The sequence below is a fragment of the Salvia splendens genome, chromosome 20, assembly GCF_004379255.2.
Source record: "Salvia splendens isolate huo1 chromosome 20, SspV2, whole genome shotgun sequence".
NCBI classification, from domain to species: Eukaryota; Viridiplantae; Streptophyta; class Magnoliopsida; order Lamiales; family Lamiaceae; genus Salvia; species Salvia splendens.
Genome location: NC_056051.1, coordinates 20,576,410 through 20,641,457, shown reverse-complemented (window position 1 = coordinate 20,641,457; position 65,048 = coordinate 20,576,410). Strand labels below are relative to the sequence as shown.

At 41.2% G+C, this 65,048-nt stretch overlaps 6 protein-coding genes across 15 annotated transcripts; 3 read left to right on the top strand and 3 right to left on the bottom strand.

Annotated features, from left to right (window-relative positions):
- The first annotated feature begins 27,821 nt into the window (after positions 1-27,821).
- On the top strand, positions 27,822-30,437 carry LOC121782115. 5 transcript variants are annotated; one of them, XM_042179830.1, is made up of 7 exons: positions 27,822-28,043; positions 28,315-28,415; positions 28,541-28,632; positions 29,092-29,248; positions 29,326-29,454; positions 29,544-29,634; positions 29,969-30,437. In XM_042179830.1, the coding sequence occupies exons 2-7, from the start codon at positions 28,413-28,415 to the stop codon at positions 30,136-30,138; spliced, it is 642 nt and encodes a 213-aa protein (XP_042035764.1). In that variant the 5' UTR covers positions 27,822-28,043; positions 28,315-28,412; the 3' UTR covers positions 30,139-30,437. The 5 variants fall into 5 exon arrangements, with proteins under 5 accessions (XP_042035764.1, XP_042035767.1, XP_042035763.1 ...); XM_042179833.1 differs by lacking the exon at positions 28,315-28,415 and having other exon boundaries at positions 27,822-28,314; XM_042179829.1 differs by having other exon boundaries at positions 27,822-28,415.
- Positions 30,438-30,947: 510 nt separating this feature from the next.
- LOC121782093 (ATP-dependent 6-phosphofructokinase 6-like) lies at positions 30,948-35,748 on the bottom strand. Its single transcript, XM_042179802.1, has 13 exons — positions 35,646-35,748; positions 34,998-35,044; positions 34,882-34,921; positions 34,678-34,740; positions 34,463-34,600; positions 34,080-34,238; positions 33,945-33,998; positions 33,458-33,526; positions 32,921-33,050; positions 32,396-32,649; positions 32,194-32,242; positions 31,971-32,125; positions 30,948-31,374 (listed from the first exon to the last, which is right to left on the bottom strand). Exons 1-13 carry the CDS (start codon positions 35,745-35,747, stop codon positions 31,177-31,179), a joined length of 1,458 nt encoding a protein of 485 aa, XP_042035736.1. The 5' UTR covers position 35,748; the 3' UTR covers positions 30,948-31,176.
- A 4,618-nt stretch (positions 35,749-40,366) lies between these two features.
- Positions 40,367-42,857, top strand: LOC121782124 (early nodulin-93-like). The gene is made up of 4 exons (XM_042179850.1): positions 40,367-40,680; positions 41,008-41,069; positions 41,597-41,672; positions 42,620-42,857. The coding sequence occupies exons 1-4, from the start codon at positions 40,569-40,571 to the stop codon at positions 42,700-42,702; spliced, it is 333 nt and encodes a 110-aa protein (XP_042035784.1). The 5' UTR covers positions 40,367-40,568; the 3' UTR covers positions 42,703-42,857.
- A 703-nt stretch (positions 42,858-43,560) lies between these two features.
- On the top strand, positions 43,561-47,237 carry LOC121782088 (pentatricopeptide repeat-containing protein At2g34400-like). 2 transcript variants are annotated; one of them, XM_042179796.1, is made up of 5 exons: positions 43,561-44,453; positions 44,988-45,934; positions 46,061-46,329; positions 46,536-46,819; positions 46,897-47,237. In XM_042179796.1, exons 1-3 carry the CDS (start codon positions 43,561-43,563, stop codon positions 46,126-46,128), a joined length of 1,908 nt encoding a protein of 635 aa, XP_042035730.1. In that variant the 3' UTR covers positions 46,129-46,329; positions 46,536-46,819; positions 46,897-47,237. The 2 variants fall into 2 exon arrangements, with proteins under 2 accessions (XP_042035730.1, XP_042035731.1); XM_042179797.1 differs by having other exon boundaries at positions 46,061-46,446.
- A 61-nt stretch (positions 47,238-47,298) lies between these two features.
- On the bottom strand, positions 47,299-51,410 carry LOC121782123 (histidine-containing phosphotransfer protein 4-like). 3 transcript variants are annotated; one of them, XM_042179848.1, is made up of 9 exons: positions 51,351-51,410; positions 51,201-51,262; positions 50,613-50,717; positions 48,597-50,480; positions 48,201-48,331; positions 48,038-48,106; positions 47,790-47,861; positions 47,528-47,618; positions 47,299-47,444 (listed from the first exon to the last, which is right to left on the bottom strand). In XM_042179848.1, the coding sequence occupies exons 4-9, from the start codon at positions 48,639-48,641 to the stop codon at positions 47,424-47,426; spliced, it is 429 nt and encodes a 142-aa protein (XP_042035782.1). In that variant the 5' UTR covers positions 48,642-50,480; positions 50,613-50,717; positions 51,201-51,262; positions 51,351-51,410; the 3' UTR covers positions 47,299-47,423. The 3 variants fall into 3 exon arrangements, with proteins under 3 accessions (XP_042035782.1, XP_042035781.1, XP_042035783.1); XM_042179847.1 differs by having other exon boundaries at positions 51,201-51,286; positions 51,351-51,403; XM_042179849.1 differs by having other exon boundaries at positions 47,546-47,618; positions 51,201-51,286; positions 51,351-51,403.
- A 3,939-nt stretch (positions 51,411-55,349) lies between these two features.
- LOC121782096 (NADP-dependent malic enzyme-like) lies at positions 55,350-58,948 on the bottom strand. 3 transcript variants are annotated; one of them, XM_042179804.1, is made up of 17 exons: positions 58,813-58,948; positions 58,574-58,725; positions 58,372-58,477; positions 58,230-58,295; positions 57,849-57,944; positions 57,696-57,767; positions 57,526-57,609; positions 57,186-57,284; positions 56,933-56,980; positions 56,796-56,849; positions 56,606-56,704; positions 56,392-56,487; positions 56,240-56,317; positions 56,079-56,153; positions 55,899-55,989; positions 55,680-55,808; positions 55,350-55,574 (listed from the first exon to the last, which is right to left on the bottom strand). In XM_042179804.1, the coding sequence occupies exons 1-17, from the start codon at positions 58,813-58,815 to the stop codon at positions 55,486-55,488; spliced, it is 1,437 nt and encodes a 478-aa protein (XP_042035738.1). In that variant the 5' UTR covers positions 58,816-58,948; the 3' UTR covers positions 55,350-55,485. The 3 variants fall into 3 exon arrangements, with proteins under 3 accessions (XP_042035738.1, XP_042035739.1, XP_042035741.1); XM_042179805.1 differs by having other exon boundaries at positions 56,392-56,481; XM_042179807.1 differs by lacking the exons at positions 55,350-55,574; positions 55,680-55,808; positions 55,899-55,989 and having other exon boundaries at positions 56,028-56,153.
- Between the last annotated feature and the right edge of the window lie 6,100 nt (positions 58,949-65,048).

The following is a 65,048-nucleotide window of genomic DNA, read 5'->3' as shown; positions in this document are numbered from 1 at the left end:
CTGGTGTGTAGGCACATGAGGTTTGGTGAACCATTCCCTTTTCTTGGAAAAATTTGGTCATTGGGCTATTAATGAATTCCCTCCCATTATCAGATCGAAGGGTTTTGATGGTGGTGTGAAATTGGGTTTGAACCATTTTAAAAAATAAAATAAACTTGTCCATAACCTCAGATTTGTGTTTCATAAAGTAGATCCACGTCATCCTAGTGCAATCATCAACAAATATCACGAAATATCGAAAACCATTCCCCCCAGCAAAAGGTGCGGGACCCCACACATCAGAATGCACTAAGGAAAACATAGATTGCACACGAGTGTTTGAGAGTTTAAATGATTGTCGGTGGCTCTTTGCCAAAACACAAGTTTCACAGAAAAAATTAGCAGGAACAGAAAGGTTCGGAAAAAGCAGTTTAAAATAACCAGGAGAAGGGTGTCCTAGTCTTCGGTGCCACAGCCAAATCTCTTGTTTCATGGATCCGTGAGCCAGCATCGCACTACCATGTTGAGCTATCTCGTCCACGTAGTAGAGTCCACATTTCTCAGTGCCACGCCCAAGTATCCTCTTCGTCCGAATATCCTGTAAAATGCAGAAGTTAGGATGCATCAGAAGGGTACAATTTAATTCCTTTGTAACATGACTGATAGACATCAAACGTTGAGATAAAGTCGGAACATATAAGCAATTTTGGAGACGAAGTGTAGGAGATATCTCAATAGTGCCAGATCCTTCAACAGTGATTAATTCCCCACTTGCGGTCTTAATATAAGTTTTAGTGACTCTACTCAAGGTAATAAAATCACTCTTATCCGGTGTCATAGTATCGGTGGCCCCACAATCAAAAATCCAACCCTTTGACATACTTGCCTCACTATTCACATGAAATGCAGCGGAAATAGTTTCTAAGGGAGCAAATGGGTTTCTTGTCACATATTCACATAAATTTGGGCTAATTTGGAAATTTTCAACAACAGGGGGATCAATTATAATTTTCGAACAATCTGAGGGACTCCTATGTAAAGAGTGGGGTCGAAAATCTAATTTTGGCAAAAACGGGGGACTCCTGTGCAAAATTCGGGGTTCCAATTTTAATTTCCTAAACTCTAGTGGGGTTAAATGTGGTTTCAAGAAATTTCTAGGGTTTGGTAATATACCAAACCCGTTACCTCTACTATCCGGCGCCGTCCCCTCTTTTTCGGCGAAATTGCCGACTCCTCGGACATTGCCGCCCCGGGTTGATGCCTCCTGGTTCACCATCTGACCTTTACCGGCTGTTCCCCCACGGTTCTCCGGTTGATTTCTCTGTATTCCGTCCTCGGTGACTCCGACGGCCATTCTCGCCTGAGGCTGTACCGTCTTCAATTTCTGCCTCTCCTCCCACCATTCGGGGTACCCCAGCCGTTTGAAACACGTCTCGTACGTGTGTTTGGGTCTCTGGCAGTGGGTGCACCACAGACCAGATTTATCGGGACGGCTCCCCGGTCGGCTGGCAGTGGCTGCTGGACGCGGTGTTCCTCCGTTTCGGTGTGGCGTCCGTTGGCTTTGGGCAGCGAATCCACTTCCGATTCCATCCCCAGATGATGTATTGGTGTTAACGCCGGCGGTCTCGGGGTTCGGGAAAGGCGACGCCGGTGGCATGATTTGACGTCGAGCCGCCTCCGTCTTCACCCACCCGTTGGCCGCCTCCACTGATGGGTAGGGATCCTCCTTGAGGATATCCCGTTTGATCGAATCATACTCGGGATTTAATCCGGCCAGAAACTTGAACAATCTCCTCTCGTTTGAGTGAGTCCGGTATTGATTGACTCCCTTGTCACAGCACGTAATCGGTTGCTTTTGGCATCGGTCGATATTGACCCATAGTCCGTGTATCCGGCGGTAATATGTTTCCAGATCCATACTGTCTTGTTTGATTGTTATTATCTTCTCTTCCAGGTCATATATGAGATATTTGTCGGCCTTGTTTTCGAAGGTTATGGCCAGACTATCCCACAACGCTTTCGCCGTTTGGTGGTGAGCGAAGTCGGCAATAATTTCGTCTTCAATGTTATCGACGATCCACGAGAACACCACCAAATCATCTTCCTCCCAATCATCATATCCCTTGCTTCCCGGTTCTGGGGGCTCCTTCCGGATGTGTGCATAGGCACCTCGGCCTCCTATCTTGACTTTCATAAGTCTCGACCACAGTGGGTAGTTCTTTCCGTTAAGCTTGAATGCCACGGTGACATTCTTGCTATTCTTCAACTTCGATGGCTGTTCTGGATCAATCTTCTTGTTTTCTGTATCTGACATCTTGTTTTACAGGGTTGGTTATTCTGGTTCTTGGCTAAGGTAGGTCGAGATTGGTATATCACGGCTATGATGAGAATTCTCTGAGCCGAGATCGTTTTTCTGGCTCTGATGCCATGTTAAACACGGCTGAATTGAATAGTAAGGGAATTTCTTATTCACTGGATTAATTTTCATTACACATTAGGCACCACTTTATAGTATAAGGAATATACAAGGTAAATATTCTCTAATTACTCTAATTGATTGCTATCTCCTATGTATGGTAAGGTATAATCTCGAGCATATCTCTTGTGTAATTAGGAGAATATCTCGTGATCTCCTTAATCTTCTCCAACATAAAGAGTAGCATTTGTCTAAATAATATATGTAAGCTTTTGATGGGATTTGATGACGCGAGCACTTGTATGATTTTATCTCATGATGTTGCATTGAAAATCAATGTTTGGAAGACTGTCTACTACTATAATTTATATGGGTGTTCTTTAGAGTATCAGTTTTCGGAATAGAACCTAATTTTGATAATCCATCAAGGAAGAAGAGCCATGCATATACTATATAGGGCAGATGAAGTATGCTGTATTACCTAGTGCATTCGCACACTTTGCTTTGATGTGATTGAATTGAGAAATGCTAACTTTATGAGATCTCAGTTTATAATTAATATTGTGGATGAGATCAATGCTCTTTCTGCCTATCAGTGGTGGGAGGGTGCGGTTCACAGTATTTTTTGCATTCTTGCATATCCTTTTGCATGGTCATGGCAGCAGTGGCGCCGGAGAATAAAGCTGCAGAAAATTCGAGAATTTGTGCGCTCTGAATATGACCATGCTTGGTTACGTTCTTGTCGCTCGCGTGCTCTATATGAAGTGTAGAAATCATGGTATTAAATATGCCCGGTCAATGGATTTTGACCAAATAATAAATGTGACGAGACATTTAATTTTGTGAAATTAAATGACATAGCGTCGATCTACATTTTACGTAGATAAATATAGTATATTCACTTTCTCAAATCCGATTTCCGGTGAGTGAGAAATAGTGGATTAAAGTTGGGCATAATTAGCTTTTAATTAAAGCTTGGAGTTGGAGCTTAGGGAATAATTAACTAGTGTTAATTATCCCACATTGGAGGATTAACACATCTTTTAATGTGTATAAATTAAGTGACTTTATGTTACTTAATAATTATAGTGGACCAAGATGGGTGAAAGAGCCCACACGCGCGCGCTGTCGCCGCCGCCCGCCCGCCCGAGCCCGAGCCCGTGCTCGCGCTCGCGGGCCTCGGGCCCGGGCCCGATCCCGATCCCGATCTCGATCTTGGACTTGGATCTTGGCAATTGGTCTTTGGGCTTGGGGCTTGGCCCAAACTATTCTTTTTGGACCACCGCCGAGTCAGCAATCCAAGTGGCTTGACACGTCGTCAAGCGAGGCACAGTCACGGCTGCCACGTGAGAAATCCACACGCTCCACACACGGATGGCACACTCCTGCCACACGCTCGTAACCGTCGGCGGTTACAAATCTGCCATGATGAGCCTTCATGGCGGTTGACCCACAGCAGTGGACTGAGCCTATAAATAGGCTAGCCACTCCATGCATTACACTACATCATTCACAAGCATTACAGCGTAAGCTCTCTCCCTATCTGCATTGTCTTTCTGTCGAAGCTCTGCCCTCTCCTACATCCAGTTCGCCGGAGCTCTACTGATTGCGGTGCTGCATCAATAGAGACGTAGCCGTTTTACCTTTGGGGACGACACGCCAAACCGAAGAGCACTACCGGGGCGTATCTCGTCTTACGGGAAGAGGCCTCCTCAACTCGGCTCAAACATTTTTCACGGTTACTGTTTCGTTTTTACATTTGTAATCTCATTTTAGTTCAGTTTCCTCTTTTGTATTCCTTCTTTTGGGTTGTATTACGCCCGGCTCTTATCTCTTGTAATCTAGAAACCAACAATCGCAAGACGAGATAACTTGCCTTTGAAGGGATTTGGACCTTTTAAACTGAACTAAAAACTTTCGAAACTTAAACCTTTGCTGGAGATGTCGACGGAATCCAACACTGCTGCTGCCACCACCACCTCCGCCATTCCCTCCACCATGGCGACCACTGGACCGGTCAACACTTCATCGATTCCCTCGATGATGCCAACCCCCGGCTTCCCAGCTGCCTCATCCACCGTCCCTTGGGTTTGGGACAACCCCTTCGGGGCGTCCACTGGTTCCACCTTTGGTGGTTCGGTTGGTTCCACTTTTAGTGGTTCCTTCGGATCCTTTAATGGATCGAGTGTTGGTGCCTTCGGGCTCAATACTGGTGTTGGATCTTCCGGGATCAACACGAATGTGGGGGGCACTATGCCCAACACGAATGTGGGGGGCACTATGCCCAACACGAACATAGAGGGCTCTATGCCCAACCAAGTTGTTGGCTCCTTCGGGGGCAACGAAATTGGTTCCTTCAATGGACCAAGTGCGGCACCTATGGCACCAAGAATGATGCCACCCGCCGAGAAGCCACCAAAGTTTGGAGGATCTGACTTCAAGCGGTGGTACCAGAAGATGTTGTTCTACTTGACAACATTGGGCGTCGCCAACTTCCTCACGGAAAACGAGCCGCCAGCGCCAAGTGACCAAGAGACTAGGCTCGAAGTCATGGCGGACTACGAAGCTTGGAGAAAAGGAGATTATCTTTGTAAAAATTTCATTCTAAGTGCATTAGATGATAGTTTGTACAATGTATACTCCAATGTAACCACATCTAAACAAATGTGGGAAAGCCTAGAAAAGAAATATAGCATAGATAATGCTGCAGGGACTGAACAGGTCGTAGCGTCCAAGTTTATGGACTACAAAATGGTCGACTCTCGACCTATCATGGAGCAAGTCCAAGAGCTCCAAATGATCATCCACTCCTTAGTGGCTGAAGGGATGACCTTGCCCGATAAGTTCCTAAGGTGCACGATCATTGACAAGCTCCCTCCAAGTTGGAAGGACTTCAAGAGTTATCTCAAGCACAAGCGAAAGCAGATGACTGATAAGGCTAATTTCATGCATCGGTCTAGGGGTTCATTTCATGAAATTGCTGGGTCTAACGCATTGAATTAAGTCAGGTATGTGAAGTTTTTCGCCAGATCCAGGAAAAGAAAAGGACGCTTGCATGGTCCTAGGAAACTGGCGAAAGGGTGAACAATTGGAAGAAAATTGCTAGACGGAGGAAGCCTCGGAGTTGAAGGGTAGAATAGGGATTTCTACGAAAACTCTAGAAGGCTATGTCCGCATCTATAAAAAGGGAGAAGCATGCAGGCTGGGGGGACCTTCTCGGTGGAGGCCTCACTAACCGCTCCTTGCTCGATTCACCTTTCCACACACTTGACTCTGAATTTGCGAGAGATTCCAGTTAGCACTCGACTGGTGGTTCACGTTTAGCTGTCCGATAATGGTTTGAGGGTTGTAACACCGTCCTAGTTCAAGGGCGAAGAAACAATTTACATTTCCGTTGCTATTTACACTGATTCCGCCGAGCTTCGCTGTTCGAAGCTCGGTTTTCTTTTGACAACCAATATTTCCGGTTTTATTCCAGATTTTACTTTCGCTTATGTCTATTGTGTTCATTTCTGGTTTGCTGGTTGAGTTCGATTAATTTCGAGTTTGGATTGTCGGAGTTAGTTATTTTCACAGTTGGTTCTGATTTATTGCCGATACTTGTTGTTTGGATCTGAAGAATGGTTCTGCTTTTGGATGAATCAGAGGTTGGGTTTTGCTGGAGTTTGTGATTTGTTTGCAGATTGTTCACGATTGATTGAGATTGGAGTAGATCTGTGAAAATCGGAGTTATGGCGTTGGTTTTGCTGTTTGTTGGGTTCGGATGGCTTGGATCCAGAGTGGATTAAGCGTCCGACGTAATCGGAGAAGGAGTACTTGATTTCCATGCCTAGTTTACGTATTTACATTTCATTTCGCCTAGTTTACGTAGATCTGTCGTATTTTCGAGTTATTGTAAGTTTCCGTCGACCAAATCTGTTTATTATGTTTGAATCTGGGCATTTCCTCTGTTTTCTCCATTTGCGAATCTGAATTAGTTAGAAAAGTGCATGAAGATTGTTAGCTGCAGCTTTACCGTACGTTGTCAGGCTTGGCTTTCATGGTCCCCACTTTTTATTTCCTTTGTCTAGTGGTTATCGGTAGTTATGTACTCGGTCTAGGAATTGTTTAACTTTTTCTGCCTGTTACTTGGTTTAAGAGTCCTTTGTTCTTCGGTCTAGTATTTACGTTTTGTGCCTAGGTCTAGTAGTAGTTAAAATCTCAACCCCTTTTGCGTGGCAGCAGCCATTTTGACCAAATTCTCTCAATACTAGCCTACGAATCCATCTCTGTGGGATCGACTCCACTTCCCTATACTAATCCATAGTATTCGGGTTGAGGAAATTTAATTGTTGAAGGAGAGTCGTGAGTGCCCAACGACCGAAGCGCCATTCGATCCCTCGAGTTACTGGACCCTGTGATTCAGTTAATTCGGAGAAGTGTGGTGTCTCTACCTAGCAGTTGCTCAGATCGATTTTTGCAAGCGCACAACTCACTAGACACTCTCGTCTCTTCAAATGGCGCCGTTGCTGGGGATGGATGGCGTGCTTAGTGCTAGTGTTCAGAGTCTGTGGTGTAAATAGTTTTGATTTGTTTTCTTTCTCTTTTTGTCTTGCAGTTTATGAGCAGAGGCTCAAGGTCTACCTACTGGAGCAACTCATCTGGGTGGACACACGGCCAGTTTGGTTGGCGGGTTAAGGATACAGTCTCTACTGTGACCACCAGATCAGGGTTCACCACAGTAGGCCCGTTTCCGAGTGAATTTACTAGCGACGAATCTTGGACGTCATCAGGACGCGAAGATCCAGAATCACCACCCGAATCAGAAACAGAGTCAGAAACAGGGGAAGCAGAGGAATTAGTCATGGCGCAGGTGGTAGACCCAGATCCAGAAATCGGCTCTCTCACTGCCCATTTAGATGGAGAACCAGCTCAAGCTATAGTAATGAATCCACGCCAGAGGACTATCGAGATCAAGACAAACGTACTCGGCATCTTGCCGACGTTCTCTGGACGTAGAAATGAGTGTCCGTATGAGTTCTTAAATGAATTCAGTAAGTTATGTGGTATTCAGAAGAGGCCGAATGATGCAACAGAGGAGGATTATCACTTACGAGCGATTCCGTTTACCTTGAAGGGGGAAGCTAATACGTGGCTATTGAGGTTGCCTCCGGATTCTATCCGCACGTGGAGGGACTTCAAGTTGGAATTCTTAGATTATTTCTTCCCATCCAACAAGACGAATGCACTTAAGAAAGAAATACTAGAGTGTAAGCAAGATTACGATGAATCGTTGAGTCAGTACTGGTCGAGATTTAAGGGGTTGTTGGATGCATGCCCGAATCACCGGATGATAGAGGCAGAGACCTACTCTCTGTTTTACGAAGGAGCCACTCCCGAGTCAAAGGACTTAATGAACTCCTCGAGTGGGGGAAATTTCACAAGAAAAAGGGGAAGTGAGGCAAGAGAGATCCTAGGGAAGTTGATTGACGCTAAGAAGGCGTACGATAACCCTAGGAATGCAGTGAAAAGAGGATCGGTGCATGCTGAGAGAGAACAAGAAGATAACAAAGTCGAAGCGAGGATTGATAGGCTCGAGAAGGCTCTTTTGAACGCGATTGAAAAGACGATTCCACTGGCTTCACAAGGGAAGGAGAAATCTCCTGGTCCAGGAGATAATCAAATGCAACAATATTACGGGACCCAGGAAGGAGATTATCAGGCCCAGGTCAATGCAATGGGAAGTTGGAATTCCGATGGGAGCTGGAATCCAGGGAGACAGAGAGATGCACCTTGGAGAAACCATCCAAATTTCAGATGGACTGACAACGAACAGAATCAGCCGGCACCACAACAAAGTCAGCAGTTTGCACCTCAGCCCGAAAGACAAGGTAACTGGTCAGGAAGGAATCAAGAGGGGCAGGGCAACTGGATTAATCGGAACCAAGGAGACCACTCGAGCTGGGGAAACAGGAATCAGAATTATCAAGGGAACCCTTATGTACCACCGCACCAAAGGAATTTCCAAAACAATTACCAGGGCCAAGGAAATCAATACAATAACTCTTCAAGCGGTCAAGGAAACGCTCGTCAGAATCAAGCAAGTGGACCGACTCTGAGTATAGGGCCGGGACCCAGTCAACCACCAAAGTTAACAAAGAATATCGATGATATGGTGCAAGACCTCGTCAGTTCTCAGCAACATATGCAAAACAACCTACAATCGAACAATGACGTAGTGCACAAGCTGCAAGATGCTCAACAGGAGCAGAAAGCAGCCATGGATATGTTGGCTAAGCAATTGTCCCAAATAGCCACTTCTTTGAGTGACATGCGGGGAAACGAAGGAAAAATTCCGGCCTCCGTAAGGCCACCGGATAGAGCTAATATAAGTCAGATTACCTTGAGATCCGGGAAGGGATATGATGGGCCAGTGGTAAGAACAAAGGAGGTGACAGATCCCAAGGAAGGCAAGAAGAAGAGGATACAACTCCCAGACCCAGACACTTGGAGGGAGGAAGTCCCTTGGTCAAGGATGACCTTGAGGAGAAAGATTTGGAGAAACAATTGCCTAGACCGACCGAACCATTCTTCCTCGATCCAGAGCCGGAGTTGGAAGATGAGGCAGTGGGAAAAGAAACTGGAGAGTTATCAGCTGAAAGTTCTATCGAAGCAGGGAAGCGACTGAAACCCTTTCCGAGTCGGGGGGAAGCCAAGAAACAGAAGGAAGAACCGGTAGACTTCATGGACATTTTTGGGAAGTTGGAAATCAATCTGCCATTCTTACAGGCCCTGAAGATGCCAGTATTTAGCAAGTTCATCAAGGAATTTATAGCTGGGAAGGCTAGGCCTAGTGGGAAAATTCTGATAGGCGAGAATGTCTCCGCAGTAATTCAGAAAAGGAAGATGCCTTCAAAATGCAATGACCCAGGTATGTTCACCTTACCCATCTCTATTGGTAATGTGAAAATCGAGCATGCTATGTGTGATTTAGGTGCGTCGATAAACGTATTACCACTTTCCATATACAAGAAGTTAGTTGGGGTAGGCATGGTAGATACGAAAGTTGTGATTCAATTGGCGGATAGGACATGCATCTGTCCTGAAGGGGTGCTTGAGAATGTGATAGTCAGGGTACATGACTTCTTGTACCCTGCTGATTTCCATGTGATTAAGATGAGTGATAATGAGTCTGCTGAGTCGAGCGGAGTACTTTTAGGGAGACCCTTCCTACGAACCGCTAAGACTATCATTGATGTTTTTGATGGAACAATTTGTCTTGATTACAATGGGGAGAAATATACATTCAGCATTGATGAGGCAATGAAGAAACCTCTTGACGTTGAAAATATGCATGCTATAGATGTTATTAACCCTTTGGTCCAGGAATATCTTGAGACGGAATTAATGCAGGAACAGATTGAGAACTCCGAGATGAGTCATGCCATTGATAGAGAGGTAGCCAGTTGGTGTCAAGCAATGAACACAAGTGAGTTATCTGATGAGGAGTTAGCTGAAGCAATTCTGGAATTCTGTGCAAATCCGGAGCTAGCCAGGTCAAGGAATACACCATATGTGGCGAGTGTGGAAGGTTCTACTGGGTCAAGGAAGGGAATGACCACGGAAGTAACAGAGAAAAATCCCTTGCCCCAGGAAAAAGATGTTCCCAAGAAAGAGCTGAAAACACTCCCACCAGGCCTAAAGTATGCTTATCTAGAGAAGAACGAAACTTTCCCTGTTATTATCAACAGCAGCTTGACCGAGGGACAAGAAGAGGAACTGCTGAAGGTAATCCGAATAAACAAGAAGGCTATTGGGTGGACACTCTCTGACCTGGTAGGAATTAGTCCAGATTTGTGCATGCATCACATCCGCTTGGAGGAAGGAGCAAAAGCCTGCAGAGACCCTCAACGCAAATTGAATCCTAACATGAGGGAGGAAGTGCTGAAGGAAGTATTGAAACTACTCTCCCTAGGAATCATTTATTCCATACCAGACAGTGAATGAGTGAGTCCAGTCCATATGGTACCCAAGAAGTCAGGAATACAGGTGGTCAAGAACGACAAGAATGAATTGGTGCCCACCAGACTAGTCACTGGGTGGAGGATGTGCATCGATTATAGGAAGTTAAATGAAGCGACCAAGAAAGATCATTTCCCTATACCTTTCATTGACCAGATGCTGGAGAGGCTAGCGGGCAAGCAATACTTCTGTTTCCTAGACGGGTATAGTGGGTATTTTCAAATCTATGTGGATCCCGAGGACCAGGAGAAGACAACTTTCACGTGTCCTTTCGGCACGTATGCTTACAGGAGGATGCCGTTTGGCCTGTGCAATGCGCCAGGCACTTTTCAGCGGTGTATGATGAGTATCTTCTCGGATCTTTTGGAGGACTGCATCGAGATTTTTATGGACGACTTCACTGTGTACGGGAATTCATTTGACTCATGTTTGGCTAGTCTGGATAAAGTATTGAGAAGATGCCAGGAAAAACATTTGGTTTTGAACTTCGAGAAATGCCACTTTATGGTCCCTAAGGGAATTGTCCTAGGGCACGTAGTCTCGGAAAAAAGGTATACAAGTAGACCAGGCAAAGATTGAGGTGATATCAAAACTGCCTTACCCGACGAACCAGAAGGAGGTAAGAGGATTCCTAGGGCACGCAGGATTTTATAGAAGATTCATTAAGGATTTTGCGAGGATTGCTCAACCACTCACTCATTTGCTGCACAACGATGTGGAGTTTGTGTTCGATGAGGAGTGCAAAAAGGCTTTTCAGCTACTGAAAGATAGACTAATATCTGCCCCCATTATCCGAGCGCCCGATTGGAGTTTGCCATTTGAAATAATGTGCGACGCGAGTGACTATGCAGTAGGGGCGGTGCTAGGTCAAAGAGTTGACGGAAAAAGTTACGTAATTTTCTATGCGTCAAAAACGCTCAACCAGGCCCAGAAAAACTATGACACCACGGAGAAGGAAATGTTGGCAGTCGTGTACTCTTTTGAAAAATTCCGACCATATTTGCTTGGGTCGAGGGTGATAGTCTTCACTGATCACGCTGCGATAAAGTACTTGCTGGCGAAGAAAGAATCCAAGCCGAGATTAATCCGTTGGGTGTTGCTTTTGCAAGAATTCGATTGGGAAGTTAGAGATAAAAAGGGAACTGAAAATAAAGTAGCCGATCATCTAAGCAGGATATTTCAAGGGGAGACCGAGGAAGCAATACCGGACGCATTCCCTGAGGAACATTTGTACTACGTGAAAAAATTTCCTCGACTTACCAGCTGGGAGGAGGTTATGGAGTTAACAGGTCCAGGGGATGACGAAAAAGGGAAAATCCATCAAAACGCTGAGCCATGGTTCGCAGATCTGGCAAATTACTTAGTCACTGGAGAAGTGCCAAGTTCGCAAGTAATCTCTCGGGCCCAGAAGATGAAATTGAAAAGTGAGGCCAAGTACTATTTCTGGGATGACCCGTATTTGTGGCGAATGAGAGCCGACCAAGTAATCCGGAGGTGTATCCCGGAGTGGGAACAGAGGGATGTGCTGAATCATTGCCATGCCCTAGCTTGTGGAGGTCACTTTGGACCTAGGAAGACAGCAAGGAAGGTGTTAGATAGTGGTTTTTACTGGCCTACGTTGCATAAAGATGCGTTCGAGTTTTGTCAGAATTGTGAGAGGTGTCAGCAGACCGGGGGAATATCCAGGAGGGATGAGATGCCGCAAGTCCCAGTGATTGTGTGTGAGATCTTCGATGTTTGGGGGATGGACTTTATGGGTCCATTTCCGTCTTCATACGGGAACACCTACATACTTGTGGCAGTGGATTATGTGTCAAAATGGATAGAGGCAAAAGCAACCACCTCGTGCGAAGCTAAGGAGGTAGCAAGGTTTCTTAGAGCTAACATTTTCAACAGGTACGGAGTGCCCAGAGCTATAATATCTGACAATGGGACACACTTCCGCAACCGGACTATTGAAGCTCTGATGAGAAAATATGGCGTCCATCACAGACTGTCTACACCTTATCATCCTCAATCCAACGACCAGGCAGAAATATCCAACAAAGAAATAAAGGCGATACTGGAAAAGACGGTTAATCCGTCCAGGAAAGACTGGAGTAAGAGGCTTGGAGACGCACTATGGGCTTACCGGACGGCATACAAGACGCCTATTGGGATGTCACCATATAGGCTTGTGTTCGGAAAAATGTGTCACTTGCCCGTGGGAGTAGAACACCGAGCATATTGGGCGGTCAAGGAAATAAACATGAGACCCGAATCCTGCGAGGAAGAGAGGAAATTGCAGCTGCAGGAGTTGGAGGAGCTAAGGCTGGAGTCATATGAATCGGCGATGTGGTACAAAGAGAAAACAAGACTCTGGCATGACAAGAACCTCCGGGTCAAGGAATTGCAAGTCGGGCAGAAGGTTCTCCTATTCCAATCCCGGCTCAAGCTAATGCCTGGTAAGTTAAAGTCCAAATGGATTGGGCCATACACTGTTGTGAGTTTGCGTGCAAATGGAGCTGTAGAAATCCAGGGAAGTTCTTCAAACTCTACTCCTTTTCTTGTTAACGGTCATAGGGTAAAGGTATTTAGAGATAGCTCGGAGATGTGCGTAGTGGACGAAATGCCACTACGCGCACTCCACGATATCGCCTAATAGATCTGGGAAGTGAGTGTTCTTAGAGATTTCCTAGGTCCAGCATCCAAGAAGTTTTAGCATGACCTGACCTAGGGAATCTTGAGAACACTTGAACATAAATTGTAAATATTCAATCGCTTTCTTTAAATCAAGAAAAACCCAAACAAATCAGAAAAAAAATAATCTTCCAAAAATATTTTCGAAATACCAGACTCCTTAAGGAATTTTTTTGATACTGTCATACCCTAGACCCGGGGAGTCTGGCGTTTCAATTATTAGTTTAATGTGTTTCTTTAAGTGTGATTTTGCAGAAGGAATTCACAAGGGCAAGGAGTTGTGGAGTCAAATTTTGGAGGGAGTTGGCACAGGTTCGGATTTCAAAAGGAACTTTATGGGAAGGCGTACGGTCGCAAGCGTCATCACCTGCAACCGCCTGCCAAAAACGTCCTCTCTCATAACTACACTATAATCGGTTTAACCTTCCTATTTTCATTACCTATTCTCTCTCCAATATTCACAAACACAAAAATCCCCAATTTCCTCTCCCCTTTTTCTCTCTCTCTAACCCTAATCTGCAAATTCCGCCCCAAATTCTTTACAAAAATTCCACAGAACATCCATGGAAAACAAACAAGGAACCGATAGCACCTCAGGATCCGCCGACTCTGGGGCGGCGGCGTTTATGGCCGAGCTATTCCAGAAATTTGGGGGTGCGGAGAAGGCGATGGAGGCATTCGCCATGTTTGCAACCGTAATGGGTAAATCCGTACAGGCTGCTCCGTTTTCTAGTGTACAACAACCGGAGGCCGTCTCGGAACCCGTCGCCGAACCTGAAGCCGTTCAAGAAGCCATCGCCCAGGAACCCACTGCCGTACCAGAGGAGACAGTTGTTCCGGAGACCACCACACAACCAGAGGACATTCAAGAAGCCACGACCACTAGCCCGGAGCCAACCACCGCAGGGAATCGTGAAGACGAATCAGATTTGGTCACAGGGTTGGAACTGTTGGCTATGTGCGAACCAAGGGTAGACTCTGCAACTGAGGGGGAAACCCCTGTTTCGGTTAGTGTTTCTGAGGGGGTGAAGCCCGTACTTGCTAGTGAGGAATATGTTGAGAGAGATGTTATGGAGCCATCTGGGGAAGTTAAAGATTTTGCTGCTGTTGTTAGTATTTCTGAGGGGGAAGCCCCTGTTTTGGAAAAATCTGTGGGGGGGAGGCCCCTATAGTTGGTGAAGATGGGGGCGACGAGGCCCTAATTTCTGAACAAAATGTGGAGGGGGATACCCCTGAGAAACCGGTGGGTACTGAGGCCCACGTCGGGGAAAGATTTGAGGGGGTAGAGACCCCTGTTTACATCTCGGGGGCAACCCCATTGTTGTCCAAGGAGGGAGAAGCCCTCGATTCTGTAAATAGCCAGGAACCCGCTGACGCCGGGGTGAAGTTGATTGTGGATCTGACCGAGATCCCGGAGGATACCGACTCGCCGGTCAACCCCAGAGATGCTAGGAGGTGGGCTCGCCGGAGCCTCATTGAGGAGATTGTTGAGACAGTGGAGCCGACGGAGGAAGAATCGCTGGGTCCAGAGACCGCAGCATCTGAACAGGTGAACTCTCCCAGACCTGGCAGGGGGGAGAGTGATGAGGAGAAGCGTCGCCAAGCGGCTGAGGAGAAAAGGAAGGGGAAACAAATTGCTCATTCCTCGACCAAAAAGGCGAGAGGGAACTCTACTAAATCCACGCTTCCGCCGGCAGCCAAGGTACCATATGCCGCAGAAACCGAGAGCTCTTCTGAGTCCAACGACTCGGAAGAATAACAGGAAGAGGAATTCAACTTTGAGTCGACCGAAGTGTGGATAACAAACAGCTTGCTAGATAAAATGAGGACGTTTGACGACCCAAAGCGCACGGCCATTTATAAGGAGAAGAGTACTGAGGGGAAGGTCGCTAAGTCAGGAAAGATGTATAGCTCATCGGAGCTCAAAACGATTGCTTGCAACGATGAATTCCGGACTTATATCGACGCAATAGGCTTCGATTGGTTGCTCAAGCACAGTACTACCGAGGTCCCGATTGACCTAGCCCGAGAATTCTTTTCCACCTTCCGATTCAAGTCCACTACCGATTTGGATGCCGAATCCATCAATTTCAGACTTTTCAGTGAGGAACATACAATGAGCATCAGGGAGTGGACTCTACGGATGGGTCTGCTGACGCGTACAGAAGATGACGAAGGATTATGGAACGAGAGGATGATTGGTCCACCAAAAATGACGCCGGGATTCAAAGCGCAAAGCGCTTGGGAGTTCTTGACTCACCCGAGGGTGGGTCAGTTTAAAACAAGCTTTTCGAAGGCACACCACATCGAAAATAGGGTCCTGCAATTTGCCCAAACTTTTATTAGTTACAATTTAATGGGAACTGCCAACAACGCTCTGACTACCGCCGATCTATACTTCACATGGTGCATGGCTACGGGGGTAAGAGTTCACTTGGGCTACTGGATAGCCCAAGCCTGCCATCAAGTGACTGCAAATCCTTCCCGTCACCTATACACGTGCCACCTGCTCGGAGCTTATCTGCAGAGGAATGTAATCATGAAGATCCATAAGGCATGCCGAGAGGTAAAGACATGTTCGCCCCCTGAGGTTTTTAACATGGATTATTTTTTCAATAAGGGGTAGCTGATCGCACGCGGAAGGGAAGTATGCTTTTACGAGGTTGGGCAGTCAGAGGCTCAGGTGAAACAGGACCCCGATGTGGTGGAAGTGAAGGATACGGCTGACGTAGAAGCAGGAGCTAGGATAGAGGTAGAGGAAGTGCGAAAGGAGGTAGGTTGGATGAGGTCAGAAATGAAGATGGTTCGGGAGGAGATTGTGTCCCTGTGGGGAAAAAGTAAGAATAGTACTGAAAGTGTCAGGAAGGATGTCGCTGGAGTACGAACGGAACTGGAAGACATACGGATGGAAGTTCGGAAGGTTAGGGAGGAAATGGTGGCCCTTAAGGGGCGCTTGTCCGATCTTGTGGCAACATCGACCAGATGTACTGAGAAGATGACGGAAGGAGTTGAGTTGATGATGGCGATGACAAAGTGGGTTAGAGCAAGGTTCCCAGAGACACCGAAGGAACTTCCGAAGCCTAGCGGCGATTCTACAACGCCAGGTCAAGGAAGTCTGACTGCGCAGAAGCCACCGCATGCCCCAAGGCCCCAGACTACTCCATCTCCCTCTCGGCCCGTGATATTGAGAACAACCGTACCCCGCCCGACAGAAGAACGACATGAGAAGCCGGAGTTGCCGGCCAGAAAGAAAGCTAAGGTGACCCACCAGACAGCGCCACCAAAGTCTGGCCCTCGCGGGGGCCAGACCCCGAATTGAACCCCCCACGGAGCCAAGTAACCCTTATTTTCTTTTTTATTATTTTCCGTTTTGTTTGTGTTCTTATATGCCAGCATGCTCTGTAATTGTACATATGTGTTGCCTTTCTTACACTTAGCCCAACTTTTGGTCTAAGTGTGAGAAGGGGGTGTTTTGTTCTTTTTTTTGCATGCCTTGGTTTGTTTGTTGCGCCTTCTCCCACTTAGCCCGATGCTCGGTCTAAGTGTGAGAAGTTTTGCTCTGTATTTGTGTTTGTTGTTGTTTGCTTTATTAGTCTGATGTTAGTACTTCCCTTTTCCCCCCTTCACTACGATGGCTTGGGGACAAGCTTGAGTGAAGCGGGAGGGGGGGAGTAAGTTTCATTTTTGTGTCTTAGGATGTGTGCTTCGCATGAGCTAGCTAGATAATAAGGCGAGATCCCCTTAGTAAGAGTGATTGAAGAGAGAAAGCAAATCAACTTTGACACTTTCTTCCTTAATAAGTCGAATGCGATCTGAATGAAGTTAGGACGATGGAAAATGCCTTAGATAACCTAGCTGTACAGCCCTACTATAAAGTGAGTTATAAGCCTAAACACTTTTAGAGCTAACATGAAAATAATGGGCTATCACTTGATGCTTAGGGAGTAGAGTATAAAGGAGAAAAAAATGGGTTATGGAGGTATAAGCTGGACAAAGTCCAGGAAAAGGAGGTATAAGCTGGACGAAGTCCAGGAAAAGGAGGTATAAGCTGGACGAAGTCCAGGGGAGAAATAAACGAAAAATTCGGAGGTATAAGCTGGACGAAGTCCAGGGGAAAGGGGTTATAATACAGGAAAATGAGGAAGAGAAAAAAAAAGAAAAATATAATCCTCAAGGGCAGAAAAAATCGTAGCCTGGCCCAGGGAAATTCATAGGAAAGGAGGAAGAATAGGGAGAAAACTCTCATAACCCGACGCATCAGTGGTATAACTCTAACTTTGGAGCATTTTGATCCTAACATCCCTGGTGAGGAATGAGTGATCAAGCGAACCTAACAGATGGGAAATCAATAGGCTATCTTGACTAACTGACAGACCGTTTAGGCAGACGAAGGAAGGGGGGAGATTTGAAGACTGTAATCGATCAGATTGAACTTGAGCTTGTGGGGATAGTAGCTTAAAAATTCGAAACTAGTTCATGCTTGTTTGTTTTGTTGTGTTTCTGTTCTTTGTGTTCTTTTCTTTTCTTAGTCCGTAGTTGCTTAGGTCTAGGAGTTTGTTTTGTTTTCTTTTTTTTAGGGTTTTACTTGGCAACCATGCATTGAAATTCGCCTTATTCCTATTTTCTTGTCTTTCATACTTGAGGACAAGCATGGTTTAAGTGTGAGCAGTTTGATAAGGCTAATTTCATGCATCGGTCTAGGGGTTCATTTCATGAAATTGCTGGGTCTAACGCATTGAATTAAGTCAGGTATGTGAAGTTTTTCGCCAGATCCAGGAAAAGAAAAGGACGCTTGCATGGTCCTAGGAAACTGGCGAAAGGGTGAACAATTGGAAGAAAATTGCTAGACGGAGGAAGCCTCGGAGTTGAAGGGTAGAATAGGGATTTCTACGAAAACTCTAGAAGGCTATGTCCGCATCTATAAAAAGGGAGAAGCATGCAGGCTGGGGGGACCTTCTCGGTGGAGGCCTCACTAACCGCTCCTTGCTCGATTCACCTTTCCACACACTTGACTCTGAATTTGCGAGAGATTCCAGTTAGCACTCGACTGGTGGTTCACGTTTAGCTGTCCGATAATGGTTCGAGGGTTGTAACACCGTCCTAGTTCAAGGGCGAAGAAACAATTTACATTTCCGTTGCTATTTACACTGATTCCGCCGAGCTTCGCTGTTCGAAGCTCGGTTTTCTTTTGACAACCAATATTTCCGGTTTTATTCCAGATTTTACTTTCGCTTATGTCTATTGTGTTCATTTCTGGTTTGCTGGTTGAGTTCGATTAATTTCGAGTTTGGATTGTCGGAGTTAGTTATTTTCGCAGTTGGTTCTGATTTATTGCCGATACTTGTTGTTTGGATCTGAAGAATGGTTCTGCTTTTGGATGAATCGGAGGTTGGGTTTTGCTGGAGTTTGTGATTTGTTTGCAGATTGTTCACGATTGATTGAGATTGGAGTAGATCTGTGAAAATCGGAGTTATGGCGTTGGTTTTGCTGTTTGTTGGGTTTGGATGGCTTGGATCCGGAGTGGATTAAGCGTCCGACGTAATCGGAGAAGGAGTACTTGATTTCCATGCCTAGTTTACGTATTTACATTTCATTTCGCCTAGTTTACGTAGATCTGTCGTATTTTCGAGTTATTGTAAGTTTCCGTCGACCAAATCTGTTTATTATGTTTGAATCTGGGCATTTCCTCTGTTTTCTCCATTTGCGAATCTGAATTAGTTAGAAAAGTGCATGAAGATTGTTAGCTGCAGCTTTACCGTACGTTGTCAGGCTTGGCTTTCATGGTCCCCACTTTTTATTTCCTTTGTCTAGTGGTTATCGGTAGTTATGTACTCGGTCTAGGAATTGTTTAACTTTTTCTGCCTGTTACTTGGTTTAAGAGTCCTTTGTTCTTCGGTCTAGTATTTACGTTTTGTGCCTAGGTCTAGTAGTAGTTAAAATCTCAACCCCTTTTGCGTGGCAGCAGCCATTTTGACCAAATTCTCTCAATACTAGCCTACGAATCCATCTCTGTGGGATCGACTCCACTTCCCTATACTAATCCATAGTATTCGGGTTGAGGAAATTTAATTGTTGAAGGAGAGTCGTGAGTGCCCAACGACCGAAGCGCCATTCGATCCCTCGAGTTACTGGACCCTGTGATTCAGTTAATTCGGAGAAGTGTGGTGTCTCGACCTAGCAGTTGCTCAGATCGATTTTTGCAAGCGCACAACTCACTAGACACTCTCGTCTCTTCAATGACCCTTGAAGACTTGATCGTGAAATTGCGCATTGAGGCCGACGTGCGCAAAAGTGATCAAAAGGCTAAGGGCTTCACCCCAAATGAAGCCAAAGCCAACCTGTTGGAGCGGGGCGGTCCCTCCAACAAACGCCCTCACCCAAACCGTCCAAACGACAAAGGGAAGGGAAAGCAGCCTTCAAAGAAGTTTGAAGGCGACTGCTACAAGTGTGGCAAACCAGGCCACTTTGCTAAAGACAGCCGCAGCAAGAAGAAGAAGCCGGTAGCCCACGTCGTTGAGAAGGAGTTCAAGGACTGGGATGAGAACGACCTCATTGCAGTGGTCACTGAAGAGGTTAACCTTGTTGATAACAAGGGTGGTTGGTACATCGACACCGGCGCTACTGCTCATTTCTGCTCAGATAGGAGCAAGTTTGCCTCCTGCACTGCTGCTGAAGGGAGGAAGATCAACATGGGGAATCAAGCATCGTCCGAAGTCCTCGGCGTTGGCAACGTGATTCTCATGATGACGTCTGGCGTCACAATCACTTTGAAGGATGTGCTGCATGTCCCGGACATCCGCAAGAACCTAGTGTCAGGATCAATACTAGTTAATAAGGGGTTTAAACTTGTATTTGAGTCTGATAGGTTTGTCTTGTATAAGTTTGGAAAATCCCTCGGAAAAGGTTATGTAACCGATGGGCTTTTCAAGCTTAGTGTAGCAACTCGCAGTGTTGCAAAGCCATTGGCTAATAATAATAAAGCATCTACTTCCTCTTATTTGACCGAGTCTTCAAATTTGTGGCATTGTAGATTGGGACATGTAAATTCAAAAGCCATTAAAAGATTAGTAAATTTAGATTTACTAAAGGCTAATGAAGTGGATAATCAAGATAAATGTGAAATTTGTCTTGAAGCAAAAATGACTAAGTTGCCGTTTCATTCGGTTGAACGAAACACAAAACCCCTTGAATTAATTCACACGGACGTATGTGATTTAAAGATGGTGCAAACAAGAGGTGGTAAAAAGTACTTTATCACTTTCATAGATGATTGCACAAGGTATTGCTACATTTATCTTTTAAGAAGTAAAGATGAAGCAATAGAAGCGTTCAAAAATTATAAGAACGAGGTTGAGAATCAACTTGGTTGTAAAATCAAAATAATTCGAAGCGATAGAGGAGGCGAATATGTAGCCCCGTTTGAGGAGTTATGCAACGCAAGTGGTATAATTCATCAAACAACTGCTCCATATTCACCACAATCTAATGGTGTTGCAGAACGCAAAAATCGAACTCTAAAAGAGATGATGAATGCACTGCTTCTAACTTCAGGATTACCACATAACATGTGGGGGGAAGCTGTTTTGACAGCCAACTATATCTTGAATAAGATCCCTCTCAAAGGAAAAGATGTCACTCCTTATGAGTTGTGGAAGGGAAGGAAGCCATCCTACAAATACCTCAAAGTGTGGGGGTGTTTGGCAAAGGTGATGGTTCCTCCGCCCAAAGAAGTTACAATCGGACCTAAGACGATTGATTGCATCTTCATTGGGTATGCACTTAACAGTAGTGCATATCGATTTGTTGTTCACAAGTCTGAAATATCGACTATCACAGTAGGAACAACAATTGAGTCGAAGAATGCTGTATTTCTCGAAAATACATTTCCTTGCAAAGACAAGGAAAAGTCTCAACCAATTCTGAGACAAGAATTGAAGAAGCCACTAGTTCTAAACAAGTGGAAGAAGAAGCCACTAGTTCTAAATCAGCAGATGCGGAACCTGAATCGCGCAAGCGTGCAAGGCCCGATCCAAAAGATACAGTACTAAGACGTGGTAATAGAGTCAGAACACCAAAAACTTTTGGTCCTGACTACATTGCTTTCATGTTGGATGAAGAACCAACATCGATAAAAGTAGCCTTTGCTGGCCCAGACGGGCTGCATTGGAGAGAAGCTGTTCAAAGTGAAATTGATTCAATTTTGCTAAACCACACATGGGTGTTGGTTGATTTGCCCGAAGGTGCTAAACCTTTAGGATGCAAATGGGTTCTTAAAAGAAAGTTTAAGGCCGATGGAACAGTTGATAAGTATAAAGCCCGACTAGTAGTAAAGGGTTTTAAACAAAAGGAAGGACATGACTTCTTCGATACCTATTCACCTGTAACAAGGATTACATCTATCCGGGTGCTTCTCGCTATTGCTGCATTGCACAATCTTGAGATTCATCAAATGGATGTAAAGACCGCGTTTCTGAATGGTGAATTAGAAGACGAAATCTATATGGAACAACCCGAAGGGTTTGTAGTACCTGGACAAGAGAAAAAGGTATGCAAGCTCGTAAAGTCCCTATATGGATTGAAACAAGCGCCATTGCAATGGCACTTGAAGTTTGATAATGTGATGTTATCAAATGGGTTTAAAATCAACGAGTGCGACAAATGTGTCTACATCAAGAGCACTAATAACGGTCATGTTATAGTGTGTCTATACGTTGATGATATGTTAATCTTGGGTAGCAACACTCAAGTAATTAATGATACAAAGGCCATGTTAAAGAGAAACTTTGACATGAAAGACATGGGTCTAGCCGATGTAATTCTTGGAATGAAGATTCTAAGAACGAATGATGGAATCATCTTAACACAATCACATTATGTTGAGAAGATATTGAATAAATTCAAAGCCTATGATGGCGCGCCGGTTAAGACTCCAATTGAACTCGACGTTCACTTGAGCAAAAACAAAGGCGAGCCCGTTGCACAAGAAGAGTATGCACGGGTCATCGGGTGCATTATGTACTTGACTAATTGCACTCGACCTGACATTGCTTGTGCCGTGAACAAGTTGAGTCGTTACACGAGCAATCCAAGCAAAGAGCATTGGAGAGCTCTTGTGAGGGTTTTGAGATATTTAAAACATACTCAAAATCTTGGGCTACACTAGACATGCCCACCGGTTCCGGTTCCGGCGGTTAACCGCCGAACCGGAACCGGCGGTTCCGGAACCGGAACCGGAACCGGTGCAATATTCCCGAACCGGAACCGGCGCAATTCGGTTCGCGGTCCGGTTCAGGTTCAAGATATTTCGAACCGGAACCGTCACCGAACCGGCGGTTCGGGACGGTTCGGAACCGGCGGTTAACCGTGGAACCGCCGGTTCCGGCGCTTAAATCGAGGCAGGGGGATGGGGCCGGTGGTGATCTTCAAAAACGGTCGAAACCGCCGGTTTTTTCGGCGGTTAACCGCCGGTTTAGTGGCTTTCGAGGCGGCGCGGAGCACGAGGCGACAATGGAGCAGCTTTTGCAGACGGTTCGTTGACCGAACCGGCGGTTTTATTTCGGAAACCGGCGGTTTTGGCCCGGAAACCGGCGGTTCCGCCGGTTCCGGCGGTTTTCCGCCAAAACCGCCGGTTTTGTGAAAATTCAAATTTTTTTTTTTTTTAAATTTCAAATTCGAATTCTTCCATTTTCCCCCTCATTTTTTTCTATAAATACCCCCCTCTATCATCATTTACATTCACCCCACTCTTGTGTTAATAAGAGTTTCTCTCTTCAATCTCTCAATTCTCTCTCTTTGTCTCCAATTTCTCATTTGTGCTATTGTGCTTCCATTTAATTACGCAATTGCTACTCTTATTACGCATTGTTATACACTTATACAGTTATACTTGTTCCCGTAGTTCTATAAGTTGTCTTTCTTTCTCAATTACTAAAACAAAAAAAAATATATTATTCCATATTTCTACATTTCTACATACCATTCCAATATGTCTTCATCCCGAGAAGGTCGTGTTGATAAGGGAAAGGGAAAGGCCAAGAGGCCATCTCGGAGATCCGTTATTGATGAAATTTCTCAAATGAACATGGATGAGTGGCAGGTTAATATTTATTATCTACTAATTTCATTAATTTTGAATTACATTTCATTATTGTTCATAATTTTATTTTGTATTTACAATACAAATATTATTTTGTAGGCTCGAGAAGAGCAAGATGTGGCACATGCTATTGAGTTATCCGGTGTTTATTATCCTACTTCTGTGCGCGTTTTGGAGCATTGCATGTATGTGGCAATTGGTTTTAAAACTTGTGTGAAAAATACTCAATTCGTTGAGTTGAAGGCTATTTTGTTTTACATGGTTGAAAAATGGTTAAAATATTTTTCACGTATTCCAAATGTGTTTTTGATTGCAAAATGCTTGGATCCAAAGTGGAAGTTGCATGGTGTTTATAAAATTTTAGACATGTACTATGGTTGTTTGCACGCTTTGGATTTTTCTCAACTCCGCGAAATGGGCTTGACAAGAGGAGAATGCTTCGAACTAAGTATTCCGGATGTTGATGAAATCAAACATAGGTTAGATAGTGCACTTCGTTCTCTCTACGCGGAATATGAAATGCGGTATAACACCGCTCACCAGGTACGTGCTCCTCCTAGTCCTTCTACATTTGATTTTGGTGGAGGGGATTTTTCCAATGTCATGATCGATCCCGACGTAGTATCACAATTGCAAGATCTATACGGTACTACAACCAATAGGACTAGAGCGACTAGTGAATTAGATATATATTTGGAATCGCGCTCTATTTTTCAAGATGCAGGTCCTCCTACTCAACAAATTGACGTCCTTAATTGGTGGGGAACACATGACAAAGAGTTTCCGATACTCTCCATCATGGCTAAGGAGATATTCGCCGTTCCCGCTTCCACCGTCGCCGTTGAACAAGCTTTTAGTGTCGGCGGTTGTGTCCTAGACGACAAAAGGAGCAATCTCTCCGCCAAGAACATGGAAGCCACTATGTTACTTGACGATTGGGCAAAGGCGGACATGAGAGCACAAGAGCCGGATTTCGACTTCCGTGTAGAGAGTGATGGTGAAGAATTTTCTTCCGATGGCGATGACGAGGTCAGAAGCGATAGCACTCAACATTAGCAATGAGTCGACGGGGGCGGTGAACGGCGAGCACTGCCGACCAAAAAGGTAAGCAAGGTAAGAGAACTACGTGGGCTTTGATTCCTCAATAAAATTGTGGATACGTAGGCACCTCAACTTAAATTTGAAAAGTTTAACTTCGAAAGTTTAAGTTGAGCTCAAGCCCTTTTCAATTTTTTTTTTCCCCCCTATTTCATAGATCATTCAGGTTGCGGCTATGTTGTACTTGAAGATCATTAAAATATATTCCCCATTTGATAAATATCAAATGCGGAATATATTTTAATGATCTTCAAGTACAACTTAGCCGCATCCTGAATGATCTATGAAATCTTACCTTGGAATCAACCTTTTTTTCTTGCAAAATGTTGCCCATTTTCTAAGCAAACACATATCAGCACGCTATATACACATTGCTGCATTTCTAATAGGGGCAATTTGATCTTCCAAAGCAATCAATGCATCTCGAACACACATAGTCAGAACATTATTCAAGCATCTAGCATGGAAAAAATCAGAACAAACTATCTATTAGTACTAATTTTTTCCATGCTAGATGCTTGAATAATATTCTGACTATGTGTGTTCGAGATGCATTGATTGCTTTGGAAGATCAAATTGCCCCTATTAGAAATGCAGCAATGTGTATATAGCGTGTTGATATGTGTTTGCTTAGAAAATGGGCAACATTTTGCAAGAAAAAAGGGTTGATCCCAAGGTAAGAGAACTACGTGGGCTTTGATTCCTCAATAAAATTGTGGATACGTAGGCAACTCAACTCAAATTTGAAAAGTTTAACTTTGAAAGTTTAAGTTGATCTCAAGCCCTTTTCAATTTTTCCTTTTTCCCCCCCATTTCTTTTTTTTTAAATTTACCTTCCGAGTCCGACGAGGCGACGAGCCGACGCCCGACGACACTTGTAAATTATATTACATTGTTGTATGTTGTTGTATTGTATACTTATGTATTGTAAATTGTAATGTATCGTTGTCCGTTACAACTCAAAATCAATAAAATTTATTTCATTTTCTCCTTATTCGTCTTATTTGTGCTTGAATTATGCATTGTCTTGTTCCGATTTGTTGTATAAAGCCAAATTTCAAATTTAAAAAAAAAAAAAAAAAAAATTATTGAACCGGCGAAACCGCCGGTTCAAAAACCGGAACCGCCAAAACCGCCGGAAAACCGGCGGTTCCGAACCGGAACCGGAACCGCCCGGTTTTCGAACCGGAACCGGAACCGGAACCGTGAAATAGCCTCACGGTCCGGTTCCGGTTCCGCTTCCGCCAAAACCGGAACCGGCGGTTCCGAACCGGAACCGCCGGTTTTCGAACCGTGGGCATCTCTAGGCTACACTTCTCGAGATACCCCCCGGTACTTGAAGGGTACTGTGATGCCAATTGGATATCCGATAATAGAGACTTACTTTCAACAAGTGGATATGTCTTTACTATTGGGGGTGGTGCTGTATCTTGGAAATCCACAAAACAGACATGTATAGCCCGATCAACAATGGAATCGGAGTTCATTGCCTTGGATAAGGCTGGTGAGGAAGCCGAGTGGCTTAAGAACTTCCTTGAAGACATTCCATGTTGGTCTAAGCCAGTGCCACCAGTGCTGATCCACTGCGATAGCCAAGCAGCTATTGGAAGGGCAAACAATGGCTTCTATAACGGTAAGTCTCGACATATACGTCGACGACATAACACCGTGAGACATTTGATCACAACAGGGGTGATTACAATTGACTATGTGAAGTCAATAGATAATCTAGCGGATCCGCTAACCAAAGGGTTAAACCGTGATCAAATGAATAAGTTGCTAGAGGGAATGGGTTTGAAATCCACAAACTAAAGAATTATCATAGTGGTAACCCAACCATGATGACTGGAGATCCCAAGAACTTGGTTCAAAGGGACAACTAAGCTATGAGAGTTCATGAGAAACACTCAACTATATCTATTCCCTAGAGAGCAATAGAGTGTTGGAGAGCTTGCCTAGTGGTAAAGGCTAAGTATATGACTTTTAATGGTTCTTAAGGATCTCAAAGAGATGGAATTCTCAAAGAGACCAAGTATGGCAAGGTACTTGACTAAGAATCACCTATGTAAGTGCGAAGTGTGGTCGCTTCATAAAAAATGCACTTATGAATCCAAAGTGGTGTCCAAGACCGCAATGGACACAAAACGTGAGAACGGATGAGGTTGAGGTGTTTAAGCGTTAACACCATTGTCTCGGTGCACGCCGTGGGGGATTAGTTCAAAGCATCGCGCTACTAAGCCGCCTGTGTATCCGATGGTGTCGACTATGGAGGGTTCAAAGTCAACAACTACCTATCCTTATGCTTATATACCTCTCGAGGGTTGAGCTTGTGTCTGCATGCATATGCATTCGGCTATTTCCACTCATGTGGGGGATTGTAGAAATCATGGTATTAAATATGCCCGGTCAATGGATTTTGACCAAATAATAAATGTGACGAGACATTTAATTTTGTGAAATTAAATGACATAGCGTCGATCTACATTTTACGTAGATAAATGTAGTATATTCACTTTCTCAAATCCGATTTCCGGTGAGTGAGAAATAGTGGATTAAAGTTGGGCATAATTAGCTTTTATTAAAGCTTGGAGTTGGAGCTTAGGGAATAATTAACTAGTGTTAATTATCCCACATTGGAGGATTAACACATCTTTTAATGTGTATAAATTAAGTGACTTTATGTTACTTAATAATTATAGTGGACCAAGATGGGTGAAAGAGCCCACACGCGCGCACACGCGCGCGCCGCCCGCCCGCCCGAGCCCGAGCCCGTGCCCGTGCACGTGCTCGTGCTCGCGGGCCTCGGGCCTCGCGCCCGGGCTCGATCTCGATCTCGATCTCGATCTTGGACTTGGACTTGGATCTTGGCAATTGGTCTTTGGGCTTGGGGCTTGGCCCAAATTATTCTTTTTGGACCACCGCCGAGTCAGCAATCCAAGTGGCTTGACACGTCGTCAAGCGAGGCACAGTCACGGCTGCCACGTGAGAAATCCACACGCTCCACACACGGATGGCACACTCCTGCCACACGCTCGTAACCGTCGGCGGTTACAAATCTGCCATGATGAGCCTTCATGGCTGTTGACCCACAGCAGTGGACTGAGCCTATAAATAGGCTAGCCACTCCATGCATTACACTACATCATTCACAAGCATTACAGCATAAGCTCTCTCCCTCTCTGCATTGTCTTTCTGTCGAAGCTCTGCCCTCTCCTACATCCAGTTCGCCGGAGCTCTACTGATTGCGGTGCTGCATCAATAGAGACGTAGCCGTTTTACCTTTGGGGACGACACGCCAAACCGAAGAGCACTACCGGGGCGTATCTCGTCTTGCGGGAAGAGGCCTCCTCGACTCGGCTCAAACATTTTTCACGGTTACTGTTTCGTTTTTACATTTGTAATCTCATTCTAGTTCAGTTTCCTCTTTTGTATTCCTTCTTTTGGGTTGTATTACGCCCGGCTCTTATCTCTTGTAATCTAGAAACCAACATGAAGGGCTGAAGGTAGATCTTACTAGCATTGTGCGTGGTTGGAATTCATATTGAATTGAGATGCCTTATTCTTTTATCTCTATTGAAACATGTATAATTCTGCTTCTTAATTTATAGTCATATTGTCATTTGCTCCACAATCCTCACGCATTGATTCCGCAAATTCATCCGATTCTTCTTTATCGAATGCCCTAAACTAAATTCACCTACACCTTAAACCAAATCTGAGAGGAAACAGCTCTACTCAGTGATTGGAGCTGCCTGTAGATTCAGAGTTCATAAGGTAAATATGCTATTAAAAGCTTTAACCAGCTAATAAAGAGTGTATACATAGTTTCATTTTTTTCAAGTCATTTTCTGGATTTGCTTTTTCGCTTCTGTTTTCCTTTTGCAACGTCGGAGATACAGAGACGAATTGCCCAAGGATATGGAAAGAGATCTTTGTAGGCGCCGCGCATCACTCAATTTCTCATCTGAATCATTCTACTCTCTGTTTCCTTATTTTATACTGAAATTTTGATGCGAAATAAACAACGCTCTGAAATTTATTGCAGGTAACGAAAATACCATAAAGAATTTTTTGGCGGCAAAAAAAGCGGCTGCCAAGCTTATTTTCTGTTGTTTTTAGAAGCGTTATCAAACTGTATTTTATATGGTATATAGAGATTGACTACTGAGGTTTTAGATGTTAATTTTCTAGGAAATGTTGCAAACTACCTATCTGATTTTTTTTTTCAAATTAATTTGTACGCCAGATTCTGAGTTTCAGCTCCTTTTCAGGTATCCATGAGAAACATGAAATGCTTTGAGTGGTTATTCATATGCTCTCTGATCACACTACTTAGTGGTCTACCATACAGTTATGGAAATGTGTAAGTGATTTGAGAATATTTATCTCCTATTGATTTACTAGTTAGTTGTTAATGCTTAGATTTGCATAGTTGTGAGAATGAGATGGACCTGTTGTATAAAAAGTGATGTGAAATTATGTGTTTCTAATATTCATCAAATTAGTTCCATCTTAAGCTAAACTGAAAACTTAGAAAACATACTCTGTTTATTTGCATCCTGGCTCCTTCTATTACACTGTTGAGTAAGAGAAACTGAGATACTGATGGATATGGTGAGGAAACAGATATTGATTCAACTCAGCTTTATTCCGGTTACACTTTTTGTCATCACAACAACCTGATTCTGACTTCTATTCTAGTTAAGTAGGGGTTTAACTAATAATAATCTAATCTTTACTATAAAGTTTGTCAATTAAACATTTATATGTATTCTTAGTGTATGATGATATACGTGGCTGTCTTTATTTGCATATTTAACAGTCTCCGAACATTTGGCACGATGAACGATAAAGTTTTGCGTGTTGGCGAGGAGCTTTTCAAGGAAACCTTGCCGATTCGAAATGGTGCTCGCCTCTACCACTTGCAGGGATTAAAACCCCAGACGTGGTATGAAGTGAAGATGTCATATCCTGCTTCTGTATGTGCATCATTTATATATGACTGCCATTTAATATTCGTTGACAACATCTCCTAATTAGATTGAAGGGATAACAGATGCCCGCCAGTTTTTCTTTGCAAATAAAAAGCGGTACCCCGGATTTGGGTCTGAATCAAGGAAGAAAATTGCTCAATACTGGAAAGATAATTTTCAAAACAGACGGAATCACCTCACTGGTTGAACAGGTTTGTTAATAGGTTGTCCTACCTGTAAACGTGTGCCCTTGTATTCTTGTGCGCGGATGTTCACTATTTTGGTATTTTTTTTGGTTTACGGCGACATGTCTGTTCTTGTGAATGTGGAACCTGAAGGTGTTGTTGCGATACCAGGGAAGCAGGAAATGGAACATATCATGTTTAATATAGGTAAACCAATTTTATTTTCCAGTGCTATTCATATTCTACACCAAGTTCTTAGTGAGAAACTTCAGCTGAGGTTTTTTTTTTCCCCAGCATGAAGCTTTTCATTCTACCAGTTTCACACTATCTCTTTGCAATATTTCTTGTGCATATGCTTCTTCAAAATGTTGTGGTAGTATCATAGGTTGTTGATTTAGCTCGGAATTTGAATCGACCTCTAGTCATCAGCTTCTTTCTACATGCTCATACATTATGTCTATAGTTTCTGCACGTTCGGTTATATTCAGATAAAAACACAGCGGGCTTTTGTTGTCTTGACCGATCTCTATCTTTGCTGCAGTGTGTGACGAACTGTTGCTGGGTATTCCCCACAAGGCTTGGTATGTCGCAGTTTTCGTATTGATTGGTTTAGTGTTGGCTTTTGTGGTTCCTTGGTATCTACCCGCCTTCTTGCTGCCAAAAAATGGTAGACAGCCATTGCTTGATCATACTGTTACCAAGGCTTCATGAAGCCGTCTCTTTGCTACGGCTTCTACCTACGTCTCCTCAAGATATTTGATTGAGGTGAATGATTTGGTTTGGCATATTTGCTTAAAAATATGCAGAATATGTTTAGATGTAGTTTGATAAATAGGAGAGGTATAATAGACAAATACCTATTCACAACTTAAATCAAATATGCATGGCTAGTTGTTTTAATACTCTTAAAAGTACATAAAATTTTCTCATATTTTTGTTTTGGTAACACAGATTTCATGTTCTTCAAAATACATTAGTATTTTATGATTTTTCTTTTTCTGATTTAACAATCGTAGTGGTTAAATACACAAACTTGATGAGTATGTGGCATCAACATTCCTACTTACTACTACTTAGTATGCATAGTATTCAAAAAATAACATCTCGAATCATACCGAACAATCAATAATATCCATTAGATTTATTAATCTAATGGTATCAAAGATATACTACCAAGTTATCGACGATGAACGGGGCTTAAAGATTCATCAAAGCGACAGAGTCCAATTGTAGGAAAATTTTGAAAAATAAGTACTGATAGTTCAATTGTATCTTTACTTAACAATATATTCAGATCCTCTAATGTAGTACTCAATAAGAGACGAAAATCGGGAATAGTATTTGTCAGTTTAACTTCAACCATTAGTATCCAAAGCGCTAAAGTTTACGCATGTTTTTATACTGTACAAACACCACAAAAACTCAAAATTAAAGTAAATTAAAAAATCCACATGAAAATAAAAAAAAAAACAAGCGTGTTAATTATATGTAATCAACATCATTTGTTGGTCACCAAGCAATCAACGTGTTTTATAATCAAAATACTGATAGATAAATTAATACAATCAAAGAGGAGCAGCATATTCTCTCGCAAAATCTTGAAAAAAAATGAAGAAAAAAAGTGACTGAATCAAAGTGTACCTACACGATCCCATTAATATGTTATTGTGGGAATCCTCAACCTAAATTGGACTAAACCTTGCAAAACAGGGGGGAGGTAGAGGTAGTCGAGGAGTATCAAGCGCTTTTTTATTTCTTGATTCTATTACCTGTTTTGGCGTCTGCGATAATCGCTGCATCGTCCATCAGTTGGGATTGAGACTCTTGCTCTTTCTTGGCTTCGTCGAGCTGTTTACGACCAAGGAAGCTCGGTTGGTTAGTCGAAGAGAGAAGCCTCGCCCACATCCTGTCAGTTATCACAACCTTGTTTTGCTGCTCAGTAATACGCTGCACAGAAACAGTTTTATGTCATGTCCACCTCAGTACCCGCAGCACAACAACATTTTATCCAAACAAAAAAAAAAGGGAAGTTAAGCTTAAAAAAATGATAGAGCATTGCTGCACCGGGTGATGTAATAAATTCTGATGATATTGTACGTGGAAACGGGGCGAACTACGTTCAACTTGTAGAAGCCTTTTCTGTTTTTCGAGATGACTGAGTTCATTCTTCATACAGGCAGAGACTCTATTTCCCCACAAGTTTGGTAGTTTAGCCCCCAAATTTTTTTAAAGAAGCAGAGATCATTGCCAATGTGATAAAAACAAATCGTAGCAGCGATAAATTCCTACTTCAGACTTGACTCATGCAGCAAGTTCATAAATAGTTAGTCCAGATACGTGAAAGATACCTCAAAACAATCAATTTTAAGCAATATCCCGCAAGCGCCATTTCAACAAGGTCCTAAGATGATGTAAACTAATGTCCTTAGTAAGGGCCTTACGACTTATTGCTTAGATGCCGAGGTGCTTCTTGATACAAAAGAGACATACGACTTATTTTAATGAAACCGTGATGACCACTATCTAAGTAAAATGCGGCTTACATTGAACGGAATGTATGTGTGCCGGCCATTTACAAGCCCACTTGTGAAGCCCGTGAAACCTGACATCGCTCCATGAACGGCACTTTGAGCAAGAAGTGTGCAGTACACATTATCAGATGCATTGCTCGGAATAGCACGGATCATGTAAGTTGGATCTACAAAACAGTAGGTTAGTTTCTTGTTTCCAATAAATAGGACATATAATATTCTTTACTGAACTGACCTATGTATTTCAGAGTGATAGGAAGTTTTTGTTGCTTTGAAAAGTGTTCCTGTAATAGGGAAGAACAAATTAGCAAAGCAAAGAATCCACTATTACAGCTTGCAATAGTATATATGTGATCCTTTATTTAAAATCACAGTTAATGGTTTTTATGCTGTCTGAATTGGTTTGCAATGTCAGAGAACAAATGTAGAAAGAACACCTTAATTCTCTGAGAAAGCCACAAGCCGATGTCTTGAAGTAGCTTGTTCCCTGAAGCATCCTGTTCATTTTTAGCACTGAGAAGATCCATTCCTGCTCCTTCAGCAACAACAATGACCATGTGTCCATTTTCTTTAAGCCTCTTCGTAATATACTCGAAAAGTCCACCTTGTCCTTCTAAATAAAATGGTGACTCGGGTATCAAGCAGCAGTCAACATCTCGGCTGGCCAGCGTCGCATACATTGCAATAAATCCTACACAAATAAAGTAAGTCAGCGGCTATTGAGGAGATAAAATCAAAATAACTGTAGAGCTTGAAGGAGCAAGTCATATTTCTCAAGTATCAATAGTTTGTCATTTGAAGGGATACCTATCTTGCTTCTTATACATTTTATTACTCATAGTCATCTTAATTAATGCATAAGTGCTGCATAAAATCTTAGAGTGCGTCAGTCCTCACTCCTCACTCCTCAATATAGTTGCAGCTGAAGTCAATAGAAAGTGCAGTGCGAAAATGTTTCTTACCACTGTAGCGGCCCATAAGTTTCACTACACCAATTCCATTTTCTGCACTCTCAGCCTCGACATGTGCAGCATTAATGGCACGCTGAGCTTCCTCTACAGCAGTATCAAAACCGAATGATTTGTCAATAACCTGATAAGAGAATCCAGTTGAAACCGAATCTTGTTAGTACTCAAAGTGATTAATTCTAGTGAATACACCAAACGTTTTAAACTCCAAATTCCCGTCACTTTTTAATGGAAGTTAATCCCACAAACTAGAATCAAGGTTTATGTTCACATGGATTATAATGCAAGAAGAACGTCAAGCATTAACCACAATATTTGGAACAGATGTGTTTTTGCTGGGGTTAACCTAATAGTATTTGGTCTTAAGAGAAGAGGTACTGGGAAGAAAAATTACTAATGCATTCCCACAATGTTATATTAGTGAGACTTTTGACACTTCGGATTATTTTCTTCAAATTGATCACATCATCTAGATAAATCCATACGAGGAATCAGAAGTGACAACTCATATAAATGACGAATAAATGGTACCGATATGTCATTGTCAATTGTCTTGGGAATTCCAGCAACTATAACCTTTAAACCCCGCTTCCTAATTTCCTGCAAATGTTAACAAGTCTCCTGAAATGTTCAGCATGCATAACAATAGAGTGGAAGAATAACAATGGAAACTTTTGTTAGAAAATTGCCACCGAACTGGCACCGGAGTCAGTAAATTCGGCCTGAATAATTGAAAGCAAAAGCCTAAACTTGAGGTACTACTCAAGAAACCATAACATTGATGTCTAAAATTATAGAAAGTGAGGTGACGAACTTCGTGGAATGTTAGCAAAGTCGCGTAAAAATAAAACAGAATTTAGAAAAGACAGTTGAGGGTCAAGTCAACATCACTTGACGACTCACTCGAATTCATAAAGAACAAGCAAAGTAAAATCATGAATACTGTGCTACTTAGTAGGAGAACTAAATTAGATTGCATTTATACATTGGGATTAATTATTCCCCTAAGTAAGATCACCTCATATATAACAGCTGCTCCTTTCTGGGTGCCATCCCCTCCAATTATGTAAACCTGAGCATCATCGTTTTCATAAGTTCTAAACTGAAGTCCAGTGCAAACATTCTAGCTATAGAAAGTATAATCAAGACTTACCTGATTAATTCCACGGTCCTGAATGCTGTCAACGATCTTCGTGGTATCATGACCACCTCGGGAAGTTCCCAGGATGGTCCCACCACGCTTATGTATGTCGTTTACAATCTTAGGTGACAAGGGTTTGGTATTCTTTGAATAGAATCCCCTGTAGCCTCCCTAAGAGAAGATATTATACATTAGGAGTACATAAAATAGAAAAGAAATAGCTTTGCTAAAGCAATGATTGAAGCACTAATGTAGTTTCCCTAATCAAACATACAATAACTTACAACAATATGCGATAAACTGCTTTCAGAATAATTTGATAGCATTTCATACCATACCAAGGATATAATCTGTGTAACAGTTAAAAGTCAGAACTAGCAATAAATACGACTTACATCAATTCCCAGCACTTTGGTGGCACCATACATATAATCAAGGCTATGCACAATCTCCCTAATCACTGTGTTTAGGCCCGGGCAGAGACCTCCACATGTTACAATACAAGCATTCACTTCTTCTGGAGTAAAGTACACCTGCTTGATATTGATGCATTCAAATACTGGAGTCCCCAAATCCTAAAGACTTAAGTACAAGAAAAAGGAAGGTTTACCTTTTGACGTGGTCCAGCTCGCCGGAAATGCACCCCTCTTGGAGAATCCTTGTGAACAACAATCTTCATAGAGAAACATAATTGGTCTGAGACAGGTAAAAAAAATATTCTACTCTTTGACTAGTAGGGGGGGTGGGAGGAGGAGGGGGGGGGGTGTACAAAGAAATATAACTAAGACCTTCTTTAAAACACAAGTGTGCCCACCTTTTGAGGTACACTATCATCCATGTCGACGAAATACTGCCTGAAATCATAAAAAAGTGTAAAATGTGTCCAATACTTGAGACCCATCTGAGAGGGAGAAAAGTATGTTTACTCACTTAGCAACAGAGTAAGCAGGATTGGAGCGTAGCGGATTGGGATAAGTCTGCCAAACAATCAAAGCACCAATGTCAATGTTCACTTCTTCAGTTTCTCTGTACTTTTCTTTTCTCATGTCTCGGTCTCTCTCATTCTTCATAGCTTAAAAATTACTAGTACATGCTTTTCTCAACAGAAAAAAAAACAACCAAACACACACTACTGCAAAGAGGAAAGCATCAAATGATTCTTCATGAATCCCAGCTTGCAACGACCATTTACATCAAACAATGCAGCAACAGAATTAAGTTTACTAGTCCACAAGCTCATGAACATTCATAATGCGGGCGGCCCCACCAATACAAGCCAAAATTCGTATTAAAACAAAATCATTAAATAGCCATAGCTCTACGCATTAATCCAGCAGTTAATGCATCTTATACGACGCATTATCTCATTATCCCCAAACATTTCTCCCTCTAATCGCATAAAAATCAAACCGATTCTCCACAAACAAATACACAATACTTATACATCAATGCAATCGCGATCGCGCAACATCCAAACAAATACATCTATCCAGCATTTCAAACGCGGGAAACAATAGATACAGATTCATGTATGTATATCATCAATGCAATCGAAACAAAACACACACGCATACATACAGGGAGATTAGGAATGTAATCGGTGAGATGAGGCACATCCTGTAGAACGTAGCCGAGCTTTCCTTCCGTCACCTTCATCTGGAAATTGCTCTGATTCGCCATGTCAAACTCTCTCTCTCTCTCACGCAAATCTACGCCTAATGTAATATGCAGAGGAAAAGTTTATTTCAGTAAATGATTTATGGTTCAAAGACAAGAAGGATTCGAGTTTCTCGTGAGCAATTACTGTATGCATTTCTATATATATAATTATAAATCTATAATTTACACTGGGATTTCCAATATTTAAATAGTTTACGTGTGATTTTACTTTTTTAAAACAAATTAATATTTGCATACATAACATAACTTGTAGTAATATGCATATGGATACTGTTGGCGCAGGCGCGGAGCTAAAACAAGCAAAAGCAATTTCTACAGAATCATCATGATCGATTGTATTTTATTTAACTAATCATGCTATAACCAAAAAAAAATACTATATGAATATGTAACGAAATACATATTTTCTAATTTGATAAAAAAAAAAGTCAAGCATGAGATTTGGCAAGAAACCGTCACAAAGTTTACTTGTGAAACAATTAATGTTTTTATTAGTATCTATGGTGTAATAATAAGTATAATTTGAATCAATCATGGTCCCGAAAATGAATTTCTTTATATAAGCATAATGTCATACATATAAATTGCTGACTATACTTCCTCCCCCAACACACAACTCACTGGGCGGTGACATTTATATGAATAAGGTCATTTACTTCAAGCACTAATCTCCAATTTTCTAACATTGATGTATTTTCTAGCCAATTAAAAAAAAGTCCTAAATCACAGCGCCTTTACACCAAGTATAGTAAATTTGAGAAAATAGAAATTATGAAATTGATATTTCCCACAAACTTTAAAATTTGTTTTTAAAATTATAAACTTTGCTCAAAATTTGATATTTCCCACGAACTTTAAAATTGGTTTTGAATATCACAAACTTTGCATTTTGTTTGATATTTCCCAAACTGATCCAAATAAGATATTTTCATCAAAATCTTATTTTACGTGAGCAACCGTGATGCGTTTTATGGCATTTTAAACTACTTTTTAAGTTCATAACAAGTAAGATAAAAGGTCGCGTAGAGAATGACATTGATTTTACTATGTCAAGTATGATAAAAAAAATTCTTAAGTTAGTTAAATATGGTGATAGACATACCGTGGGAATTACCAAACAAAATGCAAAGTTTGTACTAATATTCTAAATCAATTTTAAAGTTTATGGAAATACCAAATTTTAGGCAAAGTTCACGATTTTAGTAATCAATATCTCAGTGTAAAAAGCCTACAAAATTTTCAGCTATAATAATCAATAGAAGAACAACTTTTAATTCATTGAATAGAAACAAAGATTGCAATGAAAGTGAAAATGAAGATGACAAAAACTACGTGTTGATTGAAATAACAATATAGTATGAATTTTTTGTGAACGTGTACAACAACTGCATCATTTGTTTATTTAGAGCATCCACAATGACGCCTAGCGCACCGCCTAGCCGAGCGCCGGCGCTAGGCGGTCGCTAGGCGAACCATTGGAGGATCCGAAAACCGCCGAGCGGTTTTCCGGAAATCAATTTCGCCTAGCGCTAGGCGGTCAAAATCCGCTGGGCGATCCGCTCGGCTCCATTGCAGCGCCCGGATCGCCCAGCGCATAGCCCAACGGATATTTTATTTTTAATTTTCGAAACACTATATATACGCGATTTGCACTTCATTTTCATTCGCACCACTTGTATTAACGAGTACTCTCTCTATCTTAATTTCTGTACAAGATCAACACCGAGAAATGGATCTGAACAACGAGCCTAATTCAGTGACGAGCGGTTCTCAAACTCCCCCAATCCCCGTTGGAGGCGGATGGAATCAGATGCCCGGGTACTACAACATGTACCCGTGGCAGCAGATGCTACCCGGGATGCCGACCGGAGGGAGTCCGCCGGGGGGGTTCCCGGCGATGCGGGGTTGGGCACCCAGTATGCAGATGATGCCGGGGTGGGCACCCAATATGCAGATGATACCCAGGGAGGTTCGACGACGCAGGGGACGCCGGGGGGCGTACCGGCGACGCAGGTGACGCGGGGGGACGTCTATCGCCCCAGTTTTGATTTTTTGACTGCTTTGTCGCACACATCGACCCCAACGGATGCGCAGTTCACGCCCAGCGGTTTTGATGATTTTGCGTTGTCGGATTTGGGGTTTGATAGTCTCGGAGTTCCGGAAACTCCCATTCAAACGGGGGAGCAGTGCAGGGTAGTGGCGCCCCAAAGAAGAAGGGCAAGGGAAAGAAGGTCGGGGAGTCGTCGCAGCCGGGTGGGGATGACCCCACGGTACGGAGAAGGTGGACGGACGAGGAGAACGTTGCGCTGTTAAAGGCGTGGGTGAGTGTTTGCGACAATCCTCTTATTTCTAATAACCAGAGGATCGTCAACGTGTGAGGCAAGGTAGCAGCAGCCTACCAGCTATTTTGCCCGGAGGGGAGGCCACACAACGGGGAGGATTGCCGGAAGGCGTGGAACCGAATCAGGGCTGTCGTCTCCCGATTTTCGGGTTTGTACGCCAACGCCCTCCGCATGCAGAGTAGTGGCCAACGGAGGACGACTGCAGGAGGATAGCGGAGAAAGCCTTCCCCCAGCCCGGGTTGTATAAGGACTTCACCTACTGGAACTGCTATCTTGTGCCGAACGACTCCGAGAAATTCCGAGTAGGTGTCGACGATGGCTGGCCGAAGAAGCAACGATTGAACTATACCGGGGATTTCAGCGGCAGCAACGGTGGTTCCCACGACCTCCCCGAGACGGACCAGGTGCTCCCCAACCCTCGTTCGTTCGGCCGCCGACCTCGCCCCGCTGGGCAAAAGCGGGCGCAACGGGAGGCGAGGGGGGTCGCCGGGGGTTCCCAGGAGGTCCAGTCGGTATCCCCCTTTGACCGCCAGTCTACAGAGGATCTCAAGTACTTCGCGCGTCAACAAACGCGCCAGATGATGGTGAAGACGTTAGCCGAATGGTGAGCGGCGACGGACCCCCAGGAGAAGAGATTTCTCTTCACATTGCTCGAGAGCATGAATGACGATCTGCGTGGAGGCGGCAGCGGCGGTGGCAGCGGAGGCGCGGTGACAGGGCGACGGAGGCGGCGGTGGCGGTGGCGACGGCGACGACGGAGGCGAGGGAGCCGGCGAGTGATTTTTTTTAAGTAATGTACTTTTTGCGATTTTTAATGTAATTTTTTTTATTAATGTACTTTTTAAAAAAAAATTACTTTTTTTAATTTGTTGTACTTTTTTTAAATTAAAATAGTATTATTAATGTTTCCCGTATATGTCTCGTAAATTAAATTCTGTATATTGTGTTATTAGTGATGTGGCTGGGCTATTTATGATATGGCTAGGCTATGGCTGGGCTATTTCTGATATGACAGGAGGATTTTTAGTATTGATGATATGGCAGGAGGAGTTTATGGCTAGGCTATGACTAGGCTATTGCTGGGCTATAACCACTGTGGATGCTCTTATGATACAAACAAAACCTAAATTAGTACTCCCTCCGTCCCGGACCACTTGCACTTATTTCCTTTCTGGACGTCCCAAGTTATTTGCACTCTTTCCATTTTTAGTAAAAATTATCACCTATAGCCGCAATTGTTGACTTTGTTATACACTCATTCCTTAATCTCCATGCCGAAAAGGAAATGTGCGAGTAGTCCGGGACGGAGGGAGTACTAAACTCAAATTTATTGTTGACACATCATTCTCCAATATAAAAATAAATATTTAATAGAAACGAGAAGAATTGGGGAGGAGGCAAAAATGTGGTGAGGTAAAAAGTGGAGCCGACATGAATTATTAGGTCGATACAGTTTTACAATAACACGCTTCCTCAAGTATAATTTAAGATTGATTTTTTAGTCTAATTAAATTAAAATTTAAAGTATAATAGAGACATGACTTAATAAATGAGCTCTTAACTAAATATAAAATATTAATTAAATATATTAATTTTAACTTAAATTATAAATAATGTAAGTAGTTTGAGACGAGCCGAAATGAAATAGTGCATCGGACGAAGGGAGTATTATACAGTAATTAATTTAAGAAATGTACCAAATGTGAATGTTTGTAAAAAAATAATTACTACACTTATAAGGCAGGTCTAGTTTTTTACTAACAACACTTCAATTACTTTTTTCTCTCAAAATCCACTTAAATAATTTAAAAAACTGAAATTGTCAATTTCCAATGTAAAATAGATGTAAACATCAAAAAACAAAAGCACACATAACTTAATTTAATTCTCACCTATTCATAATGCCAGGTCTCCCTTTAATTTAATAAAAATTTAAGATATTTGAAAAAAATTAGTGAAATATAACATCGTTTAACACACTCAGTCACCGGCTAGCTAGTCACATTTTCAATTTTTATACGTATGCACGTCAAATCAATAAATCCGTAAACATAATATATCGAATTTTTTAGCCATCAGACAATTAAAAAAATATCAAAATTATAATATTACCTCACAATCAATAAAAGTTGCATGATTATGCGAAATTTTTGAGCTAAATAATTTTTTTGGCAAATTGACTTTAAAGAAATATACTGAAATACAAACTTGATTAGTAGCACCAATGTACCATCCATCAGACAACATTCAATTTCATGAATCGAAAAATAAATTTCAATTACAAAGTCGCAATTGGTCTCTGTGCGCAATAATTTGACCGGGGACCCACCATCGAGCCGCCACGTGGACAGACAGACTACAAAATGGTGTCAGCGCATTTAGATTTAGATTGTAATTTGTAATCAAGCCCGCAGTTTTCATTTTGGAATTGAGAGAGATACAGAGAGGGAGAGGTTTTCGTATCAAGGATTGGGGGAAAATGGGGATTCCGTCAGAGTTGAGGGACCTGTATGCAAGCCGCAAGACTTCTCTGCTGATCCAATCACCTCAGGAAGATGCCAAGATGCTTCGCTCAAAGATGTGCACCCAAGGTTTGATGCTTTTTTTTCATTTTTTATTCAATCTGAAAACTGTTTCTGTAGCCTTTTTTATGGCAACCTGAAAACTGTTCGTGAACCTTATTGGAATGGATCCCCCCTTTTATTGGTTTCAATTTTGGTTAATTAGGGTGTAATTCGAATTTCGCTTTCAATTGCAGATTGCTAGAGTTTTTTTTTATGTAATTAACATGTCAATTATGATAAGATTTTGAAAATCGATGATTAGTTGAATTCAGATTAGGCATTTATTTTCGTGTATGTAGAGCTGAATTATACTTTGTTTTTTTTTTCTCTCTTCTATCTGATTTGGACTTGCAGAAGGTGTGCGTGCTGGAACTAAGGCTGCTGCAATTGCCTGTGTCGCCAGCGCTGTGCCCACTGTATGTGAATTCTACTATTTTTGCTTGAAGAAATCAGTTATTGTAGTTTAGTGTGTAGCGTTTTTCAATCATATTGTGTTATTGCACTCAGACGTGTCGTTGTTCGGTCATTAGAGAGGCGTGGGGTGGCACGAGCTATGATTGATTTGATCACAGTTAAAATAACAATGATGCTCTAACTACGAAATTCTTGATGGAAATGAAATGGTTGGTTGCCCTCAAAATGTGTTATTGTTCTGTCATTATGGATGGCATGGGGACGGGTGGTAATGGACACTGTTAAACTTCACAATGGAGTGCTTGATTCTAGCTTATAGGGATCTGATCCAGTTCTTTTTTCTGATCTTGTTTCAATCTAATTTCACAATGTGCACATACACACACATAGTATAAGATAGATTCAAAATGGTCAAAATATGGTATGAGACAGAATGCTGTGTTTTTCAGTTGTATTAGACTATCTTGGAATGCTGTGTAAGTTACTGATCTGAAATCTATGTACTGAATTATGTACGCAAATCTTTCAGTTGATAGTTTGTCGAAAGGTTCCTTGGGCGAAGGCGAATATCAACCATACTGGACAGGCACTCATTGTATCTGCTGGTATGTTACCATCTTAGTTTGTTGAAAGCTAGTAGTACAAGTTTCTTAGAAACAGTTTGTTTAGTAAAGACAAGCTAAGTTGTAGACTCCGTATTCCATAACCATGTTCTTCTTGTCTTCACTAAAACTATCACCGCTTCGGTAAATGCTGCATTTCAACACAATGTTGGCTGCATATAGGGGTTAATTTTTATATTAGAGGACACATCTGTATATGCTAAATATGGATGCTTATTGCAATGGCCTAAATTTGGGAAACCATTGTGAGATCCATTATCCAACCTTAGGCCCTACTTGGTATGGTGTAATGGAATGGGGGAATGAAATGGCATTCCTACCTCCATTCCATTCCTCTGCTTGGTAAATTTTTTTCTTAGGAGCCATTCCATTCCTATTCTCCTTTTTTCTTAATTTAAATTATAACAAAATTTCACTACATATTATATTATATTTAAATTAAATATCACTCAATTTAATAATTTTAAATTTGTATAATAGAATTAAAATTTTAGAATTTTTAATTATTAAAAAAAATCCACACTACACACACATTGCACACACTTCACACACTATGCATACACTACACACACTTCACACTCTACAAATACCCACACTACATAATTCCATTCCATTTGTATTCCTTACATTCACCAATCACAAGAATGGAATGGAACTCCCATTCCATTTCTATCCTCATTTCATTCCCATCTCCATTCCATTCCCTCCTCATTCCCCCTTAGTGATTTTTGGCTTCGAACTCATGAAATCCATCACTAGGCCATCCAAAAGAGGGGGTTGGGTGCCTAATGCTGCATCTTGGATTCATCTACCATGTTACATGAATTATCTCTAATCTAATGCCTCAATTTACATACTCCATTTAGTTTGATTTTGAAACATATTTCAAACGGATGAAGTGACTTTTAATTTTGTTTCGTGTGGAACAGCATCGATAGCTGCATATTTCATTACGGCAGACAAGACTATCTTGGAATGCGCAAGGAGAAATACACACTACAAACCATCATAAGAGAAAATGGAGTTGGGGCTGTCTTAGTTTAATATGTTTGTACTACTCTCTTCATGATCTGTTTGTATGTTGCTTTCCAATTTTGACTTAAATCTTTTTTAGAGGGAACTTCAAAAAAGTTTCTGGACTATATGGGATTTACATATTTTCGATAACTCATGAAAAATAAATATCACCAGAATCATCTAGACAAAACATAAGCATGTTTGCGATACCTTTTCACTATTTTCAAATTTTTGGCCTTGAGAACTAATTTTGTTTATGAATCTGGATTCCTGGTGTGGCAAAAAGCACAACAGGGTATGTATGCTGTCTTAGTTGTTGCTAAATTGTAAATCTATAATTCATAAAATCCAACTTCACTATCATTTACGATTCACACTTTCAACCCTTGTCAAAGTACTATCAAGTAAAAATTCAGAAAATGTAATTCCAATCATCTTATCTACTTCCATCTAACTTCAATTGGAAATGAGGTTTTTATTTAAAAAGTATGGGTAAATTGCTGCAAAAATCATGCATTTAGCTAAATATCTGTTTGTCCTGCAACTTTAAAATTAGTAGTAAAATCATTAATCTTGATAATTTTTCCATTGTAAAATATTTTGATTTCTTATTTGTAATATATAATTGATTTGGTGCAAACGCGTTTCAAATTGATAACTATTAACACAAATGATAAAACTAAGGGGCGATTTTGATCCTCGTAAAATATTTCAAATGTCACGTCATACATAATTTCACCCAAATTAAACCTCATGGAAAAAAAATTGAGAAATGTGTCAAAATTCATAGTACTACAATTTTAAGAGATTTATTTATGCAAAAAGGGAGCGTTTTTTTACTTTTGATGAGAAAATGATTTTTCGAACTAGAGTCTCCTGCAATTTCTTGGCGCCAAACAGAAGCTCGAAGCGACCAGAAAAAGCACTGATCAATCACCTCTTGCTTCTCTTGAAGCAGAGCAAATCGACCAGATTAGTGCAGCAAATCCACACGCAAATCCTGATTCACTCAATTCCGATGCCTATGCCCAATTACTTGCTCTCCAAAATCATCGAGCTCAAACACTTTGCCTACTCCACCCTCCTCTTCCCCCAAACCCCACCCAACAGCTACGCTTTCAATGTCATGATCAGGGGTCTCGCCACGTCATGGGAGAAATTCGATTCCGCGCTGGATTTGTTCGCCAGAATGAAGAATCTAGGCGTGAGGCCAGACAATTTCACGTACCCTTTCGTTTCTATGTCGTGCGGGAGCCTGGAGGCGTTGGGGGTTGGGAAATCGGTTCATTGTGAGGTTTGGAAATGCGGTCTGCTGGTGGATTTTCACGTGGCGAATTCGCTGATCACGATGTATGCGAGGTGTAGAGAGGTGGGGTTTGCGAGGAGGGTGTTTGATGAAATGGCTGAGAGGGATTTGGTGTCGTGGAACTCGATAATATCGGGGTATTCGAGGCTGGGCTGTGCTGGAGAGGCGGTGGAGGTGTTTGGGGAGATGCGGGAGCAGGGAGTGGAGCCGGATGAGATGACGCTTGTTAGCGTGCTTGCTGCGTGTGGAGATTTGGGGGATTTGGGATTGGGGGGGTTGGTGGAGGAGCATGTGGTGAGGAAAGGGATGGAGCTGAATTCTTACATTGGGTCTGCTTTGATTAATATGTATGGGAAGTGTGGGGAATTGACGTCTGCGAGAAGGGTTTTTGATGGCATGAAGAAGAAAGAAATAGTCATTTGGAACTCCATGATTACTGGGTTAGTGTAGCTTTGTTTGCAGTCTCATTTCTTGGTTTTTGTTCTAATACAGAAAAAACTTCATATAAATTACCTGCTTAATTACAAATTTATGCACTTTGATAGTACATTAATGCATGCATGTAATGATGTAACGATTGTGTATAATGAACTAGAAAAGTGGTTATATGCTATATTTTGTACATTTTCAAATAATTCACTCTTTTGTACTTCTGTAATATAATGCGTGTTCGGGTGTGTCCAGAGAGAGAGAGAAAGAATGTCATCATTTTTATAAGGAGGCATAAATCCTTAAGAATTAAGATAGCATAGAAAAAAACATGACTTGTTACAACATGGAGTTTATTTGTTAATATAATTAGTCCCAACCATAAATTTTATTACTATATGGAGTTTGTTCATATATAAACTATTTGCATATGAGGTTTTTACTGTATCTTGTTGCATCCTGCCACGATGGTAATCTTCGTCTTTGTGTGTGTGTGTGTGTTGCTTTGTTTTCATCTGTAGTGATTGTTGATTTCATGTGAGTAGATATGCACAGAATGGACAGTCAGATGAAACTCTCTCACTGTTTAATGCCATGAAGGAAACTGGGCCAGAGCCTAATGAGATTACACTGATAGCAGTTCTCTCTGCTTGTGCTTCAATTGGTGCTCTTGATTTGGGGATCTGGATTGATAAATATGCTTCCGAGAGAGGATTTCATCATAATATTTATGTTGGAACAGCTCTGGTTGACATGTACGCGAAATGTGGTAATCTGGAATATGCATCAAGGGTTTTTGAAGACATGCCTGTGAGAAACGAGGTTTCTTGGAACACGATGATATCTGCACATGCATTTAATGGGAGAGCGGAGGATGCACTCACCCTGTTTCAGCGCATGTTAGAGGAAAAAGGCTTATGCCCAGACGACATCACGTTTATAGGGGTGCTTTCTGCTTGTGTTCATGCTGGTTTGGTGGATGAAGGGCGTCGATTATTTGATTTGATGAGCTCCTTCTTCAAGCTGACTCCGAAAGTTGAGCACTATTCTTGTATGGTTGATCTTCTTTCTCGTGCTGGACGGGTGTATGAAGCTTGGGACTTCATTCAGAAGATGCCTCAAAAACCCGATGAGATTCTATTGGGGGCGTTGCTCGTTGCCTGCCAGAAACTGAAGAACGTCGATATTGGGGAGAGGGTTAGTCAGCTTCTCCTGGAAATGGAGCCCTCAAACTCTGGAAACTATATAATCTCATCTAAAATTTATGCTGATGTGAGGAGGTGGGAGGATTGTGCTAGGATGAGAACACTAATGAAACAGAAGGGTGTTACTAAAACTCCAGGATGTAGTTGGATTGAGACGGACGGCCACCTTCGTGAGTTCCACGCTGGAGACTTTTTAATTGAAGATGCAGAAGATATTCACCGGGCTCTTGACATGCTATATGATGATATGGCAATGGATAATGGCGTGGATATAGATTTGTCTCTTGGTAAAATTTTCATCTTGTTGTATATATGAGATGTTATCACGACATTAATTGACAAACACAGAAAGCACACCAACTCTCGGGACTTACTCATAAAAAATCACTTATTACGTGACCATGTCTCTGCAGATGTCCACCTACATTTCCCAAACCAACTTGCTGTCGAGCTTCCATCACCTATTCTATCTCCAATGTAGACTTCAGATTTGTATGACAGGAAATCAAGAAGGCATTACCGGACAGTGGTGATGCTTGAATGATGTTACAGATGCTCTGAAATCTGAAACAACTATCGTGTAAAAGCACGAGTTATCCCCCTCTCTGGGCCAAGCACGAGTTACTCTCAGACGTTGATGCTGTCAGCATATCTTAATTTTAAGGATATTACCTGGCACTAGGTACAATTTACAAGTATCAAGATTTAGATTAACAAATAACTGGTCTTTTGTTATTTCTGCTGAAGCTCATTTACAATCAGTTCCATCGCAAAGCTGATTGCATATTTTACTATAATTGTGAGCACTGTGTTATGTGAAGATAATTGGCATTTGATTATTTCATTTGTTATGCACCTTAAACTTCATTAACACAATCTCCCCTACAGGGCTGGACTCTTCTGATTGCTTATTGTAAATAAGTCTGGCAAGGTGAGTACAGGAAGAACACTCCTCCAGCACCATTCTGTCTCTGATATATTTGGAAAACACATTTGCGAGGGAAGGAATTGATGGTGCTTTCCTGGTGGCCTTCAACTCATCGAGATGCCTTGTTAAATTGTGTTGTTGTACTCTGTTTTCTTGTGCTAGAGAAGGAGGATATAAGTTATGCTTGTCGACTGCATTTATTCAGCTTACGCCTTGGAAATTTGAATAATAAACCCTCGGATGGGTGAGCAATATGTCACATCTATTATTATCTAGATAAAAATGAAGTTATACATATGCTTGTATGTGGTGGCATTGCAGGTAAATGGAAGGTCGAGGAGAAGTGTCATTTTGTGCACAATGAACGGCAGGTGTTGATTATCATCTCAACTAGGTTTTGCAGTTCATTGCCTTAAATTACCCTTTGATAATGTTCAGCAGTCTTTCATAATTCTGCCAGATTTTAGTCTCCCTCTCTTTTGCTTCAAAAAACTACTCTTAGCCTACATTCTTCAGAGGGAATGGGCCAAATCTATCACACTGATGCATATCTGAGCCTGGTTTATCACCGATGTGAAAACACAACACTGGATATCATGAAACAGCGGATGTATTCACGAATTAGATTCGTTATTTGTCGAATTTCAACTTGTTTGATGGCATGAAATAAGTTTGTGTTTTCCATTAGTCAGACAGTCCATGGTGTGATATTTAGCGATGAAATAAATCAACAAATGAGATATGTAGAACTGATCACTTGTTTACATACATTTCGAAGTTTATTTCATTCTATAAAAAGGTTACAGTAGGTAGCTATTTGGCATCACTATAATCGTTATGTAAGCGACTTAACGAGCTTCTCTTGCAAGCTGAAAATACAAAATTAAAAAAAACAATTAACTTGTGAATCAAAAATCACCTATCATTCCAATAAAGAGAAATGTATACACACATGCACAACGTGAAAGACCTGAAAATAATGCTCAAGCTTCCTCTTGAGGGCTGCATGCTCTTGTTTTACCTCTTGGAATTCCCTAATGCACCTGCAATGAACAAACCGTAAAAATTTATAATTCTAAACGAAAAAGGTTATTTACGGGCAAAATGATAGTGCCAAAATCGCGTAAATATTGTAGAAGATGGACATAAAACTACATTTTAACTCAAAAGAAAATTCAATGCATGAAAATATGGGATAAGGGAAGCAAAAATACCCTTCCACGTTGCCAACATTGCAGTATTCTTGAAATTGTGTGCATTCCTTCTTGACCTTTTTGGCGCCAATGCTGCGGATACAAGGTTGAGATTATCAAATAAAAAGCAATGAAGTAAAAAAAAAAGAGAGGCAATTATTATCCATTTATCCTTGAGAATTTTGTTCAGGGCTAAATATTGCACTGTGCTAGTCTGCATTCAATCTATTTTCCAGAAGTTGGTGGGATATTATATGTTACATATGTACCTAGTGCTGCTACCCTTGAACTGATGCATGATCTTATCCAGTTTCTCGAAGTCCCGAGGGGTGTTTTTTCTGGATCAAATAAAATTAAGTTGAAAATTTGAAAAACAAGAACCAGTGAGAGTCATCGTTTTATTGTAAGGTAATTATAGTTCCTGTAACTCACAGTGTCAGTTCAATGCTTTGTATTAGTCGGACCGAGTCAGTGTAGAATAGCTTGACCACTTCTTCAACAAAGTGAGGGTTGGTTTCATCTTGCAAATCTTCCAGTTGAAGGAACTGTTCATCAAGATATCCCTGAGAAAGAAGCACCACTAGGTTCAGAAGGCAAGACAGATCTTAATTATGAGAAGAATGTCTAAAGAAAAATTAAATGATGCCATAATGCTAGAGTCAAAACTGGGAAGAATATTATAGATCAATTAAAAATCATTTCTCACAAAGACTATCATTTAAGAATAAACTGAGAAAAAATAAATCTTATGGGGCTACTTTTTGACAAATTTTAAAAAATGACAGATTTAAATATTGCAATTGTTGCTATGGTAAGGGAGACATGTACCTGATCAAATAAAGCATTCCTCAAATAGGCAGCTTGGCGTTCCATTGTATAGAATAAGAAGAAAGAAAGTGAAAGAGGAAAATGGTTGAAGTGTTTGGTTTATAATAGGAAAAGAGGTACAATGGCATACAGTTATATATAGGATAAATATTCTAAGCATAACTGGGGGAAAAAGATTCAAGGACTGTCCCCAGTGCCACGTCTAGTTTTCGTATGTAATCTTGTATAGGAACAAAACACACATGCACATACAAGAATCTATTGCAGCTGTGAGAGTTTTCACGATCTCACCACATGTAAATATGTCATGCTTCTCTAAAACTTGGACTTATAAAGATCCAAGGATAGTATGATACACAAACACACACAGAGAGATTAAGAGCACAAAATGCTTTAAAAAAATTTAAGTTAAAACTAACTGGATTGAAAAGGGTGGTTTAATAAAAAACCTATACGTGAATGTCACGCACAGAACGGTATAGTGTTTTACATCGCAGCTCTTACTCATTTCTTTATCGCACAAAGTCCTCTTATATACAATAAAAGAAATTGATACTTATTTGGGTAGAAATAGAGATACATTTATTCCTCTTCTACCCGATTAGAGTAAAGTGAAAACATACGATCTTCCAAACTTCACAAAAAATATAGTGACTTGTGGTTGCCAAGCCAATACCAAATAGTTAACCAGTATACTATTATTGGAATTAAATGCTAGATTATTTTTTATTACTGACCAATCACCTAATCATGGATGTCCCCTCATGGGTGGGAGGGATGTGGTGGAGGTGGGGTGTAAAGGAAAGAGGCCAATCATCTAATAACCATGGATGCTCCCCTGTGGGTAGGGTACATGCAAGATACTATAAGTGAGTCATTTACTCGAATTTCCATATTCATGCACCATGGTACAAGATGTTCTTATCCTCAAAATACTTTACTGACTTGCCACTTCTTAATAATTTGGGTACCCACTAGTTAATATAACTATCTGTAACTTTGCTAGCATAGTATGATATTCTTGGAGAGACCTCCAAGTGATAAATGGAAATATCACAAATCCCCCCGCTTTTCCGCGGCTAAAGAAGGCTGATATTTTAGTATACTTGCAGTCATACAGTCGATGTCTATTTCAGTGTGATACTAATGAAATATTGATTTGAGCAGATGATGATTTAAATAAGGAAGACATTTGAACATGTTACCTGTGCTCTTGGCACATCTCTCATATATATGTAACCGTGTTAGGACAAGACACTTGAAGTCTTGTCTACCCTAAACGGCTAAACATGATGCATCAATACATGTCTACTGTTGTGCATTGAGAATTATGACTCATAAAAGTATAGCTGATCTTTCAAACCAATTTCAGCAGCAGATATCCTTGTGACTCGATTAACATAAACAAACAAAACTTAGGCATAAAACTAGTATTTGGATATAGTCCAGGTTTATCTGTGCCATCAGACCCACCGAAAAAGATTCTGCATTTGGCTATGGTAGCATAGTTTTTTCAGAAACTACTCAGCACAACAACTAGATACATGAAATACACTAGATGTCATTTCCAAGCAACAAGTTGAATAAAAAACAAAACAAAAGAATAACTTATTTTCAGATTTGTATGGATAAAACTATATGATATTAGTGAGGTCCCATGAAGAAATAAACTAGATTGAGGGTTGACGAATCCCAGAAACAGTGACGACTTTGACCATAGGAGAACAAAGAAGGAAAAATCTTAACCAATGATTAAAAAGTGAGTGTAATACTTCCAGATAAGCAGCTTGGAATCCTTATCATGACTTCTTATCATTGCAGCAATCCACCAGAAGGTGTAAAGTGAAAGCAGAGTTGAGGACAGCCTGCAACTTTATTCCTTACCTACCGGAGGGAAGAGAAACGAACAACTAGCCATCAACAGTCTCTGTATAATGGATGATGTGGATCAGTGGTCACAAAACCAGCTTTTGAATAATATGGCACATAAATGTGACTGTGACTTGTTTTCTTTACCTGAAACAGATGGATTCTCTTTTCCTGAGTCTCTATCCTCTGTGTTGTCGATAAGAACCCACAGCGGATATGTTAATCCTCGAAAATGTTCAGCTTCCTTCCAATCTAAAAGTAGTAACGGCATAAAGATTCCTTCACATTAAGCTCTCAAACTTTTTACCATACGCTACTAGAGATAATTATTTTCTCTTTAAAGCTATTAACCTCCTAACTCAAACCTCATCTCATAAACCCAGGCATAAAAGAACACCAGATATATCTATATAACAAAATTCACATGTCACATTCAACATATTCTCTTAACAATAAACATGTTTCTTACGCACTCTAAACTACAACATACAAACAAGCAATCAAACAATAATCACCACGAATTCCTCATATAAAATACAAGAATGAAATCAGTACGGATATAAATTATACATTTGAGATGTTCTGTCAGCTGATTCATTACAAAAGAATAATTATCCCCACATTGAGGGGTGAAAATGAAGCATAAAATTAATTTTACCCTTGTCAATAACGTTGAAAAAGAATTTTAAGATAGAAGGCTCGTCGGCCAACTATTGAGCTACAATCATCACTGACCTTTTCAGCCGCAATCAAAACCGCCGATCATAGTCGTCGACGAAAAAAAGCAGCGCCTTCAGCTATAGAATATTCACGTGAATAACCTAAATTTTATGAAACAGGGTTACATTTACAATAGGAAACAGAAAACGGAGTACTGAGTGTTACCGATGAATGAATTCAGCAGCTTCGATTTAGTCATTTCCTTCTTTGAATTCAGCAGCTCCGATTTATTAGTAATAACTCAATTTTTTTTTATTTTATAGTAATTGAATTATTTTAATTATATTTATTTTATTAATCTAAATAACAACTGCATGAAGAATAATATTAATATACCAGCACTATATAATCATTATAAATAAGATTGTTACTCGTTGTGTACCACTCGCACATAATTATGCAACGTTAGCTAAAACTCAATTCCAGTTGGGATACCCCAACACATTGAAATGCAATTTTACATATTATGATTAAGATGGACTGCTATATTAGTATTGAAGTATATGTAATGTGTAATCTATTCTTTTGGTAGATATATATGCGAGTCTGAGTACATGGTACTCACTAAATCCATGCCCCAAAAGATACACACATATTTGTATTATTATCATGTCATCATAGTAATATTATCATATCATCACAGTAACACATTTTTAAAAAGTCCGAACTTACAAAGTTCTTTTGCGACTATGCGATCTAAGTTCTTTCTATGATCTGTCTTATATGAATTTCCAGTGTTGGAAAGGTGGCCACTTTCTCGGATACATTGACCAGCCAACCCACTCGATGGCACGCAATCATAGTATACACTAACCCTTATTAGGGACGTTCCTTTACCGGGATGCAAATTCAAGTAGTATTAACTTTGACATATTGGGACACTCCCCTACTAGCTAAACAAAGTTATGTGGCAAGACATTAACTTTGAAACAACATATGTTTGAATTCTTAAAGAAAATTTGAATGAATAATCCTTGAAAGTAATTGTATCCACACGGGTGTGTTCACCGTTCTGGATATAGCCAGATTTAGAGCATCCGCAGCGGTGGCGAAAGACGCCACCGCCGTCCGCGCCGTTGGCAAGGCGCAGGACCGCCGCCGCTGCAGCCGCGCCGCTGGCACGGCGCTGCTCGATGTATCGAGCACGTCCGTGCCAGCGGACGCACACGTGGCGCGCTCCCATTCGTCAACGGCATAGCCGTTGTGTTTAAACTTTTTTTTATTTTTTTTTTAAAAATCGGTATTTAATTATAAATAATGCTAAAAAATAAAAAAAAATATTTTCCAAATCCCAAAAATATGGCCGTTTTTTTCCCGTTTTTTCTGAATTTTTTTTATTTTTTTTTATTTTTTTTTCCTCAAAATCATCTATAAATACACACATTCATCATCCATTTATCACATCAAATCATCTCTCATTCATCTCTCATTCATAATTCTCATACAAACTATCAACACATTCATCCCCCACTCAAAATCTCAAATGGATTTCACCCATATTATGGCGGAAGCGGAACGCGAAGAACAAGAATACTACGAACAACATCGTGCCGCTTACGAAGCATATGTCGCGGCGAATACCCCTGCTCCTCCTCCTCAACGAACCAGATCAAATCGACGGTACATCCATCGTGACCGGGAGGGAGCCCACGAAAGGCTCGTTGCCGACTACTTTGCCGACCAGCCGCGGTTTCCGGCAGATTACTTCAGGCGCCGTTTTCGCATGTCAAAGCGCTTGTTCATGCGAATTGTCAACACATTGTCCGCACGTGTTGAATACTTTCAAACAGGTGTAGATGCAGCCGGCCGGCAAAGTATCACGGCGTTGCAGAAGTGTACGTGTGCCATCCGACAACTCGCTACTGGGCAAACGGCCGACATGTTCGACGAGTATTTGCATATCGGTGAGTCCACTGGAATCCTATGTTTAAAGAATTTTTGCGAGGGCGTTCGTTCTGCTTTTGGGGATGAATTCCTTCGAGCACCCACCACTGATGATTGCCAACGGTTGCTTCGTCTTCACGAATCAGTCCATGGCTTTCCCGGAATGCTTGGCAGCATTGACTGCATGCATTGGAGGTGGAAGAATTGTCCGACTGCTTGGAGGGGGCAACACTTGAGCGGTCACAAAGGCGGCGGCCCAACGCTTATCCTTGAGGCGGTCGCCGACTACCGCCTATGGATTTGGCATGCATATTTCCGCGTTGCTGGATCCAACAACGACTTGAATGTGCTATATTCGTCACCACTCTTCAATGATGTGATGAATGGTGTAGCACCGGCGATCGACTTCACCATCAACGGAAATATATACCGCATGGGTTACTATCTCGCCGATGGTATCTACCCAAGGTGGTCGACGTTAGTGAAGACGCTCCACAACCCGCACGACCCGAGACGGGTTCTTTTTGCGCAGCGTCAAGAGTCAGCGCGGAAAGATGTCGAAAGAGCCTTCGGGGTCCTTCAAGCTCGATTCAACATTGTGAAGGCCCCGGCTCGGCTGTGGTACGTGAATAATATCGCCGACATCATGTTCACGTGTATTATATTACACAACATGATTATAGCCGACGAAGGGCCGAGGGCGGCTAGCTTCTACGACGAGGACGAAGCCGGAAGCTCAACAGCGAGGTCTCCCCTACGCCGAGGCGAGCATACGACGGTTGGCGAGAGGATCGAGACAAGACACACAATGCGCGATACTCGAATCCACAATCAACTACAAGAAGACCTAATCAACCACATGTGGGCGAAATTCGGCAACGAGTAGTGTCATTTTTAATTTTTAGGATTTTAATTATGTAATTTTTAATTTTTAGGATTTTAATTATGTAATTTTTAATTTTTAGGATTTTAATTATGCAATGTTTAATTTTATTTGTCATTTGTAATATTTATTGTGGGTTTTAAATGAATTTTAATATTATGGAAATGTTTTTGTGTAATTGAATTTTATATTAATTGTGCTCGTCCTTGCGGAAGAGCACAGTTGTGGGTGTTGTGCTCTTGCCAGAGAGCAGGCATGAATAGTACCGCCCGGGCCCACAACCGTGCCGCTGGCAAGAGCACGGTTGTGGATGCTCTTAAGTTCGATTATGAGTATTAGCACGTGTTTAGTGTGTTTGATACAAATCTTGTTGGCTGGCCATATAAATAGCCACGACCAACATTGTAGAGTATGATAACTGTAACAACATTGAAATTTGTGTCAAGAATTGAGAATGAAATATAATTTCTATTCCTGCTTTTTAGAATCCCCCAACCCAAGGACATATACTCGCCCGCCCACAATAAAATTGAAATATCAAAAAATAAAAATATTTCCCACTTGTCAAAACTTGCTTAATTCATGGAAAACGAATACCTATGGAATGATTTAATTATGTGGGCCCATAAGCCACAATTCTAACCTGCTTTCATTTCAAATAAAACCAACAAAGTCAACCTAACGTATAAAGCCAACCTATAAAGGTTTCGTAAAAAGGAATATGAGCTTTTCAGCTAAAATAACCTTAATCAATATGTCGCATTTTTCATATTAGAGATATCAGATATACATCCCCTACTACTTCAGTGACTCCTTATAGAGATTTCCGCTATCACTCACGTTAATTTATCATTATAACACTTAATTTCCTACATTTATAAAAAGAAATTTGTTTATCATTTATCATTATTCATTGATTCAATTAATAGAAAATAATAGATAATGAACAGTTATTCTTTTACATTGCCGAGTAGACTCATGGTTACGGAAGATATTTTAATCGATATCTTATAGAAATATCTTTTACATATTGACATTCTATCGTGAACAATGGATGAATGTCATACAAAGCCGCTTCATATCTTGAATTACCAGATATTTTGAGAATCTACTATCTTATTCATTTACTAAATACTAAGATTTCTCAGCTACTTACTGAATGTATGATGTTATTTCAAGAACTTCAAATTTTTGTTGGCGTTGCGAGAAGAGATGCACGCATGATTGGTGTTGAAGATTTGGATAGTCTTTCTCAGAATTATTGTTGAAACTACGAAAGAGAATTTTTCCATCGGTTTATTGTTTGATTTAATTGGTATTTGGTCTTGCGTGTCACAACTACATCTATTGAAAGAATGTTTTTTGCTATAAAATTTGTCTAAGGCAAACCAAGAAGATAGTATCGTACATTCCTCCTCCATTCATTCCTACACTGGTGCAAATAGGGTGATCTTTGTTCTCTTTATTCACTATTCAACAAGAATTCTCTACACGGTATTATCTTGTTCTTCTTGTTACCATCATCGATTACACTCAACGGTAGTTGCGGTACGTTGGAGTGTACATGCAGATCTGTGCAAACTCCATGAGGTCCTTGGGTCTGGGGAGACGAGTAGCGAGGCCTGGGAAAGGCAAAATAGTCATTTCATGCTCAAAGTCTTCCCTTTGTTTGTAAAAAGTAGTTTCAGTTTATTTGTTTTGTAGAGATCTAGTTTAGGCAGCCTTACCGAGATCATACGCCTTGGCAGCCACAGTGGCTGCAATTTGAGCTGAGATTTTTCTAATGCCTGTAAATGGAGGATATATCAGTCCTTTCGCGTAGTTCTCCTCCGTTGCCTGAGCTGCCAATGCTTCTGCTGCGAGCAAAAGTGTTAGTTATGACACATCAACAAATGAGGCGTACAAGAATAGAAGATGAAACAAGATTTATGTAGTATTTTACTTACATGCTGCTAAAAGCAGATCGTCGTGCACACGGATCGTACCAGACATTATCAGTCCTAAACCGAATCCGGGGAATATGTATGCATTGTTTGACTGAGAAAATGCAACAATTGAGGAGAGAAATGAAGTGATGGATCTTAAATTTTTCATTAATGTTGCTACGTTTATGTATAGAGCTGAACCTGGCCCGACACGTATGTTTTCCCGTTGTACTCAACCGGGGGGAACGGGCTTCCGCTAGCAAATATTGCACGCCCCTAAGACAGTTCTCTAGTTTCATCAACATGAACATGAACACGAAACTACAAAACTGTACTATGAGAGAATAAATACATTAATTTACCTCACTCCATGTGTAGGCTTCTTCAGCAGTACATTCCGATTGTGAGGTTGGATTTGACAAAGCAAGAATAAGAGGTTTCTGAAAGCATCATAATGATGTTATTAGATTAGTTTGTGTGTGGAGAGAGAGAGAGAGAGGGAGAGAGAGAGAACCTCATTGTTGGTTGCCATAGCCTCTACGACTTCTTTTGTGAAGGTCCTTCCAACACCAGAAGTCCCGATTAGTACTGAGGGCTTTATCTCCTGCCACTTAAAAGAGCATATTTTATTGAAAAACAAGATCAAGAGTTTTCAAGTTACTTTTTTGTATTGCATCTCTTGTTTCACTTTTAAGAATTCAAACGCATAATATTGTACAAGCTCTCACCTTAACTGCATCTAACAATTCTCGAACTGGTTCATGCTCGTGAGCCCAAGGCAGTTTGAAATGCTGAAGAGACTCTTTGCGAGAGCTAACAATCAACCCCTGTCATATAATGACAGAGCTGTTCACAATCTTGATAGAATTTGAACAAATATACACATGATCTGCCTAAAACAGATGAAAAAACCCGTACCTTAGAGTCCACAAGCCAAATTTTCTTCCTTGTCTCCTCGACTGGAGTCTTCGCCTACAAGAGCAGGAGTGACGACCGCATGACTAAAAGCTCAAGCATAGGAAGCTATAGAGAGGATGGTGAGACTGAATAGTTACCCTTTTGGACATCTCAAGCGCGATAAGTTCAGCTATACCGGTTCCAGCCTACCATTAGCCACAATAGACAAGAAAATTAGAAACTAAAATATGGTAGGTAATGTGCTGTTTTTCGACATCCATATCTTGATCTTCATAGAATTTTTATAGGAACGAGAAAATTCAAGCATTGGCTGCAGAATCAAGCGAAAAAATTGCCTAAAAAGAAACTTTTACTCTAAGAAGCTAGTATGAAAATCAGATCGAGCCTGACCTCTCCTGCCCCAAGGAATAAGAATGTATGATCTGCTAAGTCTTTTCCCATTAGTTTTGAGGCTGAAACTACGCCAGCAAGTACCACAGCAGCAGTTCCCTGATATGACGAGAGGAGAAAATTTTAGGTCTTCGTGAATTTGGAACAGATCTATAACGTGAGCTTACTTGGGATGATATATTAGATTTACACTATTTATGATTGAGTATTTGAAATATTACACAAGCAAGCAACCTCAAATTTGTTTAATCTATCAGAGTATGCAATGGATTATTGACCTATATTATTTCTTATCTATTTAGGTTATCACCCAAAGCAAACACCCCTCGTGTTTGTTCACCTGGATATCATCATTAAACACGAGATGGGTCGTGCGATACTTGGCAAGAAGATCAAACGCGTTATGATTTGCAAAGTCTTCAAACTGGAAAAAGAATAAAAATGTTAATTCAATCAAGGAAATGTTTGGCCTTCTTAAAGAATAGTTGAAATATTCATGGTGCTGCAGACCTGTATTAGGATCTTCTCACCATAGTTTTGTTTGACGGCCGTCATGAACTCTTCGAGAAGCTCAGCATACTCCTACAAGTAGATCAGAATGTGCGAAAGATTGCATCTCGTATAGAGAAAAATGGCTTTTAAGAAATGGGCAGATTGTGAAACCTGCCCGGTAGCTCTGTTCTGCTTAAGGCCAATGTAGAACTCGTCGTCCAACAACTTCTTATTATTCGTCCCTACGTCAATTGTAATAGGCAGGCACTGGCAAATTGCAGATTCAGGTAAGTGTTCTGTTATTTTCAACAATTCACCCAATTTCAAAATGTGCAGATAGAAGTGAAGTTTGTAACTGTATATAAAAAGAAGCCAGTTTTTCCATGGCAGTAAATAATGAAACACAGCATAATCGATCAAGGGCGACTGCGACTGCGTAGTCAATGCAGCATTAAAAACAAAGTTAACTCACTTACTCAGTAAAACCAGTTTTAATTAAGACTAACCAAGCTTTGTATGGAGAGAGCAAAAACCAAGTAATATCTAACTTACAGCTGAAGGGCGAACGCCTCCTAGAGCTGTATATAGAGAGAGTTTCCCCACAGGAATCCCCATGCCCTGCAACATTATTGTGAGAAATTAGTGATCCATGATAAATTAGATATGCATTTCAAATTTAATGAATTATATGAACCTGACAGCCAAGGTCTCCAAGGCCTAAAATGCGCTCACCATCTGTGACCACAATCACTTGAATAGCCTTTTCAGGCCAGTTTCTCAATACTTCAAGAATCCTTCCCCTGGAAAAGATACGAGGGACTCATAAGTTATCAAACAATCTTCAGTGATGTAAGAATGAGACTAGAAATTAAGGGCATGTGTGAGGACTACTTTACTTCTCTTTCAAGCTGATATAGAGTCCCTGAGGACCCCTGAAAATGCTGCCGTACTTCTGGCAAGCCTCACCTACGACTGGTGTGTAGACTACGGGAAGCAACTCCTCGACATTGTCTATCAGAAGCTTGTAAAAGAGCCTTTCATTTCTCTCCTGGTACAAATTTGAGAGATGGTGAGTAGAGTTATGGTCATTGGATATCAGAGTGGGGGGGGACAGAAATTTTTACTCAGGGGTTACCATTCAAATTCCAACCATCCAAAGTGAAAAACTCAAGAAACAGAATCTTCTATATAAGATGTCGATTTAATAATGGAGGATTTTGAATTTGAGTAGTATCTTTAAGCAACTTCTATTGTGGCGTGGATCAGAAAATAATGTGCATCTCTCTCTTTCTCCGAAAATGCCAGTCCTTTATTGTGGCGTGGATCACGCAACATACTATACCCACTGTAAAATCCCACTAAAATTTATCACACATCCATGTTCAAGATGTTGGAAATATTGAAGCCTTTTAGACAGACAAACTCTTGCTATTACAAAAGAACAAAAAACTGGAAGGTAAGTAAAACAAAGTAAATAAAAAGGAACAAGATACAAACTATAGTCTTCTTCAAGTCGAGTCGAGGTGACCCTCTCTCCGCAAGACGAAATACGCCCCGGTTAGTGCTCACGGATTGGCGTAATGTCCCCAAAGATGAAACGATCTTCGTCCTATCGAGTTGAAGCACCTCAAACTCGTGGGCTCCGACGAACTTGAATTGGATGCGAGAACCAAGCAATGCAATACTCCTAAGATGCACACTAGAATGCTTGAAAGCTAGAGAGAAGAGAGAATGATTGTTGTTGATCTGTTTTCTACTCCCACAAACCCACCTATTATAGGTGAGGAAAGACCAAGTGAAAAGTCTCACCATCAAGGCACCTCATAAAGTAAATGGAGGATACCTTAAGATGAAAGGCCAAAGGCCTAGCCCTTTCAAAAAACCACACGTTTTTCCTACAATCCCCCACATTGGTTAGAGCGCTGCAAGCTCAAACCAACACTAGACACAAATGCATGTATGCAGACTCTTTTGCTCAGTTTTCAAGAAACGATAATGTATTTGGAGAGGTAACTTGTGGTTTTGAACCTTCCATAGTCAACACTATCGGATATACCGGCGGGCTAGTGGACGCGATGCCTTGAACTATTCCTCCTTGGTGTATGCCTAGTCAATAGCATCAACACAATATTGTCTCAACTCCATCAGTTCTCACGTTTGTGTCCGTTTCGGCCGTGGAACACCTCTTTGGAATTCATAAGTGACTCACACACACGAAGCGGCCCCACTTCTCACTTACATAGGTGATTCTTTCATGAGTATCCTGTCATACTGCATCTCCTTGAGATTTCAAGAATCATTAAAAGTCAAAAGACTTAACCTCTTACCACGTGCAGGTTACAACACTCAATGCTTTCTAAAGAATGGGCGAAGATTAAAATCTTCTGAGTGTTACAGCTAGATTTGTATAGCTTCGTTTTCCCATTGAACCAATCCCATGGGATCTCCAATCGTATGGTTAGGTTCACTATACTCATCTTTTAAGATGTGGTTTTCAGTCCCATTCCTTTTAGCAATTTATGCATTTGATCACGGTTTAAACCTTTTATTAAATGATCCGCTAAGTTATCCACTGACTTTACATAGTCAACTGAGATAATGCCACTTGTGATCAACTGCCTTACGGTATTATGTCGCCGACGAATATGTCGAGACTTACCATTATAAAGTCACTTTGTGCTCTACCTATAGCTGCTTTGCTATCACAGTGTATCAATACTGCGGGCACTGGCTTCTTCCAACATGGAATACATTCTAGGAAATTTCTGAGCCACTCGGCTTCTTCCCCTGCTTTATCCAAAGCGATAAACTCAGATTCCATGGTGGAACGAGCAATACACGTCTGTTTCGTTGATTTCCACGAAACAGCACCACCCCCCACAGTGAACACATACCCACTTGTCGAAAATGAGTCTTTTGAATCAGAGATCCAATTTGCATCACAGTACCCTTCAAGTGCTTGGGGATATCTTGTGTAATGCAACCCAAAGTTAATAGTATACTTCAAGTATCTCAAAACTCCACACAGAGCTTTCCAATGTTCCTTACTCGGGTTACTCGTAAATCGGCTCAACTTGTTTACAGGACAAGCAAGATCAGGTCGAGTACAGTTTGTGATAAACATCAAACTTCCTATGACCTTTGCATACTCTTCTTGAGCAACAGAATCACCCATATTCTTGCTCAGATGGACATCGAGCTCCAAAGGAGTCTTTGCTGGCTTACAATTAAACGAGTTGAATTTCTTAAGCATTTTCTCAACATAATGAGATTGCGTTAAGGCAATTCCCTCATTAGTCCTCAATATTTTGATTCCGAGAATCACATCAGCTAGACCCATATCTTTCATATCGAAATTTCTTTTCAAAATGTTTTTTGTCTCGTTAATAATGGCACTATCGCTGCCCATTATCAACATATCATCAACATACAGACACACAATAACAAACCCGTTATCTGTGTTCTTAATGTAAACACACTTATCACACTCATTGATAGTGAATCCATTTGCCAACATCACGTTGTCAAATTTCAAATGCCATTGTAATGGTGCTTGCTTCAACCCATATAATGACTTTACCAGTTTGCATACTTTACGCTCTTGCCCAGGCACAACAAACCCTTCGGGTTGTTCCATATATATTTCTTCTTCCAGATCACCATTCAGAAACGCAGTTTTCACATCCATTTGGTGAATCTCAAGATTGTGCAAAGCAGCAATCGCTAGAAGCACCCGAATGGAAAGCGATTCTCGTAACAGGTGAATAGGTATCAAAAAGTCATACCCTTCTTCTGCTTAAAGCCTTGGACCACTAAGTGAGCTTTGTACTTATCTATAGTACCATCGGGCTTATATTTCCTTTTCAGAATCCACTTGCACCCTAAAGGCTTACAGCCTTCAGGCAAGTCTACTAACACCCAAGTGTTATTTCTCATGATGGATTCAATTTCACTGTTGATAGCTTCTTGCCACCACGCCGCGTCTGGGCCAGACAGAGCTTCCGCCAATGACTTTGGTTCGTCATCCAACATAAAAGTTATGAAGTCGGGACCAAATGTTTTAGCAACTTTAACTCTTTTACCACGTCTTGGTTCAACATCCTCAGGACTTGACCTCGTCCTTTTTGGAGGATTAGAACTAGTGGATTCATCCATCATTCTTTCACTAGAACGATCATCTTGCCTCTTGCAAGGGTAAACATTCTCAAAGAATTTAGCATTCCTTGACTCAATCGTTGTTCCTTCAGCCACGCCAGGCACAGCTGACCTATGGACTAGGAAACGATAGGCACTACTATTAAGTGCATGGCCAATAAAGATGCAATCGACTATTTTAGGGCCTATTGCAACTTGTTTCGGAGGTGGCACTTCTACCTTCGCTAAACACTACCCCCACACTTTGAGGTATGAATATGAAGGTTTCTTCCCTTTCCACAACTCATAAGGAGTCACATCCCTATTTTTAGTGTAATTTTATTCAGGATATGATTCGCTGTTAACACAGCCTCCCCCCACATGTTCTGGGATAAACCAGAATTAATCAACAGAGCATTCATCATCTCTTTAAGTGTTCTATTTTTTCGTTCAGCAACTCCATTTGAATGGGGAGAATATGGAGCCGTTGTTGGTGAATTATACCACTTGCATGACATAATTCTGTAAACGGGGCAACATACTCACCACCTCTATCACTTCGAACACACTTAATTCGACAATTAAGTTGATTTTCGGCTTCATTTTTGAAGTCTTTAAACGCTTCAATTGTCTCATCTTTACTTCTTAATAAGTAAAGGTAACAATACCTTGTGCAATCATCTATAAATGTGATGAAATACTTTTTACCACCTCCAGTTTGCACAAATTTTAAATCACATACGTCTGTATGGATTAACTCTAGAGGTTTTGTGCTTCGTTCTACCGAGCGAAACGGTAGCTTGGTCATTTTTGCTTCAACACAGACTTCACATTTTTCTTGTGAGTTAAACTTATCTACTTTTAGTAAATTAAGATTTACTAATCTTTTTATAGCAATTAGATTTACATGTCCCAATCTTTTATGCCATAAATCAAAGCACTCAAGCAAATAAGAGGATGTGTCATATTCCTTATTGCTTAATCCTTTTCCACGGTGAATGACCGTAACATTTAGTTCAAAAAGCCCATTCACTAGGTGACCTTCACCTATGAACTTTCCATACTTGGTCAATATAACCTTGTCACACTCAAATTCTAGTGAAAATCCATGATTTACTAGAAGTGAGCCTGACACCAAATTATTCGAATGTCTGGGACATGCAGCACATCTTTAAGGGTAAGAATTTTTCCAGATCCTAATTTTATGAACACATTATCCACACCCACCACCTTAGAAGATGCTTGGTTTCCCATGCGTACTTTTATACTCCCAACAGATTTGTAAGTAAAAAAACGCTTCTCTCGTAGTACACATGACATGTGGCACCCGTATCAACAAACCATTCATTTGGATTGTTACCATGGTTCACGTCGGAGACCATTGCGACCACCTCGTGATCTTTGTTGTTTATAACAACACGTTCAAATAATTTGCATAATATTGTCTCCATTAATAAGTACACAATTATATTAAACCATATGTGCATTGGTATATTCAACAACACATGCATCCCAATTACTACTACCAAGCCTAAATTGGTCTTGCTTGTCAAATGACAAACGATAAACATCATTCTCAAGAGAATAGATCTCAAGGAATTAACCACTCCATAGCGCATCGACATTGCGACCGTTTGTTGCTTTATTCCAGCTTTGAATTTCATGTTTCCTCCAGCTTCGGTTGACATAATTTCAACAAGAGTACAATATTTCGTCTTGCGATTGTTGGAAATATTGAAGCCTTTTAGAAGGGCAACCCTTGCTATTACAAAAGAACCAAAAACTGGAAGGTAAGTAAAACAAAGTAAATACAATAAAAGGAACAAGATACAAACTATAGTCTTCTTCAAGTCGAGTCGAGGTGACCCTCTCTCCGCAAGACGAAATACGCCCCGGCTAGTGCTCACGGATTGACGTAATGTCCCCAAAGATGAAACGACTTCCTCCTATCGAGTTGAAGCACCTCAAACTCGTAGGCTCCGGCGAACTTGAATTGGAGGCGAGAACCGAGCAATGCAATGCTCCTAAGATGCACACTAGAATGCTTGAGCTAGAGAGAAGAGAGAATGCTTTTTGTTGGTGTGTTCTCTTCTCCTAAATCCCATCTATTTATAGGTGAGGAAAGACCAAGTGAAAAGTCTCACCATCAAGGCACCTCATAAAGTAAATGGAGGATACCTTAAGATGAAAGGCCAAAGGCTTAGCCCTTTCAAAAAAAACCACACGTTTTTCGTACACAAGAAAGTGAGTTTGACAAATTTTGAGATCACATAATCTCCTATGGCAGGAAAATCATCCATCGTTTAGAAAAGCGTCATCCAACTATCTTCCCCTAAAAATCACAAAGTTTGTTCTAGCTCGAAATTTGAAGTTTATATCCATAACCACTGAAAACACACAAATGATCGTAAATAAACATTCAAATTCAAGATTGAGAGTTTGAAAGGATTTAAGATAGAAACGCTGCAATCTACATCACCTAGCTTAACAAAATCTCAATTAGAAGAAGTTTCTAGATCACTCAGCTTGAAATCAATATCACAATTTCCACAAAAGTCCTGCTTAAAATCCAGTGACCTAAATCTCATCCGTCATTCAGAACAACATCATACAACTACGACCAACATAAAATAAAATAAAACGCTCGCTAAGTAATTACTTAGATTTAGAAGTTTCTAGAATCACCTAGCAACAGAAATCGCCCATGGCGTGATTGGCTGATCCTCGGTGGCTCTGTCTTCACCATAGACATCTCGAACACCACCACCAATTCCACATTTATCGATTAAATCGAGAACTGATTCGCCGCTCAGATCCTTCATCGTGCTCTCCATCACAAATCTCGATCGGACACGGCTGCACCAAAATAATTTCAATGTAGACGAAAACAACACTCTAAAAAATCAATTTCATTTATTTTTCCTTCAGCGTCGTCTCATAAACAAAGAGATAGAATCCTGAAATGCAAAGTGTGAGACAGTGTGGAGTGATACCTGGAAAAAAAATCGGATCGAATAGCAGTTGCATGACAGAAGCGAGGTATAGAGAAAAAGGACTGCTTCGTGTATGCATGATGAAAGATGGGAGAAGAAGCGCGTTTATCCATACACGTAGAGAGAGAAAATGGCAGGCGGTTTGAGGAGAGAGAAACGGTTTTTACCTCAGCTGATGTTAGCTCAGTTGCCGCAAATAACTAATTAACAGACTTGGCTCAATTTGATAGTAAATGAATGAGGA

Excerpts from the sequence above, each read along its gene's own strand:
- LOC121782115 (XM_042179830.1), top strand. Across the intron at positions 28,633-29,091 it reads CCATACAGTTATGGAAATGT|TCTCCGAACATTTGGCACGA; the intron begins GTAAGTGATTTG and ends CATATTTAACAG. Across the intron at positions 29,635-29,968 it reads ACATATCATGTTTAATATAG|TGTGTGACGAACTGTTGCTG; the intron begins GTAAACCAATTT and ends TCTTTGCTGCAG.
- LOC121782093 (XM_042179802.1), bottom strand. The coding sequence starts at position 35,747 with ATGGCGAATCAGAGCAATTTCCAGATGAAGGTGACGGAAGGAAAGCTC. Across the intron at positions 34,741-34,881 it reads ATGATAGTGTACCTCAAAAG|ATTGTTGTTCACAAGGATTC; the intron begins GTGGGCACACTT and ends TTCTCTATGAAG. Across the intron at positions 32,243-32,395 it reads GGCTTTCTCAGAGAATTAAG|GAACACTTTTCAAAGCAACA; the intron begins GTGTTCTTTCTA and ends TCCCTATTACAG.
- LOC121782124 (XM_042179850.1), top strand. The coding sequence starts at position 40,569 with ATGGGGATTCCGTCAGAGTTGAGGGACCTGTATGCAAGCCGCAAGACT. Across the intron at positions 40,681-41,007 it reads CTCAAAGATGTGCACCCAAG|AAGGTGTGCGTGCTGGAACT; the intron begins GTTTGATGCTTT and ends TTGGACTTGCAG. Across the intron at positions 41,673-42,619 it reads GGCACTCATTGTATCTGCTG|CATCGATAGCTGCATATTTC; the intron begins GTATGTTACCAT and ends CGTGTGGAACAG.
- LOC121782088 (XM_042179796.1), top strand. The coding sequence starts at position 43,561 with ATGATTTTTCGAACTAGAGTCTCCTGCAATTTCTTGGCGCCAAACAGA. Across the intron at positions 44,454-44,987 it reads TGGAACTCCATGATTACTGG|ATATGCACAGAATGGACAGT; the intron begins GTTAGTGTAGCT and ends TCATGTGAGTAG. Across the intron at positions 45,935-46,060 it reads GGATATAGATTTGTCTCTTG|ATGTCCACCTACATTTCCCA; the intron begins GTAAAATTTTCA and ends ATGTCTCTGCAG.
- LOC121782123 (XM_042179848.1), bottom strand. The coding sequence starts at position 48,641 with ATGGAACGCCAAGCTGCCTATTTGAGGAATGCTTTATTTGATCAG. Across the intron at positions 48,332-48,596 it reads GGAATGCTTTATTTGATCAG|GGATATCTTGATGAACAGTT; the intron begins GTACATGTCTCC and ends CTTCTTTCTCAG. Across the intron at positions 48,107-48,200 it reads CAAAGCATTGAACTGACACT|AAAAAACACCCCTCGGGACT; the intron begins GTGAGTTACAGG and ends TATTTGATCCAG.
- LOC121782096 (XM_042179804.1), bottom strand. Across the intron at positions 57,768-57,848 it reads AGAACAGAGCTACCGGGCAG|GAGTATGCTGAGCTTCTCGA; the intron begins GTTTCACAATCT and ends ATCTACTTGTAG. Across the intron at positions 55,809-55,898 it reads CGATCTGCTTTTAGCAGCAT|CAGAAGCATTGGCAGCTCAG; the intron begins GTAAGTAAAATA and ends TTTTGCTCGCAG.